The following is a 72,089-nucleotide window of genomic DNA, read 5'->3' on the forward strand; positions in this document are numbered from 1 at the left end:
ATTTCAATTGAATTAAAAATGCACTGTTTTACCCAACATTCATGTGCACCAGATATTGTTCTTGATAGTTATCTTAGTATGCTGTTGCCCCAGATCTACAGAAATCAAATGTGAGTCGAGTCTCTCTGATGCTGAAGCTGTTCCCCATGTAGGGTTCTAAATCAGTTCAGATGCTCCCTTAGAAGGGAGCTGCCTATATAGGGAGCTCACTGGGGTTTAGAACACATCCACATTTCTTCTTCTGCAGCTCTGATAAATAAATAGTGCTCTACTAATATCAGTCTTTCTAAGACCAAAGCTTTACATGTGGCATCATGCATAAAAACGCTCAGTTTGTATCTAAGAGAAACGTCAGCTCGACTTAATGTTCGGCTGATTTTTATTGGATTTCTCTGTTTACCACTTTGAATGTTAAAAAACCCAAAGCGGCTCATTTGTATTCCGAGCGTATGTCGTGCTGAATGATAAAGAGGGCTGTTTTCTTCCACCATGCAAAAATTATTAAATGGGAAAATATAGTATTTGTCTCAGTGTTTGATTTGTTGTGTTTTTTCCCAGAGTTTCCAGAGAGCCGAGGGCTTGTCTTTCATTAATATTCACCAACACAGCTCCTTTGATGCATATTTAGAGTCATATTCATCCTGTCTGTGTGCTTTCTGATTATTAATCCATATTTAATCATTGCGTCTCATTCCGCTTACCCAGATTTGGATTCATGCTTTATGACTGATGTCTAGCAGCCTGGACTGTCTGATATGTTGTTTGATTTCATATCCTTCTCTGGCTTTGGCTCTCAGATCTGTCAGGAACAGTGAACGAACACCATGAAATGTTTAATAGTGTAAGTGTGTTAGTGAAGCAGAGAGACAGCGTCTCGGATGCATGAATTGTTTAGTGCAGTTCAAAGGTTTTGGGGCGGCTGGGAAGGACTTCTTCTCCTCCTCCCAGAGCTTCACACAGGTCTGATAAACGAGAGACAAGACTCCAGGTTTGGCTCTGATATGTGTCTTTGTCCACTGATGCTCATGCTGCTCTACTGTGCTATTGTAGATCCACTGAGATGTTCACGACAGATTAAGTAAAAAAAAAAAAATGGTAAAAAAAATTAAATTATTATTAATATTATAAAAAAAAAATGTAGTTTCCATTTTCATTTATAGTTAAAATTGTAGTAATTTTGTTGCGTGCTTTTGTGATTTTAGAAGGTTTCGGTTAATTTTTAATTATTTTAATTTCAGCTTTACTTATTTTAGTAAATAAATACCTGAAATTATTTATTTTTTGAATTTTGTAGTTTGTCATTCTTATTTTTAAATATATCCATATAGTTTGAATTAATTTTTATTTGAATTTTAACATGAGTTAATTTAGTATATGAGTGTTATCATTTTTATTTTTTCAGAGTTTATGTTTTTATTACTAATGTTATTTCAGTAAATATTTGTGATTTCTGGTAACTTAAATTTATTTTATTTTACTTTATTTATTAAATTTTTTTATGAGAGTGAACTGTTTAAACTGTAGATGCAAATCCTGTTCATGTCCAACACCAAGTTGGATGCAGTCGCAAGACAAAAACTACCGATTCATAATACATTAAAAATCATAGACTTTACACCTACACGTTACAATTTAAGCAAATTTTATTCATATATATATGCAAATAAAAATACATAATTTGTTTTAAAAGTTCTTGCTGCAGTGTTTGTAATAAATTTTATAAAGTAAGTCTTTCCTGCCACTTTTGATTAATATGTTCTTGCTGAATAAATTCTTCTTAAATTAATTTTTTTTTTCAAAACTTTCTTACCCCAAACTTTTGATATGCTATAATAATAATCAGAAATGTTTCTTGTGCAGTAAATCATCATATTTTCATGATTTCTGAAGATCATGTGACACTGAAGACTGGAGGAATGATGCTGAAAATACAGCGGAGCATCACAGAAATAAATTACACTTTAACAGAGATTCACAGAGAAGACCGCTATTTTAAATTGTAATAATATATATAATTTTTACAGTATTTTTGATCAAATAAATGCAGCTTTGGTGAGCAGAAGAGACTAAAACCAACCTAATTATTCCAATCTCTTGATGCTGTGTCTGAGGATCATGTGTGATGTATGTAATGTCTGAATCCACAGTGACGGCGAATCTTCAGATCATACATCTTTCCTGACAACACTAGGACACCTTGGGCTTCCCGAAACAAGGAGAACAAGAGGTCTAAGTGAAATATTCAGTGTCTTGATTGTCTCCAGTAAATGAACAGGCGTGTTCCTCGAGAGATTTAACCTGTGCAGCAGCCTTTGAAACTTCTGCACGCTCATTTATTTTCCTCTTCACACACAACAGAGGTTTGATTCGCTTTGATCTTTCTTTTAATAAGCAGAGACTTCCAGCCCGGCTTACGAGAGGAAGAGCACCTGAGAGCGACGCACACCTGGGATCAGGGAAGACTGAGGCCCAATGTTTCTGAGAGACGTCTCCTGTCGATGCTTGAAGAATTCCTCGAGTCAGAGCCAAAAGCCCCCGCTGAGCCTCTAACGCCTGAACATCCGACTCAAAATCAAACCTACTATCTAGTTCATATTCAACACAGTTCAGCTGTATAAATATTTATTCAGTATTACAAAAAGGATAAATTTAAACTGGAAGAGTCGGAAAGCATGTAAAATGCAGTGGTGTGAGCTTTGACTAACTTATGTAGCAAAAAGCTATGTATGTGTGTATATATATATATATATATATATATGGATGTATGTATGTGTATATTTATATATGTGCGTGTGTGTGTGTTAAATGCAAGCAAATTTAATTCATTATTTAAATTTTTTTTTAAGTAGTAGCACTTTACAGTAAGGTTTAATTTCTTAACATTAGAATAACAAACTAACAAAAAATAGTTATACACCATTTATAAAGCTTTTATTTGATTTCATACACATGCATATACAATATTTTATATTATAAAACACATGTATTTAATTTAAACGTCTATTTTATGAATCAGTCTCAGCATTTACTAATAAATTTTTTAAGATCAATACTTAAATGTTGACATTAATGCAATATGAACTAACACGTTAACATTTTTATTCAACTAACATTGCTAGGTTAATAAATAATGTTAGTTTGTTAGTTAATGCATTAACACTTGAAGCTTATATGTATAATGCATTATGAAAGTACAAAAACTGTATAACATTATAATGCATTCTATCTTTTAAAAAAAACAACTGTAATCAAAGTTAAAATACATTATAATATTTCCACATGCCTTGTTTCATCTAAAATTGGTTGTTTTCACATGTTTTAATGCATTATACTTCCTAAAGGTGTAACAATGCATAGACAAATATTATAACTGTGATTTGAATTATTCATGAGATCATACAATTCATTATAAGATGCATTAATTAATGCACTAAAATATTTTATAATGCATGATCTATAAAGGCTTACAGTGAAGCACAGAAGGTGGTGATGCCCTGAAGGTCACTGTGATTCTCATCGACCCTGAATGATGCAGGAGACACAAAACTGCACTCCGTCAAAACACATGCTTCGTTCAGGTCATGAAATAAATCTTTAGATTAGGTTTTCTTTCATTTTAGTTATTTTTCAATGTTTTGTAGGTGTTTTTTTTTTTTTTTTTTCAGATGAACACAGGCTGTATTGGATGACATGTGAGGCTAGTGCTAATGGAAGACGGCCAAGCAGAGAAAGAGCGCCTGCAGGAAAATAATCAAAACTGAAGCATTGTGGGAAGGCAGTCTCTGGTTGAAGTATGAACGAGCAACAAAATATGTCAGTATGATCCTAAAGAGTCTAATAAATCCTAAATAGACTGTATCATTTGATATGATAGCACTGCAGAAGCATGCCTTAAAGGAATAGTTCACCCAGAAAGGAATATTAGCTGAAAAAATGCTCACCCTCAAGTCATCCAAGATAAAGACGAGTTTGTTTCTTCATCAGATTTGGAGAAATGTAGCACTGCATCAGTGTCTGATCAATGGATGCTCTGCAGTGAATGGGTGCCGTCAGAATGAGAGTCTGATAAAAACATCACAATAAAACAAAAACTGAAATTAATAGCATTAACATGTTTTTAACTTAAAACAATTATTTCCAGCAAAAATAGAATTACATAAACCATAGCATAAAATTATGGCGTTATGGAGAACATGAAAGGGATTTTAACTTCAGGAAATTTTTGTTATTGTTACCTAAGACCATTTTTATTAATTAAAATAAAGTTGAAATAAAATACAAATTAGAGGAAGAACTTAAACTAAAAAAAAAATCGTAAATGAAAATTAGAAAAACGTTGACTGAAAAAGTTATTTTTATTTTTTAAATTACAAAAATGACTAACCTGGCTTACACATAAGATACTAATATGCTTTTAATATCCAAATCCGTTAAAGGATTTTTAGGCTGCATTAATTAGGTAAACCGGAACCGGAAACACTTCACATAACACCCAATGTACTTGCTACATCATTAGAGGAATGACATCTAGGCTAATATTTGTCTGTTTCTCTTTTGATCCGAGGTCACCGTGGCCACCAGATCCAGTCTGTATCCAGATCAGAGGATCACTGCAGTCACCCGGATCCAGTACGTATCCAGACCAGATGGTGGATCAGCACCTAGAAAGGACCTCTACTGCCCTGAAAGACAGCGGAGACCAGGACAACTAGAGCCCAGATACAGATCCCCTGAAAAGACCTTGTCTCAGAGGACCACCAGGACAAGACCACAGGAAACAGATGATTCTTCTGCACAATCTGACTTTGCTGCAGCCTGGAATTGAACTACTGGTTTTCGTCTGGTCAGAGGAGAACTGACCCCCCAACTGAGCCTGGTTTCTCCCAAGGTTTTTTCCTCCATTCTGTCACCGATGGAATTTCGGTTCCTTGCCGCTGTCGCCTCTGGCTTGCTTAGTTGGGGTCACTTCATCTACAGCGATATCATTGACTTGATTGCAAATTAAAACAGACACTATTTCAACTGAACAGAGATGACATCAATGAATTCAATGATGAACTGCCTTTAACTATCATTTTGCATTATTGAGACACTGTTTTCCAAATGAATGTTGTTCAGTGCTTTGGCGCAATGTATTTTGTTTAAAGCGCTATATAAATAAAGGTGACTTGACTTGACTAAAAATAAAAATAAATTAAATATTTAAATATAAAAATATAATATATAATAAAAATATTAAATGAAAAAAAAAATAGAGATATTTCTTTAAAATCTCTCATTCTGACGGCACCCATTCACTGCAGAACATTCATTGATGAGACACTGATGAGGGTTTCATTTTTGGGTGAAATATTTCTTTAATTCAGTGCATAATAATTTTGTCTTGATGTTAAAAAATGTTATCAACATTTGGCAGTGAGATCAAAAAATGATTTAAAATTAAACTATTGTGGATTATTGTGATATTTTTATCAGCTGTTTGGACTCTCATTCTGAAGGCACCCATTCACTGCAACAGAAATGGCATATTACACATTGAATTCATCATGAAATTTTTAAGTAGTAAGACTGAAATAGTATTTTCTTGTATAACACATTTAAATAATCGTTATACTTTTTTATAGTGCATTAGGAGAAAGGGCAAGCAATCTCGTATTCAGTGCATTATGTGAAAATGCATGCATTCAAATGACATTAAACTAAACGTTTACATTGAACGGTTGATAAGGCAAAGGTCACTAATATAGTTTCCTTCTATCTCGCTCTTTCTCTCAATATAATCATCAGAGCTGCCACTGAAGACTGGCAAACACAATTCTCTTGGCATTTTTCCCAAATGTTGCAAATCTTAATGCCGTTCACAGAAAGGCTCGGTTTCCCTGGGAGAGAGTTGCTACTGTGTCCAGAAGGAATCTTAAAATCATCTCGCTGCCGTATAATTCTATCCCCATTTCAAGCCTTTATGAAGCCGCTGCCTAGTTTTATGTGTCAACTTCCGTGCCATTTCTTGAAGCATGTCATAGACGGATGTGATTAGCAAACTTGAAAATGCGAAAAGATATCCCCTGAAACCAAATGCATTTAGAATCCTATTAAAAATGGAATTATGTCTGTGAGCAGACTATGAATTTGGAATCCCTATCTCCTCTCAAACAGTTGCACAGCATTTTTCCCCCCTACAAAAAAAACTCTTTTCAGCACCTCGGATTCATTTGAACACACAAAAGATTGCCCTGAACTTCCGAAGAAATGTAGTTCTTTCTGTGAAATATCATCTGGAATGTTTGGAATAAATTTTACCGCCGATTGATAGGTGCGTATGATAAATTCATGAAATATTTAGAAGCACTTTCGCACATCTGACTGCAATTTTCTGAGTTTAACAACTGGCCAAAACCAGAGTGAGATCCAGGCTCGTGTCTAGAGACTTTCACCCGGTGGGCAAGATTTGGATTTAGATTAAAGATGAATACATTATAGTTCTGCTTTGAGAGATCTGTGATAAGAGATGGACGGATGAAGAAGGCAGACAGATTGTGAGAATGTGGAAAAGTGCATTTTTTCCCCACCACTTTTAATCAACTTTTCACTTTCATTTCTCTGTCCCCGCAGTGTGACAGATTAATTTTTATAAAGCACACATTCCCTGTAGTCTCTCGATTAATGAGGCTGTGAAAACTCAACGCACATAAATAATAATAAGACAATCTGAAAATGCTGTTGAAGTACTTTTAGAAGAAGTTTAAAGGGATTCGGTGCAACACCACAGGACTGAATAAATGAAGATGAGGGGAGTTAAACAGATCTTAAATGAATAGCAGGAGGCACAACTTTTCCTCTTCTTAACTTACAGTACAAGTTTGGAAACTATCTTACTTGAGCCACATTTTCAAGGATCCCTAGAGAAGCACATTTAGAAAGAGATTTGATGAGTAGCTCAACACGACTCAATGATACTGGTGCACAATACAGTGAAATGTAGTCCAAACATACATAGCATTTCTATCCACATTGTTCACTGATGCATTTCTCTATTTCACAGTTCATGATGGACGGTCACAGCAGGACAATCTGCTTCAAACTGCTAAAAATACTCTGTGCATTGGACAAAACCAGTGTTACGTGCTGTACATCCAAATTATAAAAAAGATTTTTTTGAGGACAGAAATGTCACGTCGCCATCCACTTTCTCACACAATGCCAATTCGGTGATATATATCAATATATATATATATATATATATATATATATATATATATATATATATATATATATATATATATATATATATATCAATATATATATATATATATATATATATATATATATATATATATATATATATATATATATATATATATATATATATTTAAATAATAGGGCTATTTCAATTCTAAAGGACTGTCAAACAAGAAATGTCAAGTTTCTACAGCAAATGCATTACCAAATCAGTGTCCTTCCCTGTCCATTCAAACAGGAGAGAGAAAATGAAATGTCCTTTTCTTTGTCCTGTCTCCCTCCCCACATGCGCGCACAAAGCACGAGTCCTACAGTAGCCTACTGAATATTCTCTTCAATTCCATTATAATGCATTGACTATCGCGTTCTTCCCCGCGTGCATCAGACCTGTGTGAAGGTGTATTGGTCATCCGTGTGCATTGTAAATGTCATTGGCGCGTGCGTCTGTCGCGGGAGGGGTGAGAGAAGAAGCTGCGCGCGGAACAAGTGACTTTGCGCTTCAGTTCAGAGAACCTGATGAACAGCGCGAGTCTCTCCGCGCGCAGGTGCGCTAAAATGGAGCGAGGACTTTTGTTCGCGCGGATATTTGGAGGTACGCTGATATGCATTACGTTGGTTTCACAGGTCGTTTCTGAGGAACGAACGGTGAGGTATAAGATATACGAGGAGGTCCGACCGCCGACGGTCATCGGAACTCTAGCCAGCAATGTAACCTGGACCCCGGACAAAACGCGCAGGACTTTCCCCGGAATCAGGTTTAAGCTCATGAGCCCCTCCACCGGCTCCTTCATCCGATTCAGGGAAAGCGACGGGAGGCTTTCGGTGGAAGAGCGCGTCGACCGCGAACGCATCTGCAAGCGCAACCCGCGGTGCGTAATCACTTTTGACGTCGCGTTTGTGTCCGCAGAGCAGTTTGAGCTCTTTCACGTCGAGGTGGAAGTTCTGGACGTAAACGACAACTCACCGGTGTTCCCGCGCGCCGACTGCACCGTCGAGATCTCCGAGAGCGCGGCGCTTGGGACGCGCGTCGCGCTGGACGCCGCCGAGGACGCAGACGTGGGGTCTAACTCTATCCAAACCTACCATCTGAGCGAAAACGCTCACTTTAGCGTCGATGTCGTAACGCGAGTGGATGGGGTTAAATATGCGGAGCTGGTGCTCGTCAAAGAGCTTGACCGCGAATCCCGCGCTTTTTTCGCGCTAAAACTTGTGGCGGCAGACGGCGGGAATCCGGCGAAAAGCGGCGCCACTAATGTCACCGTCAAAGTGAAGGATGCTAATGACAACAGCCCTCTGTTTGACCACAGCCATTACGCTGTGGACGTGCCAGAGGACACCCCTGTTGATTCGCTACTGCTAGACTTAAACGCTGTCGATCCAGACGAAGGTCTCAATGGACAGGTCGTGTATGAATTTGGGAAACAAGTCACAACAAAGATCAGACAACTGTTTAAACTGGATTACAAAACTGGACATTTGACTTTGCAAAACCCTGTGGATTATGAAGACGAGACCACATATGAAATTGACATCCAAGCCAGCGATTTAGGACACAATCCTATGCTCTCAATGTGCAAAATCATCATCAACATCAGAGATGTGAACGACAACCCGCCTGAAATCATCATCACGTCCATCACGTCAGTAACGGATGGTGTTGCACATGTTAGCGAAGCTACAGGTCCAGACATCTTGGTTGCTTTAATCAGCATCAAAGACAAGGACACTGGAGCGAACGGGCAAGTGAGCTGCACTCTAAATGGTGGACATGGAAACTTCAGGCTTAAAAGAGCGTATGAAGGGAGCTACACTATAGTCACGATGGCTCCTCTGGATAGAGAGAAGATCGCGGAGTATAATTTGACTGTAGTGGCTGAGGATTTCGGCGTACCACCATTACGCACAGTCACTCATTACATTATACGGCTTACAGACGTCAATGACAATGCCCCGACATTCAGCGCTAAGATATATGAAGGTTTCATTGAGGAGAATCGACTTCCAGGTACCTACATTACTACGATTTTAGCCAGCGATCAGGATTCTGGGCTTAACGGGGAAATAAGCTATGAGCTTTTTGACTCGGACACCAACAGCATCTCCAGGTTTGCTATTATGAATCAAGCGGGGAACGTTTACGCCTTGCAAAGTTTTAATTATGAAGTCACGAAGCGGCTAGATCTTCGTGTCCAGGCCAGCGACCGAGGATGGCCGCAACTTCACAACAGTGCTGTACTGATTATCAATGTGGTTGATCAGAATGACAACATGCCTTCAATAATGCAACCGCCACTTGTCAACGGATCTGCCGAAATCCAGCTTCCCAGAGACGCACCACCTGGTTATATCGTGACCCGAATCGTGGCGAAAGATTCAGACGCCGGTTTGAACGCAGAGCTCACTTACAAACTTTATGACGGAGGCGATTTTGGTTTTGCAATTGATCCGAATACGGGGGAAATATACATCAACCGCAAAATCGATTACGAGGAGTACGACTTATGGAAAGTCTTAGTAACAGTTAACGACAACGGCCACCCGTCGCTAACCTCAACAGCTACGATTCATTTCACCCTAACTGAGTCTGCACCCTCCAATGGCAATTTTTATGACGAAAGAGAGGACGGCGAACCAAAACAATGGACACTTATTTTAATCTTGGCTTTGACGAGTACCTCACTGCTGTTTTTGGCTATTTTATCGTACATACTATGCAAAAGCCGCAAAAATGGTCAGAAGAGACAAGCTGACCTTCCTGATACAGTGGATATTCCTTACGATAAAGAGCACAATGCCGTGTCGATGATATCCAGCCAGACTGCCAATGTGTTTGACTCGCATGCATTTCACTCCACGACCGTCATCGGCACGCCTGAGAAACTACACAACAGTGTGCAGGCAACGCCTGAAGTTTTTAACGAAACCTCTCAGACTTTCAAGAGCAAATATAGGAGTGTGGCGGGGGAAATAGATGTAAGTGGTGTCTGTTTCTTTCTTGACTGTTTCTTTCTTAACGGAGCACAGCTGAACAGAATGCAGGGCTCAACGAGCGATGCTAATGACGCAAGATATGAAAGCCAATAATGTTCATCTGATGCATGTGCACAGGCCAATCCAAAACAGTGCAGATGGAAAGCAAAGGAATAAAACCAAAATAATTGTTTTCAAAAACTTACTTTGCACAATGCAGTGAACAAAGACTTGCATCTCATATATATATATATATATATATATATATATATATATATATATATATATATATATATATATATATATATATATATATATATATATATATATATATATATATGAGATGCGATTGTGTCCACGATTTACCAAAATGTTTCCTCGATTTGTTAAATCGTGCATATGATTTATAAATCGAGAGAACAAATGAGTAAATTGTGTGCACGATTAAGCAAAACAAGGATACAAAATAGTTATTGTGTGCACTTTTTAATACATCAAGGGAATGAATTAGTAAATTGTGTGCATGATTTATTTGTTTTTTCTTGCATGTCATGTGCGGGGCTCCGTAAAAATGTCCACATGCTTTGGTTGTAACAATAAATAAAATGGTGAAAAAGAGCAAAAATGATTATAACAACTGAAGGATTGGGATCAAATTTAGAGTTATTATACAGTAGTTAATAATAGAAAAAGCATTTTCGTTACTTGAAAGTTAAATGCAACAATGAAAAATAACAATAGGGGAGACTGATGCAAAGGAATAAAATAGGTTGTAATGATAAAAACTATTCATCGGGAAGAAGGAGGCGGGAACCGGCGCACAGTCAAAACATTTTAATAATTCAAAAATAAACACAAAACAGCGCACCAGCCCCTCACGGACGACTGGTGCGCACAAAATAAAAAGCAAAAATAAAATATTGTCCAGGCCTGGTCCTCTCTCGTCCTTCACTATAGTCGCTCCAGTTTTATATCCTTCCATCTCCTACGTGGGACTCGATACCGGCGGTGGGGCGCAGGTGCAGCTCATCTCCAATCACTACACCTGGCCTCACTCCTCGTTCCCACGCCTCTCAGCCCCGCCCCACTCGCCACATAGGTCATTTAGTTTTTAGCTTGATATGTTGTATTAAAAACCATGGCACAGGATGCAGAAATAAAACAAGCATGCAATGCAACAGTCAAAGGCATCTGCCTGATCAATGTGCATATACAGTATACCCCCCACCCCAATAAATAAATAAATTATATAAATTAATAAATAGTGTGGACTGAACACAAAAGTGTGCTTAACTATAACAGTAAAAGTAGTTTATCAATGAAATGTCTGTCATTATTTACTCCATGTCATATCGTTCTGAAAAAGCAGAGATGATGAGCTTTGGTCCTTGTGTTTTCACAGGGTTATTCCACTTTGCCTGGGTATGGTAAAGACAACGCTCGACCCATCACTGTATGGAAAGGAAACTCCATGATGACCATCGCAGTCAGAGACCCACAGATCAGTGGCAAAGACAGCGGAAAAGGAGACAGTGATGTTAATGACAGTGATTCTGACATCAGTGAAGGCCTCAAGAAAGACTACACATCATATAAAGGTTAGAATCAACTCATCTGACACTCAAAACTATTTATTATACATGCTTTATTATTATGCATATACATGTCCAAAATGGTAATATATTTAATCTTTTTGCAGAATTCTAAGCATGTGTATATATATATATATATATATATATACACACACACACACACACACACACACACACACACTCACCGGCCACTTTATTAGATACACCTGTTCAATTGCTTGGTACCACAAATTGCCAATCAAAGCCAATCACATGGCAGCAGCTCAATGCATTTAGAGATCTAGATGTGGAGAAGACGACTTGCTGAAGTTCAGACTGAGCATCAGAATGAGGAAGAAGGGGATTTAAGTGACTTTGAGGGTGGAAGGGTTGTTGGTTCCAGACAGGCTGGTCTGAGTATTAAAAAACTTCTGATCTACTGGGATTTTCACACACAACCATCTCCAGGGTTTACAGAGAATGGTCTGAAGAAGAGAAAATATCCAGTGAGCAGCAGATGTGAATGAAAATGTCTTGTTGATGTCAGAGGTCAGAGGAGAATGGGCCGACTGGTGAGGGATGATAGAAAGTCAACAGTAACTCAAATAACCAGTCGTTAAGGTATGAAGAAGAGCATCTCTGAACACACGACACATCAAACCCTGAAACAGATGAGCTACAGCAGCAGAAGAGCACACCGGGTGAAGCTCCTGTCAGATAAGAACAAGAAACAGAGGATACAATTCACACAGGCTCACCAAAATTGGGACAATTGAGGATAGAAAAAAACGTTGTCTTGTCTGATGAGTCTTGATTCCATTCAGACGTTAGTCTCAGAATTTGGAGTATATATATATATATATATATATATATATATATATATATATATATATATATATATATATGCCTCCAAATAATCTTGTTGAATGTCAAAGGTAATATAGGATCTGATGCAAAACACAAAACAAAGAATAGTTGGAGGATGTGGAGCATTGATAAAGGTCTTACACTAAACGAGAGAAGAGACAATTGTAGTTTTATACAGTTAGAAAGTAAGTCTTACATACTGTAACTGATCATTTGTGTTCTTGATAAAACTGCACCAATGAAACAAATAAAGACAGAGTCACTGGTAGCATGGCTTCTCACACAGACAGGATCATGGTTGTGTTGATGAGGTGTTGGTGTTGTGTGGATTAGTGAAGCAAAGTTAAAATAGAGAGGTGCTCAGAATAATTAGCTGCTGATTGGATCACTTCAAGGTCAGTTTTTATTCATTTCTGTTGCATCCTTGTTAAACACTAATGTATGGGAAACAAAGAGCCTGAGAGATCACACGCGCAATAGAGTTGAGCAGTGTGCAAATCAAGAGTCACATGCATCTGAGCACATTAAAAGTCAAACGAATATAATGCAATTTTGAGTTTATTTCACACAATTTAGAAGTTTTTTTCTCACAATTCTGACTTGCAACATTACTCAAGTCTATAAACTGCCGTTTTCAGAATAATAGTCAGAATTGTACGATTTAAACTGATATGGGAACTGTGAGATAAATATTTGTAATAACCTTTTTAATTATGAGTTTATGTGTCGTGTTCCTAAGAAAAGAAAAGCCTGAATTGTGAGACAAACTCACAATATAAATTTGCTGGAAAAAAGGGCACAAAATTACAACATGCAAGCTCAGAATTCTGATAGTAAAAAGTTAAAGTTACAAGATGTAAACAAAGAATTCCAAGAAAAAGTAAGTTACAGGATGTTATTTAAATAAGAATTTAAAGAAAAAAGAAAAAAGTCAAAATTATCATATATAAACTCAGAATTCCAAAGCCCCTTTCACACTGCACGTCGGACCTGCAATATTTCCGGAACATTGCCTTGCCTTCTGTGTGAAAGCAACCACGATTGATTACCGCATTGAACCCGGGTCGGGGACCTAGTAACATTGCGGGGTTCAACCAGGGACGAGCGCTGTGTGAACAAAAGCCAGATCTAATTCCATGTCGAAGTTATGACGTGCTTTATTGCGCGACTCTTTTACCGGCTGTTTTGAAGGAAGATCAACGTTTGCGACAAAAACATATTTGCAAACTGTAGTGAAGCAGAGATCAGTTAGTTCCTCACTTTCCGTGCTGACTCAGAGATCGTTTGCTTGCTTCAGTGAAAGTATAACGTGCCTAGCGTTTTCGACTCGTACATTACACGTCACTCAATGATGTCACGTGTCGTTACGGGATCTTCAAGGGTTGTGTGTGAAAGCACGCACATATACCGGGTAATCACTGGCAGTGTGAAAGTGCAAAATCTAGCGACCCGGGGAACAATTGCAGGAACACTTTACCTGTGTATTTGCCGGAATGGCAGTGTGAAAGGGGCTCAAGAAAAAAGTACGTTACAAGATATAAACTTAGAATTCAGAGAAAATTTTAAATTACGAAAAATAAACTCAGAATTCAGAGAAACAAGTGAAAATTACAACATAAAAAAAAACGGAATTCAATGAAAAAATCTAAAGTATGAGATATAAACTCAGAATTCCAGAAAAATGTCACAATTGGGAGATGTAAAATCAGAATTCCTGGGGAATATGGTCTCAAGAAACAAGCCAAAATTGCGAGATGTAAATTTGCAAATGCCGTTGATTGGTTAAAGTTTATTGCGAGCTTATATCTCACAACCTGCAAAAACTCGCAATTCTTAGAAGAAACGTCTGAACAGTGAGATTTTTCTAAGAAAAAAAGTCCAAATCACGAGTTTGTTTCACAAGTGTCAGAAACAAAAAATTCTGAGAAGCAAAGTCAGAAATACTATGAAATATAAAAATGCATACTTTGATTTTGAGAAAAAAATTATTATAATTGATGTAAAGTGATGCAAATGTTGCTAAATTGTTGTTGACTGGATTACTTTACTGGACTGAAGTTCATATAAGATATTAAAAGCAGTTTTATTGTGGCTGTTCCTCACCTGAGTGTGTTTCCTCAGGTCTGTGGGCTTGCACCAGCGAGTGCAGGATCCTGGGTCACTCGGACAGATGCTGGAGCCCGTCGGTGAGCAGAACCAGCGGGAGCATTAATAGCAGACATCTCTCGACCTTCCAAAGGACGAGGCCGTGCTCACAGGCCACGCTTCAGAGGAGCAGTTACGACACGCAGAACAACAGAAGCGTGGCCTTGCACAGCCTTACAGAAGATCAGCAGAGTCAGTACGATTACATTCACATCTGCTCTCCACAGTCACAGCGGAGACAAGACTCGGAGAATATAGACATGCAAGTCTTCACACACTCCACCAAACCCATCGCCACAGAGAGTCCTGGCAGGTTTACAGAAGCTTGATACCTCAGTCTGATACTGGCATATACTGTCATAATGTTGCTGTACATATTATCTTTGACTGCGTTGATGTTTTGTATATACAAAGTATATTTTTAACAATATTATCTGTTGTTTTTTTCACAGCATGTTTTGGATGAATATAATGTGATTGTGTTTGTTTGTATGTGTCACTTTTTTGTCACATTGTAACGAAGTGTAACACATTAAATGTCATTTTTTTTAAAAGCTGCAAATGTTACCACTTTTATAATGTTTACTTATAAAATAAGTGAGAAATAAAATAAGTTATTGTAAAATCCTACAATGTTTTGTGTCCTTCACTTTCTTGTCATTTTGGACATTTTAGGATCTTAAAAACTGTTAAAACTTGAGGCTTCTGAATAATTTTTGGAATTTGCTGAAAATTTGAATTATATTAAATTGAAGACAATTATAAATTGTGCTTACAATTAAAATTCATCATACAATTTCAAATTAAAGGTTTTAAATGTTTCCACTTTTGTAATGTTTTCTTACAATGTAATTGTTATTATTTATTATTACATTTTATCAATTGCAATTAAACTCATGACCTTGGCACTACTACTACGGGCAGAAAGAAATGAAGTGCTACTTTAAGAAATATAAACATGAGGACATTTTTTTTTACATTTCTTTTTTTTTTTTTTTTTGCATCCTTGTCTAATTCAGTCAAAAATTGAAAAATATTTCAAACTTCTGTTTAAATGCTTAAATATTGAATAAAATTATGCTTACAAATAAATTTTCTCATGCATTTTCTCATCTACAGACATGCATTTTATTGTTCATTTTCACAGCTTATGATTTGTCTGTCATCAGCTACTGTTGTTTTTCTCAGCCGATCAGGTCGTCGTTGCTGATATTGGCGGTAGTTTCCAAACTCTTGTTTTCTCCATGCCCTTTGTTTTTCCTATAGTTCTAAGTTACTTTCACTTTTCTTTTAGCATCCAAATTGCTTGCTTTTCTTTCAGAGTCGGCTTCCTTGTCTTCATCCTGGTTTGTGTGTGTCATCGTCGAATGCAAGTTTTGTCGCATATTCATCTTTCAATCATATTTGCAAATGTCTTGACTCCACAGCAGAGAAAGCAATTTATAAATATATATATATATATATATATATATACTCAACGCCCACTTTATTAGCTGTTCAATTGCTTGGTAACACAAATTACTAATCAGCCAATCACATGGCAGCAGCTCAATGCATTTAGAGATCTAGATGTGGAGAAGACGACTTGCTGAAGTTCAAACTGAGCATCAGAATGAGGAAGAAGGGGATTTAAGTGACTTTGAGCGTGGAAGGGTTGCTGGTGCCAGATGATCTGGTCTGAGTATTAAAAAACTTCTGACCTACTGGGATTTTCACACACAGCCATCTCCAGGGTTTATAGAGAATGGTCTGAAGAAGAGAAAATATCCAGTGAGCAGCAGTTGTGTGAATGAAAATGTCTTGTTGAAGTCAGAGGTCAGAGGAGAATGGGCAGACTGGTGAGAGATGATAGAAAGTCAACAGTAACTCAAATAACCAGTCGTTAAGGTATGAAGAAGAGCATCTCTGAACACACGACACATCAAACCCTGAAACAGATGAGCTACAGCAGCAGAAGAGCACACCGGGTGAAGCTCCTGTCAGACAAGAACAAGAAACAGAGGATACAATTCACACAGGCTCACCAAAGATTGGACTATAGAAGATTGGAAAAAACGTAGCCTGGTCTGATGAGTCTTGATTTCTGCCGCGACATTCAGATGTTAGACTCAGAATTTGGAGTAAAGAACATGAACACATCGATCCATCCTGGCCCCTTCTCAACGGTTCAGGCTGCTGGTGGTGTAATGGTGTGGGGGATATTATCTTGGCACACTTTGGGTGCTACCAACTGAGTATCGTTTAGGCACCACAGTCTACCTGAGTATTGTTGTTTCTGACCATGTCCATCCCTTTATGACTACAGTGTCCCATCTTCTGATGAATACTTCCAGCAGGATAATGCACCATGTCACCAAGCTCAAATCATCTCAGACTGGTTTCTTGAACATGACAATGATTTCACGTTACTCAGATGACCTCCACAGTCACCAGATCTCAATCTAATAGATCAGATTTGGGGATGTGCTGGAACGGGAGATTTGAAATAATGTTCGTTCTATTTTAGATAAGTAAAAATGTTTTAAATGTTTTTAGTTTTACTCACGCATGTTTCTTCTTAAGTAGTGTTAAAAAGCATCCCATGATGCACCTGAAGTTGGCTATTGAATGTTCATAATGAAAAAAAACTTGACAAAAAAGATTAAATATAAGAATATTCATTTGTGTAACACATTTATATCACTACTTTATCATTCTCAGACCTCTATTTGAGTACTTTAATCAAATGACTGATTTTATTTTTAAAGTGCAAAATAGAAAATGAGTGTGTCCAAACTTTTGACTTGTAGTGTACATAATGAGACCTTTTACAGATCCAGTCCTGGGTAAACTGAAGAACCTTACTTGACTTTTGTTGAATTCAAAAATAGATGTTGCCCTCAAAAGCGTCCCATAGTTTTACACCAGTGAATTCAGGTAATCTGGGCCTCTTTTGCCTGTCTATTTACACAAATTCACTGCAAATGTGCATGAATAGTCAGAAGCGTGTGTCTCAGCACTGTTTTCTCATGCCACAGAAAATCCCCGGAGAGGAATTCCAGGCTTGGGTTTCTCCGGGACCTTGTTTGCTTTGCCTGAATTTTTCCTCTCTCTCACCTACATGATAGAAACTTGAGAGAAGCTACACCAAGTCACAAAGCTCTGCTTTCAGTAGAAGCCAGGACGCCATGGAGGAAACATCAGAAAAAGTTCCTTTTGAGGTAGGCGATGCTTTCATTTTATCCTTAAACTTCACATTATGCATCTAATACACTTGATTTATGTCTATAATCCAACTATGTGTGTTTAATAAGGCATACAGTAGCTTGAAGCCCAAAGGGTTTGTGCGTGTGAAGACGACAGTGGTCGTAGCCTTCATCGCTGGCATCGTTCTGCTGCTTTTTGGAGGCATTGGAGCTTTTTGCTTGTGGAAAGTCAGCGAGAAAGAAGTAAGTGTCTCAGACCAGACTGTACAGTAGTCTAAACTAGTCTGGCTCAAAATTAGTGCAACTGTTCAGCAACCTCCTACAAAAAACTTTTTGGAGTGTCTATCAAATTCAGCCAACTAAAGCTAAAACTTGAACTGCTTAAAGGCAAATCAAAGCAGTAAAGCGTTTATTATTGATGAGGTGGAATGACAATTTTTTGTTGAGTTAACTGCGTAATAATACAAACATTTTGCTGTTTTTTTCTTCTTGATTTGCAGCAAATTGTTCAGTGTTTTGGGTTTAATTTGCACGCATGCATGCATTCATCAAGGGGATTTTATAACACTGCTATATTTAAAGTATCCATTTTTAATATTCCGCATTGCATAATCACTTCGTTTTGCTCTCAAATGCATGCTGATGCAATAGCGCAGACGTGTCGATATTTAAAGCACGGTAGGTCTGAGTTGGAATGAGAATATTTAAATTGCGTTTGTCTCAGCAAAGTGTCAGGAATGATCAATGAAGCAGGCAGCACCGTGTTTGCATTTGCAGCCATCAGTGTGCATTGATTTCAGGCACCTCTGGCATTTCAAAAAAATCGTCCAGGTTAAAGACGGCAAACAAAGAGGTCTGTGTGCTGGGTTATAATCACGCAGTGTTAACACTGCAAACAGATCAGCATGCATCACATCCCAACGCAAACACAAACGGCCAGTGAGAGCTGCACCCGTGAGCAAACCACTGCACAAAATAATGCACCAATATTACACAGTATGTTTTATATGGAATAAATCAGTGGTTCACAGTAGGTTTGCTTCAGGACGTAGATTAATTGGCAAACCAAAACTGATTAATGTATGAAAGAAAAAAATGTCACAAATTATTATTTAACTAATTACTTTATTGTGGAGGCATTTTCTCCTTTTGACAAGTATCCATGATTATATTGTTAGTTTTATTATTTCCATCTAGCATCATTTGAACCACTGGATTAAAATATGTAATATTTGTTGGATTGTTATTTTGAGATATAATTTCATTTATGAATTTATTTGTATTGATTTTTGTCTAAGATAGTTGCTATTTTAAAAAAATTTAAAAATAAAAATTTTACGATTAAAAATTATATTTTTAGATTTAAAAACAAAACACAAAACACAAGAAATATAAATATATTTTTTAAATGAATATAAATTATATAATATATATTTTATTTATATTCATTTAAAAAATATATTTATTTTTCTTGTGTTTTGTGTTTAAATATAAAAATATAATTTTTAATTGTAAAATTTATTTTTACATTTTTTTATTTGTTTTAGTTATTCTTGTACATCAAGTTAATCTAATGTTAAATAATAAATGATCGAAATAATAATAAAAAAATCGAAGAAAAAAAACGTTCTATTCATCTTAATATTAGGTAATTGTTTTATTAATTTAATGTTTTTTTCCATAATTTTTTATCATTACTATTTTTATATATGCATTCATAATATTATTAATTTCCCTTTTAATTATAGTTTTATTTAATGTTTGTATTGTATTTTATTCTACAATTTTCAAATAAACTGTATAATAAACAAGAAATTACTTTCTAATTTAATATTTTGTCTTATTTTCCAATAGAAATTCAACATTTTTAAATTAAGATGCATTTACCAGAGCAGCAAAATGACCCAAGTAATTAAGTATTGTTTTCTGGAAAAAGAAAAAAGGAAAAAAAAGCATCAAAATTAAGTGGGTTATTTTTTCTTAAAAGAACAACTTAGAACTTAACTCTGGTATTTTATGATCGCCAGGTGATCAGCGCTCACTACAGTAACATCGATATTAAGATAGAAGACGATTCGGATGCTGCAGATGGGAAAATTGTGGAAGTTCAAGACTTCAAAGCCGTGAGTAGCACATAATAAACCTGCGCATCTCATTTCAGAGCTGTTCAGAAAATATCTCATTTATTTTCATTCTTTCACAGGGCATTACAGCAGTCAAGTTTCCTAGAAAAGAGAAGTGTTACATCAAATCAGAAGTCAGATCTGAACTTTCTGAGGTGAGAAAGAATACCTTCTTCGACATGAATAATAATATAAATGAGACTAAAGTTTATCAGTCTAAATGTTATGTAATTGGCTGTAACTGTGAATACACTGCATATTAAATTACTCATTAAACTGATTTTTCATCTCAAAATGTTTGCTTAAAGTCAAAGTGAGCAATTTGGGCATCATCAGCTTCACTAAACAGAATTTCATACTGCTTCTCTGGCCACGCCCCCATCTGCTGTCTGTCAAACGGATAACCCCGCCCCCAGACTCACGCCATTGGCTGAGCTAATGATTTATATCAGGATCAAGGTGTTTAAAAGCCATTAACACTGAAAATGATAACTAAGAAGACAGTGATTAATCATTATAATTAGTTTGAACAGGCCTTTAAGGCTTACCTGCTTTTGTATTCAAAAAGCATCTTCATTAACAACAACTTAAAAGTAGTGTTGTTTTTTTTTTTTTTTTTTTGACATCCATGCACTTCCACTTTCAAAATTAATCTTTTAGCCTGGAACTTTCAGGTTTCCGTGTTCAGTCACCCGTTGTGTTTTAATTACCAATAGGAGGCTGACGCTGGCGCGGTGAAACCTGATGTGGGGTCTCTGGTCTGGATCGCTTCTGAAGAACCACTGAAGGACGTCAGTTTTCTGAGCCCTGAAATAATGAGATTCTGCGGAGACCTTCCCATTTACTGGCATCATCCTGCAAACTCCAGAGGTGTTTCACTGCATTTCCATTAATACACCTGCAACACATGAAGAGCAATGATGAAGTGCAAGTTAATATGGTGATAAAGTATTGCTTTTTATATTGTATAATTAATAGTTCAGAATAAGCCTTATAATGCCATCATCATGAGTTAAACTAACATTTAAAAAAGAAAAAAAAAAGATATTACTTGTTTCGGAATGTTAAAAGAATATTCAAAAGCAACATTCCCATAATGAAAATAATGTTTTTGTGCTAACGTTTTGAGAACGTTATTAAAGACCAGAAATCCCAGCCAACAAAAATACATTACATTTAGTTATGAAAACATTATTTCAGAATGTTTATGTTGGCTATATGAACATTCCATTTTATTATTCCAAACATATGGAAACATTACTTTCGAATGTTCTCTGAACGTTCTGAATCAAGTAGTAGCATGCAAAGATTAGCAAACAGCATTAATGAAACGTTCCATTTTTAGAATGTTGAATGTTTTGAAAAGTAGCTAGTAGTAAAGTAAAAAAAAGCATTAGAAAAATGTCCAACCTGAACGTTTCAGAAAAAAAAAAGTTAATTAACAATGCATATATAACATTTTTGTCCAAACATTATAACTTTGAATTTGTTTGTGACTTTAATAGACCCTTGGCAGAACATTCTGAGAATGTTTCCTGTTAGCCGAGTTCATACAGCACATAAACACGTTTCTTTTTTAGATACAAATACATACATTTTATAGATCCCAGGTGGGATATTTAATGCAAAACAGATCCACGGTTGATGGCCATCACACATTGACCGTGACATGTGTGAATGAGGCAGTGATTACCATCTAAAGCTCAGAAATGCCTTGCTCTTCACTCTTTCTCTGAAGCATTGAGGAAGAGGAGAAGTGTGCCGCGAGAGAGACGCCAGACTACAGGTGGATTAAACCGACAACAGACGAGACGCCGAAACTCCACGAGTTCAGCCAGAGAAGATGAGCGGGCGACAAGGCCCGGTTATAACCCTGAAAACCCTTATCATGTGAGCCATGCCTTCATTATTACAGTCATGCATAAACATACTATAAATATACTACCAGTCAGACGTTTGGAATAATTCAGATTCTTCTTCTCGCCAACACTCTTAAAAATAAAGGTGCTTCACGATGCCATCGAAGATCCTTTTTGTCTAAATAGTTCTATAAAGAACCTTCTGTCTGAAGAACCTTTCTGTTTCCTAATAGGTTTTTACGGCGAAAGAAGGTTTTTCAGATTATAAAAAGTTAAGAAAGAGATGGAACCTTTGATTGAATGGTACTTCTTTGGCATTGCTGTGAAGAACCTAAGCACCTTTATTTTTAAGAGTGAAAGCTGCCTTTATTTGATCGAAAATGCTGTAAAAACAGTAATATTTTGAAGTATTATTCCAATTTAAAATAACTATTTTAATACATCCATTTTTGCTGCTTTTAATATATATATGTTTTACATATTTTGAATCTATCAAATAATTATTACCATTAATATTTTGTGGGAATCGCAAGTCAAATTGACCAAAAGTGGCACTAAAGACACTTTTATAATGTTACAATAGATTTCTGTTTCAAATAAATGCTGTTCTTTTGAAATCTCTGAATCCTGAGAAATAAAATCCATCTCCGTTTCCATAAAAATATTGTGTAGCACAACTTTTTTCAACATCGATAATAATCAGAGATGTTTCCTGAGCAGCAAATCAGCATGTTAGAATGATTTCTGAAGATCATGTGACACTGAAGGATTGCTGAAATTCAGCTTTGATTACAGGAATAAATTACATTTTAACATGGATTCACATCGGAATAGATTTCAGAATATTCCTGTATTTGCATACTAATATTTCTCAATTTTACAGCATTATTACTCAAATAAATGCAGCCTTGATGAGCATAACAGACTTCTTTCGGAAACATAAAGAATAATGACTCAGTACAAACTGCAACACAAGACTAACATATAATCGTACAAAGAAATAATACATTTAATACTAATAATACAAGCACAAAGAGAACCAGAACTGCTGCCCCACTGAATTAATTTCACATCTCTTCTCTCTTCTCTCTCCAGCGGAATGAGGAGGGTTCAGAGGGGCACATGGTGTTCGATCCCATGCTGGACCACCGTGGCATTTGCTGCACAGAATGTCATCGCAGTTACACCCATTGTGAGCGGGTTTGTGAGCCTTACGGGGGCTACTGGCCGTGGCCTTACAACTACCACGGCTGTCGGCAGGTGTGCAGGGTCATCATGCCGTGCCGCTGGTGGGCAGCTCGCGTGCTAGGAGTCGTGTAAACTCCGGTGTTTACTCTTGAGTTTCTGCTGGTCACCGGCTGAATGCACAGTAGATTTGCCCTTAAGGTCCAAACTGAAGTATAATGAGACATTTTCAACAAAGGTTAACCAAAAAGTTATACACATAGCAATAGTTGAAAAAAAAAAATAGCTTTGAATAACAGACACATGTTTTTAGGACTATTAAAATATGCTTTTTGAATTGTACACACTTGTATGTGCAGTGTTTTATTTCTGAACCAAACAAAACTGCAATCGGTGCAATGCAATCCAGTGGAAGATCTTTGATTATTTTTGCAGTTTTGGTTTGATCGCAAGCGGCAAAGGTAATAAAACAGCTTTACATGCATATAAACATTTGCATTGCATTTATTAAAATGCATGCAGTAAAATATATTTTGAGACAAGTTAAAAATCAAAGTTGATGGATATGGGTTTTGCGATGTTGGAAAATTAGGTGTAAAGTAAACAAAAGTAAAACTCTGATGTAACTTATGGAACAAAAGATGTGTTTTAATATGCAAATAAAAAGTAGTTGAGAATATTTTGTTTTGCGTAACAGACAGTTATATACACTTGCATGTCTTGTGTTATTATTTCCTAGCCACTACAGGAACCAAACAAACAGAAATTGCAATTGGAAATGCGACGTAAGACGGTGTTTGATTGGTACAGTCATTATTTTTGCAATTCCGTTTGGTATTGCAAATCACATACCTCAGTTTTACATGAAGAACTACAAGAATATAAATATTTGCATTGCATTTATTAAAATGCAAACTGTAAAATACATTTCCTCAAACTCCAGGCAATTAACAAATACTGAGTTGGATGAACCTAATAACATCTTGTGTGTAAGAGTTGCAACCTAATTTCACAAAATCCTCTGCTTAGGCATTAATAACTCATTAAGCTTAGGCTTGGTTTGCTAGTAATCATTTGGCTAATCCATGAATTTACCCACTGAGATATTAAATGGTATGTGCAGCAAGATTTAAATGTACTAATTTTAAAAAAAGAAAAAGCAAACACCTTCTGAGCTATTCTTAAATGGGTTTATTGTATTTTGATGTCAACTATCCTCCCACAGTATACTTTCAGGTTTGAAATAAAGAGCACATCACTTTGTTTTAGACATATGAGGCCACAGTGAAAATCTAGGATGTTTTCTTTTCCATTTAAATATAGGAATAAAACATTGGGGATTTTAGGAAAATTTTTAAAGAAAAAATGCAAAATGAAGCAGAACTATGTCAGATTGTGCTCTACTTTCCAAGTAAGCGAGTGACATTGTTCATGCATTTTTATTAATTATTATTATTATTATTATTATTATTATACAGTCAGATTTTCATTGGTCACTCATATGTGATGCTGACAATAAATTGTAATGAAAATGTACTAAAACAGAGGCATTTCACTCTTTTGGATCCCACGACATCTCTGTGGAGAGTCTTTCTCTCACTGCATCTTCATCTTCTTAAACTAACATGAGTCCTGTGCTACAGTGAATGCAAAAGTCATCTAAATAAAATATGATATTTCAAATATAAAAACGACCTTATCCACTTCAGTAATTTGAAGGCTGTCTGGTCTGTGTTTTCATTTATTTATTTATTATTCATTATTTATTGTTTTTCCACAAACAGGCAGGACACAAAGTTCCAAAAGCAGCACGAGCGATTTAGATTTAATGATGTATGAAGCACATTTCAAACACGATTTTTGCGCCCCGTAACGCTGCTTTCGCACGATCACACTAATGAGGAGAAATCCTCATCACCGGATGCTTTTTAGAGAAAGCTCTTCTGTGATAGCAGTTCATGTTTCAGTCACACCGCGGTTGTCTCAGTGGGGAAACATGAGCAACTCTACAGGAAATCAAATTGACTTTGGCATGTAGTGTCTAAGAATGTCCATGTCAGAAGTGAGCAAACTCACACTGCCTTGAGCAAATGTTCAGACATTTTAGCATTATGCTTAGACAGGACATTTTTTCTCTCTCTCAAAGGAGTTGGAGTTTATGGGGTTTTTACACAATAACAGTTATTTTTAAAATGTGCATTGACTGTATCCTGTAGTGACAAGTTCGTGACCTATTCAAAATCATTGACAAATATGGGTTTTGCTATGTTTACACCCACACCAATAACCACATACAGTATGTGATATAAGTTAATAGAAAGACAATGCGATAGGCTAGCCTACAGTGTTGTAACCCGTTAAGGAGCAAATTTTCGTGGGCGCCCACGTGAAAGAAGTACTATAGCAAAATATTTAAGTATTTTTGAATCATACTATAGTAAAGTATATTATACTGCATCTTCTATAGTATTTACAACACTTTGTTAATGAATGCTACAGCATAACTGATAAACTGTAATAAATACAGTAGTATACTGTAGTTTTAACTACAGTAAACTGCAATGTATTGCACCCTATAGTTGCAGAAAACTGTATTGGGTAAGGTAATTTGTTTATTTTACTATATTTGGTAGCACTTTATTTTACTGTTCTTCATGTACATACTATGTACTTATTATAGTAATTACAGTAACTATGTTATAACTACTGTAGGTACTGACCCTGAACCTACACCTAAACCTAACCCTAAACCTATGTATTACCAAAACTTTCTAAGGTAACTTCGCTGTAAGTATTTTACACGTACTGTAAAATAAAGTGCAACTCTATATTTACTACAGCAACTAAAGAATGACCACAAAAAATAATTCAAGGAATTTACTTTATCATGGTTCAAAAACACTATAGTACTTACTATAAATTACCATAGTATTGTATCCATGTGATCCAGTACTTTAAATACCATCATCGCAGACAGGAATTTCGTGCAAAGGTGAGATATTTCTTTACTTCACAAATGCATGCGTTTAATTTAGTGAGCTTTACAAACACTGCAACATGAAGCTTTTAAACATTCACGAATAATTAATTTAGAAACCGGTGATTTGGGGCGTGTTTTAAACTTGCCAAGTCACATGTTTTCAGCAAACAAGGCTTTGTTGCGATTCGATTCAAATTTTATTAATTTAATGTTAGTACTTGTGCATGTAGAACACAGAAAAGAGAATATTTAATTGCTAATTGAGTTTGTTTGGCACATTAATAAAATGACACAATTTTAGCCTACAGGTTTTTACCAGCAGCTGTTGTTTGTCTGTGGCATTTCAAGTGCTTCAAAACGGTGAATCATTTTTCGTAGTAGTCGATTCCGACCTTTGTTTTAGTAATTTTGAGGTAATCATCTGTACGTTGAAGTTATTTCTGTGTAAGCTGTGCCTGTGCTTCATACATCGCTACAGTATTAGCCTAAAAATACCAAATTATGCTACTGCACCTTTAATTTACATCCTTGAATCTGATTGGTCATCTAGCTGCGTCCAACAACCGTGAAACTTTCTGCAAGTTACAGCAATACATCACTGCATTCAAATGATTCGATCAAAACACGAATATATATTCATGAAACCTGCAGCCTGGAATTAAAACTTTCGTCTGGTTTTTCGAGCTGGATAATGACATCATTGAATTCATGACTTTACCTAAAAACATATTGTTTACTATTGTCCTTTGTTCATACATGAAAAAATATAGAAATGTATAGTAAACGTCTATAGTGTTTTTGAACCATACTATAGTAAAGTGCTTGAATTAAGTTGTTGTGGTAATTCTGTAGTTGCTGTGGTAACATAACAACTATAATAATATAAACAAATGACTTTACCCAATACGGTACTATGTTTACAACTATAGTGTATATTACACTACAATACACTACAGTTTACTGTAGTAAAAACTAAAGCATACTACAGTATTTATTACAGTTTATCAGATCACTATAGTTAATGCTACAGTTTGCTGTAGCATTCATTAACAAAGTTTTGTAAATGCTATAATATATACAGTATAATACTAATACTATAGCATGGTTCAAAAGCACTTTAATATTTACGATAAATTTTTTTCATGTGGGTTATTATGCACTATTTTCATATTTAATATTGTAAAGTTGCTTTGACACAATCTGTATTGTTAAAAGCTCTGCTGTATATAAATAAAGACAGTTTTGAACGAATCGGCTGAGTGAATGACAAATCAGTTGAATTTGTGATTCAATCACTCGTTTACTCATTGATTCACTCAGGAATGAAACATTGGAGATGCGAAACCGTCTCATTCAAGCGATTAGCTTCATAGCAGTCATTTAATACTCTTTTCCTCCTCACATAATGAAATCATCCACACTCAAATCAATATTTCATGTCCATTCATTAATACGTACAGTCAGGTTGACACTAGAGCCCTCCGAGTCATGTCAAGGTCCTTTATTTAGCGGTAACGATCGGATGACTGTATAACCACATATTAACTGTCTAGCATTTGTGTAGCTTCTTTTCTATGGAACCGTGAATGTAGACAACAGGGATGTTATCTGCTCGCTCAGTGTGCAGAATAAAATGAGACATCTGCCCTGCTTTTCACCGGCCAACGATGATTACCGCGCTTTCATCGCTGATACGACAGTCTTTCCGTAGGCTATATAATATTAATCCAGCATGCACGCTTGCCAGACGCACTTAAAGCAAGGTGACAAGCGTGACACATCCAGGACCTCCTGATGATTCGTGCTCCGGCTCGTGGACATTAAAGGAGCCCCACGGAGCACCTTTGAGTGCCCTGAAGTGGCTCAAATTTGCAGGGAGGGGGATCGGTGGGGAGGACACACATCTCCACCTCTGCACTTCCACTGTCACGGTCATTAAAAGAAAATGAGAGGATGTGAGGCAGGTTTTCTTACCTGACAGTGATTGTGGGAGAGCGAGGTGTCATCAGAGACCCTCATTCATGTCTGTCTGGGCTAGAAAAGAAGAAGAGCACTAATGGGTGACGGATAATTGCTTCTGCTAATGGTCTCGCAATGTGCATGCACAATTAAGTGTTAGATTAAATAAACAATGGGTGGAAAATAAGATGAAATTATTCGCATCTTAGTTGTGGCTTCACTTTATTATTTAGACCCTGCTTCAATATCGAGTCTTGTTTTTTACTATATAGCCAGCTGCCTTCTGAGACAGGATCCTAACTAAGATTAAACCTCATTAGGGCTCAGTCTAGAGAGACACTGATTGTGCAAAGTGCACAGGAGACTTGACTTAATAATAACACTAATTTATTTGTTGTGAAATACTTTGAAATTGACTTTGCATCATAAAGCATCTTATACAGCTTGTAAGGCAGTTAAGGCTACTCTCTGCCCGTTTACTATTCAGTGTAAAGATGCAATGCATAATAAAAGCCAGACAAGATTACGCCAACTCTGAGCACCTTAACCTTAAAGTATACAAGTGTAATTTGTGTGGAAATGCATTTATGCCTCCTCTGAGCAGCATTGAACAGTCTGTGTAAAAACACCTCACTGCCACATGTGCAGTGTAACTATTGGAAAGTAAAAACAATGCATTAAAATTCTGTGTAAAGATGCAATGCAGAATAAGATCCAGACTACATCATCCCACCTCAGACACTAGTACTAAAGCAGCCATCTAGTTGTACCATAAGTTTTGTGTAAATGGATTGATTCCACTTCTAAGCAGCCTTAAGCAGTCTTTGTAAAGACAGCTAAAATCCACTTCAGAAGTGCTTTTATGCCAGCTATGTAGTGTAAATGTGGCATGAAATATAAAAATACTGCCTCAAAGAAGAATCAATGCAATGCAGGCTAAATTATGCCACGTGTGTCAGAGCTGGCATTTTTACAAAGAATTTTGAGGCAACATTTTTACTTTTTTAATTCCACATTTACATGCCATAGGTGGCATAAAAACACTTCTGAATTGGCTTGAATGCACACACATTACAAACAAATACTTTGCATTACATCTTTGCATACTTTGACACAACGTAGCATAAATAATCAGAGTAAAAGCCAGACTAAATTAAGTCTGCTCTGTCCATCGTTAGCTAATGCAGTTGCAGAACCAATGGTGTTTGGAATCAAATGCATCCTCACTCTACAATTTTTAATTTGCAAAGATACACAAAAGACTCGAAATATGGAAGAATTCAGCAAGGTTTTTCTAGTGTTTATAATTTTTGCCACTTGATAGTGTCTTTATTTCATTGCATGGAAAAGAGCAGCGTGAATATTGATGAAATACCTTCTCGCTCTTTGTCTTCTGTACATGATTGTGATTTCTTGAGCTAGTGGCATGAGCTGCATCCACTGGTCCAGGCTTTTGGCCAGCATCTCTCTTTTGCTTCTTTCTGAGCCATGGGCTTCTTATCATGGGTGTCCAGCCGTACTTTCAGTGCCTACATCCATCTTGTCGATTCTGGCGGTGTGCTCCAAGAACAGATTTGTAGAGGCAATGACCAATTGAGAAAAAAAGCAGTCATGTGCGTCCCTCCAAGAATGCAGAAACCAGCCAGCCATTGTTGGGTCTGTTCTCGCAGTTCTGTCTTTTCCTAATAGGGTTTTTATTATTAATTCCCAGTGTTTAGAGATAATGCTCTGAACAAATTGCCAGTCTCACTGCATTAATTGAATTCCATGTGCATTAGTGGTTATTTAAGAAGTTGCAAAAGCAGGAAAAGCAGTGCTTGTGTGTTTAATTCATAATTCCTCATTTATACATTCCATTCATGTATTAAAAAAAGTGTTCATTTGAAAGCACTAGATAAATGCATGAAGGTGTATTGGCTTTGCTTTCTATTTAACTCTTTATTTATTTCAACAGCACCAGTGGTTTTGAATTTTATTCACCAGACTGCATTTTTTTACAGGGTTTACTTGATTAATGATTGTTATCATATATATAGCATATGTATATTTATACACAGAGACTGAGCCTGGTTTCTCCACAAGGTTTTTTTTTTTTTTTTTTTTTTTTCTCCATTTCCGTTCTGGTTCCTTGTCTGTTGCCTTTGGCTTGCAGTTGGGGACACTTAATTTCTGGCAATATTGTGGACTTGATTGCACAGATACTGTCTGAGGAGAACTGAACTGAGCAATGAACTGATTTAAACTTTTCTATTGTCCTCTTGCTCTGTATTGCATGATATTATTTTCCTGACACTGTAAAGCTGCTTTGACACCTGTGCTGTATAAAGCTCTGTATAAATGATGGTGACTTGACATGGTTTCATCTAAAGTTGACTATTGCATAATAGAAAAGAAAATAAGCAGAATTTCAGCAAACATGATGAAATTCATCTGGCTGCATTATATATTAAACACCCATTTTTCATAATATTGCATTGTATTAACAGATAAAGTCATGTACGGTGCTGCATTTATTTATTTATTTATTGTTTGTTTGTTTAATAAACATAGATCAAGAAATAAAAATGGATTATAATATTAATTTAATGGATGTTGGGGTCAACACTTACACATTACACACACACACACACATGTATATACATAAGATTAATTACTCTTCAAAAAAATGATTACTACTATATTTGTCTTGTTTTCCATTACAATATATATAATATATAAACATACTTGATAATCACAGTGACATAATATATTAAGTATTAATATTTCAGAAAAATATTATTAAATGTTATTAAAATGATGTAAATTATTCCTTAAAACAAGAAGAAAGAAAACAAAACATATGCCAATGGGGTCAAACAATCATAGTTTTTCCTTTGAATTAAATTAATTTTTTCGGATTTCATAGATAGTTTTTTTTACAGCCTAAACTAACTAGATTTTAGTGCATTTCTCAGGCATTAATAATAATAATAATAATTATTATTATTGTATACAATCACTTAGAATGAGAAGTAGCCTATATATAATTTCACACACACACCCTTGTGCACCAAACATCCACCAAGACAAGCCCACTATACACCAAAAGACATTTATAAGCAACAAAACAACCTGTTAACACCGAGGGGAGAAAAAGCCCTGCCTCGCGGCCTTGAAGTCTCCAGATTCCCGCGGCTCTGCAGAAAGCAGCAGCTGAAGGGTTTGTGAAATATAAAAACGCTCCCTGTGGTGCAGAAAAGACTAAATGTTATAGGTGCAGTGCCGGCGTGGGGAGATACAGACCTGCTTTCATGTTTGTGTGGCTCCAGGGAGCCGCTGGTTCCCAGAGAGCCCTTCAGGCCGGGGAACAGACAGCACTTTGTGCATCACGATGACCCGCTGCGTCTGCCAATCACACGGAGAGCCGGCGCTGCTGTGCTAATGGGCAACCGCAGACATCTCTCTCTCTCTCTCTCTCTGTGTTTTCAGATCCTCTCTTCTCTCCACCACACCTGGGCTTTCATCAGAAGCGGCGAGGGCAGACAGCAGCAGCTGCTCGCCGAGGCACAATTTGTTTGTGCCTTGAAGCCCTGTATGGGGGAATAATATTTCCAAGAACTCAAAAAACTGCAGGCGAATTTTCTCCTCTGTGTATACGTTTGCTGTGACCCGCTGTACAGAGCTGCTGGAGATTTATGTCATCGGTTATGACACTGTGCTTTATTGAAGGCCGTGTTCTGATTGCATAGCATTTTGTTTTGATAAAATAAATATAATCAAAGAACGCCTGATAGGGTTTGGAAACAAAACCATTGGCTTTCATAGAATTTATTTTTTCTCATGCATATAAATTAGTATTTTCTAAGATCAGAGTTATTATACATTGAAGAAAAAAAAAAAAAAATATATATATATATATATATATATATATATATATATATATATATATATATATATATATATATATATATATATATATATATATATATATATATCTACAGTTTAGTGTTAATCATCATCTAACTCAACCAGTCAAGAGCTACATTTAGACTTAGATGTTATATGAATATGGTCCTGAAGCATAGGTTTTATTAGCTGACAATAATAATAAATAAATAAACATTATAGGCACAAATACAAATGTACTTTTAGAAATTGTTTTTGAAAAATATGGTGTTATTGTTTTGGCAAGCTTAAATTAAAACTTCTATGAAAACTTGTGTGATATTCCTTTAAAATAACGTTTTAGTAGATCTTTTTTTAAGTATATTTTACTAAGCAATTTCTTACATAATTTCTTTGAGTTAGACCAAACTTTTATTTTGGTGGGTTGTAACCAGAGTTTCTGTGTTTATTAATAAACTATTATTATTAGCTATTAGGCCTACTTGAAGTATAGCATACTCTACTGTGTAATAGTACTATATTTCTATTTGAATTTCTTCAAGTTATACCGAAATTTTATTTTGACAGGTTGTCATAAAGACATTGGTATTTCTGTCAGTCTGTGTATACGATACGAATGAATGACGATAGTTTTATCAAATGAAATGGTGAAATCCTCTCATAGCGCACTGGCGTGCACATGTGTAGCTTAACATGTGTCAATATAGTGAAGAGCTGAAAACACCACGCGTGCTTCAGTGTGTGTGTGTGTGTGTGTGCGTGTGTGTGTAGAGCACACATTCCCAGAGATGTGTATAACAGCATCTTCAGGGCCGCTGCTGGCCAAATGTGTGTCCTAAGCAGGACTGTATTGTTGTTTCCCCCTTCCTCAAATATGATGATGAAAAAAAAAACTAATATGGGGTGAAAATAGAACTTTAATCAAATAAAAAAACTAAATGAATAAATTGTATTATTTACAAATCACAATTGTAGCTCTCGACATTTACCTGTGGCTATAACTTTATTAAGACTCTAATTTATTTCATAGTCTCAAGCATTCAGAAATCATGCAAAAGGAAACTAAGCATTTTACTATGATAAAACCATGGTTTATTATTGTAGGGGTTGTGATATGCATGTTTTTTTTTGAAGAAATTATAAAGCTTGTCTCATGTATAGCATCATTATTGCCTCATTATTTTTTTATATAATGAATTTTAAGTCATTTTAAAGGCTATTGATGGCTTAGGTCTGTTTTTATAGCAAAGAAAAAAAAACAAAAAAAAAAACAGTATATTAATACTTTGTAAATTATTATTTGAAGTAACAAAACCATGGTTAATCTGCAGTTACCATGGCTATAAGAACAATGATTTTACGAAAACCATGGGTCATTTTCGTAAGGGAACCTGAAAAAAAAAAAAAAAAAAACTTTCACAGGAATGTGCCTGAACGTGATAAACGTGCCTCGTTTTTACCTAAATGATTTATACTTTATTTTAATATATATTAAAAATGCATGAGGTGTGCATTGTAGCTGACACCAAAATGAACACATTAAATAGTTTTATGACTGCAAGTCTTTCTCCTCAAATGCTCTTGAATTTCAAATTTGCGTTTGAGCCCATGTGAAAGAGTAGCATAATTTACATATGATTTACAGGTTATTTTAATAAATATCAAACATTTAATTCAATTGTGCATTATAGCTGACACCTACATGAACAATTACAGTTGTTTTTTATGACTATAAGTCATTCTTCTCAAATGCTACTGACGTTAGAAAAGTGTACACCAATATCGCATGTAACTTTAGAGACGGTCCCTAAATTTGATACTCGTACAACGTCCAACATCAAGACAACTTTATGTCTGTTTTTTTTTTTGTTTGTTTGTTTGTTTTGTTTTGTTTTGTTTTTTACTTTTAGTTTTCTTTTCTCTTCGCTGGATTGCATTCATCCATCAGTTATGAACATTCAGCCGCAAACATGAGGTGCGAGAGGTCGCGAGCGCGGATGGGAGAATGGAGGAAGTTTGTTTTTTTTTTTTTTTTTTTGGAGCAACTGGGATGTTGCCCCCTCTGGGAGTTGGTGCCCTACGCAGATTGAGTCAGTTCGGGAGTTCGGAGCGGGATCGCGAATCATTTGAGTCAGTTTGGGAGTTCAAAGCGGGTTCGCGAATCATTTGAATCAGTTCGGGAGTTCGTAGCGGGATCGCGAATCATTTGAGTCAGTTATGGGGATCGCGAATCATTTGAGTCAGTTTAGGAGTTCGGAGCGGCATCGCGAATCATTTGAGTCAGTTATGGGGATCGCGAATCATTTGAGTCAGTTTGGGGATCGCAAATCATTTGAATAAGTTCGCAGCGGCTTCGCGGATCATTTGAATCAGTTCGGGAGTTCGTAGCGAGTTCACGAATCATCTGAATCAGTTCAGGAGTTCGGAGTGGGATAAGGAATCACGAAAGATTCGTGCTTGTAAATTTTCAAATTGGCCATAACCTTTAATTCGTTGCTGCCAAGTGGGGTGGCAGCAGGGGTGGCAAGGCTTTCTTTTAGAGTGGCATTTGCATTATAATAAATAAAATAGCAAATATAAACAAATAACACAAACTTTTAATATTAGAATAAAATAATTTTTTTAAACTATATAAACTTATTTATAAAATAAACTTGACCTGAAATAAAAATAAAATCTAAAAGCTTTTTTCAGCATATGTGTGTGTGTATATATATATATATATATATATATATATATGTGTGTGTGTGTGTGTGTGTGTGTGTGTGTGTGTGTGTGTGTGTGTGTGTGTGTGTGTGTGTAAGACACATAAAATGACAAAAACACACATAAAAATTTCTAAAACTAAATAGCTTACATTTAACAACCACATTTTAAAAAAAATAAAAATGTATAAAAAGATAAATAAAATAAAAAAAATAACTAAAACAAACAACACAATTACTAAATATACTGACTTTGAAAAACTAATAAAAATCACAAAATAAGTTACAAATGTTGCAGACATAAAAAAGACCAAACACTCAACAAAATTACTAAAACTAAAATGTAAAAAACTATTTAAAAAAACAAAGACAAAAAAAATTAAAAACTAAAATGTAAATAAATTCTAAAAACATAAAAATAAAAACTGATCCAGATAAACACTTATATAAACATATACACTGTAAAAAAAAAAATATATATATATATATTAGTGAAGTACAAGAAAGTATTATTTTAGTATTTCTGCTTTGTTTAATACAATGTTGCTTACCATTTCTTTTAAGTATGTGTGAAATTTATAATTTCTCAGCGAAAAAGAGTTTCAAGACCATTTTTTTAATCAGTGTAAATGCATATAAACCAAACCAGCTGTGTGTCAATTTTTACACATCTACAGTAAGAGGACGATACCTGACCAGAATAAGCTGTGATTTTCAACATTTAATCAAAGTGCTGAAGAGCAGCGGCTGTGAGTCTGTGTCTCCTCACACAAACACAATCAAATCTAACACCATGCAGTATGTGGGGTGGGAAAATCATCTCAGAGGAATCTCAGATTCTCCCAGCCAGCAAGATGATGGATATCCGGGAAAATACTGCTGCAATCCCAGCAAACCATGAGACTTTTTATAAATCTGGGATTTCTATTGAATACGGAAGAGAAAATAGAGAAAAAAAAACGAGTTTAGAAATGCTTAGAATGCTAAAATCCCACACTTTTAAAAATATGAATTTTTTTGAGAGCATTTACTATGGTATATATTAATATGGCATATAAAATAAAATATTATTATTAATAAATATATTTATAAGGATTTGATTCAGTGATGCATTCATGTAGGCCTGTTCCTTTTCCACTTTGGTAAACAAGATGATAGGTCAAATGTCAAATGTAATCATGAAGCATAAAAAGGTATTAAAACTAAATGTAAATTACTGCACAAGATAAGAGAGCTGATCAAATCTAATTATGCAAGTAAACCATAAAACCGCACTAATGTCTTCACACAATCATTATTAAAGATAAAATAAGCATGAGCTAAAATAAATTATACATATAATGAATAAAATATAAAATATAAACAAATAAAATAAAATATTAAAATAAAATAACCATTAACTAAAATAAAATATAAATATAATAAATAAAATATAAACACAAAGTAAAAATGTAATATTAAAATAAAATAAGCATGAGCTAAAATAAAATAATATATAATAAATAAAATAGCAAATATAAACAAATAAAATACACTTTTAATGTTAGAATAAAATACATTTTTTAAACTATATAAACTTATTTTAAAAACTAATAAAAATCACAGAAACAAAAATTACTAAAAGTAGACAAATATGCAAAAACTAGAACATATTAAATAAACTGATAAAAAAAATTATAAAAACATTGAACAGAATTGCTAAAACTTTCAAATTTAATTGAAAACAGAAAATATAAAAATAAAATCAAAACAAAATATTAATAAAACTATGATATTACATATATACTAACATAAAACTGATGATTTAAATGCATAAGGAATGCATATTTTAATTATATTTGCATCATTAAACTGATAAATTAAAGTTAGAGATGTAAAATGGGTAATTTTATCTTTATTAAAATACAGAAATACACAAGTGTTTTGTAGAAAAAGTCATATATATATATATATATATATATATATATATATATATATATATATATATATATATATATATATATATATATATATATATATATATTTACAATTTCTGAGTGAAAAGTAACCCTACACTAAATCTTTTCCTTGTATAGATGCATGCTGGGAACTTCAGGCTTTACATCTGCTGACGTTTCCCAAAGTCTAAGTGTGTCCTGTGTGCTGCTACAGAGTCAAATTCACCTTAGAGTTCACACGTCATCATCACATCAGTGTAAGTGTGTCTGTGATCGAGAGAAAGCTTCAGAAAGCCTTCTTCTCAGAGTCAAAGCTCCCATGAGCTGCATTAACAACACGCCACATAAACATGAGAGAAGCCCATAAAAACAGTCATGAGTCTGGGGGATATCTGTAGCAATAGCCAACAATACATTGTGTGGGTCAAAATTAAAAAATATATATTTTATGCCAAAAATCATTAGGATATTAAGTAAAGATCATGCTCCATGAAGATATTTTGTAAATTTCCTACTGTAAATATAACAAAACTTAATTCTTGATTAGTAATATGCATTGCTGAGAATCAATATTTAGATTTTTTTGCAGATTCCAGATTTTCAAATTGTTATATCTCAGCCAAATATTGTCCAATTATAACAAACATACATTAATGGACATTAACTTTCAGATGATCTAAATTTCAGAAAAACTGTCACTTAAGACACTTTTGTTCTCCAGAGTCACATAAAGGGTGCATTACTGCACTTTATTTTGCACAGTGAGCCCACCAATGCTTTTATTTCCCATCAAACCCTTGGTCTGAATCGACACACACGAAGTCTTTAACTCCAGACTGCACGAGACAGACGCCGGCGATGTAGTGCTTTCACCATGATGTCAGCTTTTTCCGCACCTATTTTTTGCTTTGCTAATTTATGAAAGCTATGATGCGGTTCTCAGGTTTAATGTTTTTAATCTCATGCTTCGCTGGCCGCTGCCATCTTTGCATGCCGGTGTGATTTGTCCAGTGTTTCAAGGTTTCTCCAGAGTTCTCCGCACCCTTCGGCGAGACCGGACCGCTGCACGTCCATTAACCTCAAGCGTCGTGAATCCCTCTGAATGGATGCTCATTTTAATCACTTTTTTGGGCGACTGTGAAGGGCTGAGAAAGCTGGCTACCTCCTGCTTAATAACATTACGCTCTAGATACTCACTCAAGCATATTTATGATCTGCATTTCCAGCGTGTTTAGATGTTATGGCAACTCACTTATTATGACAAATTCTGCTCCAGTAAAAGCCCACATAAAAGCAGAATTGGACTTGTGTGGCTTTCAGTCCATATCTATTAGCGCGGAGATCATCTATATGCTGGCAGATGATTGAAAATAGATTTATGTTCAGCAGATATTTGCAATGAACAGTCTTTCTCTTTTGAGGAAAAGTGTACAAATTTCTATGCAGTAAAATGCACTACAGAAATAAAATGTACTGTAGATATTCATGAGCAGAACTAAATACCGGTGTTATTTTAGTTAACTAAAACTAAATCCAATAAAATGTAATGGTTAAAATAAGTAAAAAATAACTAAAATAAAATTAATCAAACTATTAAGCGCATCCAAATTAAAAGTTTTTGTTTACATAATATATGTGTGTGTACTGTGTTTATTTATTATGTATATATAACACACACATACAGTATAAATTCAGAAAATATTTACTTTATATATTATTTTATATATATATATATATATATATATAATTAATATATAAACATAACATTTTCTGCATGTGTGTGTATTTATATGTACATAATAAATATAGACAGCACACACATATATTATGTAAACAAAAACTTTTAATTTGGATGCGCTTAATCGTTTGACAGCACTTAAATCAATCAATAAAAATATATAACTTAGATACGATTATAGATTTTATTCATATTATGAAGGTTTTTAATTTTATTTTGGTTGAACATTTGGTAATTTTCTTGTGTTCTCCTGTGTCTTTGTGATTTTTTATTTCTGTTTAAATTATTTCAGTACATCAAGATAAAATAAATAAATGAGAAGTGTTGCCTTTTTTATATTTTAGTTAATTATGTTTTTAATGTTAGTTTCACTTTTATCTGTAATACAACATTTTAACAATAATAAAATAACAAAAATACACATCAGAATTATGAAAATCTTAAATTAAAATGAAAACAGATAATATAAAAATAATATAGTTAAAAACATCAACAAAAGCCACACACACACATACAGTGCTTTAAGTTGGCCGGTATGCACCGGTAGGCTACTCACTACCACCACTTCCAAAGCACGTCCTGATTTTGCCAAGTCCGATGTGTTCCTAGGTCAACATATTTTGTTGACCCTGGAACAACATTTTACTCCAAAAATATATTCTTAACCATATCCCTACACCTAAACCTAACCTTAACCATGAGTAATCCCTAAAATCAGAGGAAATGATAGATGAATGACACTGATGTAAAAGCACCAAACACTGATTTTAAGCATAAACTTCACAAAATCTATAAACTGGTTCTTCAAATCTGATTGGTTAATCACAATGTTGTTCCAGGGTCAACAACGATGTCTCACTTGGTAAAATCAGGTTAGGCACTTCCAAATATAGCTCTTGAGCGTACCACCACCTCTCCGTGAGCCCAGAACGTGCTTTTAGCGTACAGGTGAATCATTTGAGTCAGTTTGGGGATCGCAAATCATTTGAATCAATTCGGGAGTTCGGAGCTGTTTCGCGGATCATTTGAATCAATTCGCGATTTCGGAGCGGGGTTAGCGAATCACTGAGTCAGTTTGGGAGTTCGGAGCGGGTTCGCGAATCATTGAGTCAGTTTGAGGATCGCAAATCATTTGAATCAATTCGGGAGTTCGGAGCGGCTTCGCGGATCATTTGAATCAATTCGAGAGTTCGTATAGGGTTCGCGAATCATTTGAATCAGTTCGGGAGTTCGTAGCGGGTTCGCGAATCATTTGAGTCAGTTCGGGAGTTCAAAGCGGGTTCGCGAATCATTTGAATCAGTTTGGGGATCGCGAATTATTTGAATCAGTTCGGGAGTTCGGAGCGTGATTCATTTGAGTCAGTTCGGGAGTTCGGAGCTGGTTCGCGAATCATTTGAGTCAGTTTGGAAGTTTGAATGCAGTAATGCAGTAGCTCTTTCTAAGGGTATTTATTGTTTATTATTTATTAATATTTATGTTCAGTTGTTCTTTCTAGCTCAAGCAAATCCACAAACTAATAAAAGGATTAATTATTAAGGTTGCCTGTTGACTGCTGTATATAAAAGCCCTTCAATATAGTTGTTGTTACCTCAGGGGATGAAAAAAACAAAAAACAAACAAACACAGAAAATATTTTTTGGCTATAATAGAGTATCGGCACCTCTTTTGGGCCACTTAAAGCACTGTGTATATATATATATATATATATATATATATATATATATATATATATATATATATATATACATATACATATAATAAGATATATATGATACTAAAGTGACACTGCTGCACTGTTGAAGATTACATTTTATTTGTGAGTTCTGTGTGAAATAATCTGTATAATCTACTCTCAATAGCACTCTTTTGACAATAAGGGGTAAAAATACAAGGAAAAAAAAGCCAGTAAAAAACAAACAATAAAACACAACTCAGAAGAAAATATTTTCTTTAAGGTGCTATGGAGACAAAACTCACTATATAGAGCCTAAAATAGAGGCCCGGACGAATAAAGAAAGAAAAGCAGAGCACAGATGATGAGGGAGATGAGAGGAAACATTATATGACCCAACCGCAGAGAGACAGAACGGCTCCAGAAAGAGCAGAGTCTCACTGATCAACCACAAGAGACACTCCAGCTTTCTGATTGGAGGAGGAGGAGGAGTGGGCGGAGTCTATCAAACACACCTGCATCTCTGGTCAAAACAGGCCAGCAGTGTTACATCAGTGTTAGTTGTCATCTTTTTTTGCATTTATGAAAAATTTTCGTTCAGTTTTAGCAATTGTAAAGTTTTTTTTTTTTTTATATTACTTTATTTTATATATTTTTTACAGGTTAGTTTTAGCAATTTTAGTACAGTTACTTATTTAATTTAGTTGCCAAGACACCAATTCTAATTTTATTTTTATTATTTTTAAATAGCTTTCTAATTTCTAAATGTATTATATTTAAATTTTAGCAATCATAAAGATTTAAATTATTTTAAAATTTACATTTAATATATTTTTTTGGCAGTTTCATTTTAAGCAATTTTTGTCTTATTTATTTCACTTAGTTGTCAAGATAACATATCAAATGTTATTGTTATTTTGAAATAGCTTTTACTATCATACTTCAGTTTTCTTAACTGTAAAGTTTTTGTTTTAAATATTTTTTTTTGCATTTAATTTCACAATTTCAATTTATTTTTTAACTTTTTTAGCACTTTTAGAATTGCTATTTATTTCATTTAGACAACATTTCTGTTTTTTTATTATACACACACACAGACACACACACAAACACAAACATACAATTTTTATGTATTTATTTATTTACTTACAGTAATTTAACAAATTTCCAAAACATTGTTTAGTTTTAGCTAACAGTAAAAAAAACATTTAACAGAACTTGCATACATATTTCTCACATATTTCTAATTTGTGTGTGTGTGTGTGTGTGTGTTTGTGTGTGTGTGTGTTTGTAGTTAACACTAATTAGATTGTTAAACAAGTCTAAACACATTCTTACATATTTTATGTTTTTTTTTTACTTTAATAGTCTACAACTTGAATGGAGAAAAAATCCCACAATTTCACTTCAATAACATATTTCAATCAGACATGATTTCTGACAGCAAAAACAAGCCAGTCAGACGGTTTAAGTGAGCAACAAGCTGTAAACCACGGCCGACTTCACGAACAAAAGCGGTTTGTGCATCAGAAAGAGCAGCTGTTGAAAGCAGCTCTCGAAGTTTGTGAAGAAGACAAAGTAAATGCAAACAGCAGGCGAGATCGGCGCAGCTCTGAAGTGCAAACCCCGGGGCAGGTTCTGTACTTAAGACTTACAACAATCTCATTATCTTTCACTCCACACACATCAGATACGAGCAGATCTGCCTCCGTCTGCCAGCAGGCATCAGACCAACACTTCTGCAACACTGCTGCACATTACTGCCATATGGACAGCGTTTGGAGCCAGACCCAAGCCTGTTGGGCACATTCCCCAGATAGTTCAATGAATATTTTATCTAATTTCCATCTAATTTGCAGCAAATCATTATACAGAGCATTTCTAATTAATTTATAGGACAGATTTGATTTTGATAACTTGTGAGAAGACTTTCCCCCTCCACCTCTTTTGGGAAACTACACATTATATAAAATACACTGGTAAATGACTGCAGTCACTTCTTATAAAACACCCATTCACCAAACGCTGGAACACAGAGGGTTCACGGTCCTCATGAAACTCGCGGTTTAATTAACTTTACACTGTGTAATTAACCCGAGAACCGCCGAGACAGAGAGGATTTAATTAAAGTATTTCATTCCACTAATATGAATGGCGGTCCTTTTCAGGTGTCTGTCAAATCACAAAAGATGGCCTGAAAATACAGTCGTTTCTTGTCTTTTTAGTAAAAGAGAAGCTTAACCTTCAGAAAATGTTGAATGTCAACCTCAAAGCAGTGTGGTAGTTTTCATTAATATTTTGAATTAGCTTTTATTATTTTAGTTTTTACTTTTAGCAGTCCTGAAATGTGCTGCTTTTGACATTTAAAAAAAAAAAAAATATATATATATATATATATATATATATATATATATATATATATATATATATATATATATATATATATATATATATATACACATATACAAAAATCCAATAGCTTAATTTAATTTTTATTGCAGTTTTAGTCTGAAGTTGCAATTTTAGTACTTAAAAATATATATAATTGCATTTTAATTGTTTATTTTATTTTTATGAATTCATAGTTTTAATGTTATTTATATATAGAAATATATATAATTTTATTTAATCATTTTAGTTAATTTTTAATTAGATTTTATTGAATTTTAGTGTTGTTTCCAGTAATTTTGTTTCTTTATCATTTATAAATAATATTAATTTGGTTGATATAGGTTTTAAATTAATTGTATTCAAATTTAAGTTTGCAGTTATGATTTCAGCACGGCTTAAATTTATTCAAAAGGAAAATTTCTAATTTTCATGTAGTCAAAGTAGCTTCAAGCTTTTCCAACAAACACTTATTACAGTTATGTAGTATTTTATTTTATTTAAACTTTATCTCAATTAACAAAATAATGCTTTTAAATATTTCAGTTAACATTAAAAACGTTACTAAACATTAACAACCATCATTTATTTTCAAGAAATAATTATCTCAAATATAAATAAAATGAAATAATAATAATAGTAATAATAATAAATACCTGGGTTAATAAAATCACCAAGACAAGAAGGTCGAAAAAGTTGAGCCAAAATCAGAATTTGATGTGTTTAAAACAATTCATTAATAGTTTAACTAGCGTATCTCAAAGTTCTCATTACAAACATCCAGATGTTTTTGCCTCTAATACTTAAAGTAATCAGACACTAACGCATGTGAACTATTCTTGGAAAATCCCATTTTCTCTTTCCATCCATAATGCATAGATTTATTATCCATTAGTCTGCAGATTCATTGGGTGTACGGTTTGAAAACCGACTGTTGGTAACACGGACCCAAGCTGCCTTGAAGGCTGAAACAGTGTTATGAATATGATTCTGTCAGCAACCAGCAGAGGAGAGACGAGGAAACGTGACATTGCCAGAAACACAAACACAGCATGCATGCATGAGTTGCATGAGGCTGTCAGAGTTTGTGTTGAATAGTGTATGAAAGAACCAATGCAATACGCATAAATCTGTCAAATAATCATGGCTTCGATTCCCAGTGAATGCATGAACTTATTAAATGCGTGTCACTTTGGATAAAAGTGTCTGCAATATGCAACAATTTAACGGTAAAGCCAACTAAATTTCTATCGTAATTTGGAATCAATTGTTGCTAGATATTTTTTATCAATGGTATTCTGAGGTTTTGTTTATCACACACAAAGCGATTATTTAGGGGATACAGTATCATATTTTAATGTGGTTGAGCTCCTGATACTTTAGAGAGTGCACTAATAGAAACAGAGTTTCTTCTTTCCAATCGGACTAAAAAGTGACATTCAGATGTGATTTGAAACCTCACTTGCACTTCTTGGAAACGATCTACTGCAGGGAAAACTCTGGTCCAGGACTCCAGAAGCCGGTGTGACATCATGTCCTCAGTGTTGTGGTATAAGTGGCTCATTGGCAGGAGCTCAGAGCCATTAACAGGAAGATTCAGCATCAATTCCCACCTGGAGAAATTATGTGACCGCTGCTGTCTGCCCTTCAGCAAGAAGTGAACCCTTCAGCGGCTCCGGAGAGAACTAGATACTGTGGAAGAGAAAAACAGCCATCTACAGCCTGACTGGATATCATGAGATAAAAATATGCATTAATCCATGCAGATGCAGATGTTTGAGTGACACGTTTTTAATATGTTTGTGGAAGATCTCAGAAAAACAGCATTTAATCATTTTTGTAACAATATATGTATTTAATATTTGAACTTGAATACAAATGCACAAGTATTCCTTAAAATTTTTATTTTTTGTCACTGCACATGTAAGGTACAAGGCAACAAAATGCAGTTAGCATCTAACCAGAAGTGCAATAGGCAGTGAGTAGAGAATATACAGTGTCTACAATATGTTACTGTATTTGATGACAGTGTGGTGATCTCCAATTGATATGCACCATACTAAATTATGTTGGGATTGCTTATGCACTTCATGCATGCGAACCAATAGCAAACCAATAAAAGCAGTACATCACAAGCGCTTCTCTGCATGTCTACTCCAGTTTCTTCATCCACTTGTTCGCATGCAGACAGAACAGAGCCAGATTTAGCTGACAGTATTTGCCAAAACGATCCTAATATTTGAGAGACATGTGGGTCAAAGGCAGGCAGCGGTTGGAAATATTCCAATCTCGGCTTGTCTTGCGCTTTTGACAGGCCTATCAGCTGTTTTTTTTTTCCCATTTCTACGATTTCGTTCCTGGCCTCATTCTGTCATAGCCGCTCTGTCTCCTCCTTAAGTCTACCGTAAAGTGTCCCAATGCACAACACATGTAAAAATGCATTATAAATAGGCTAGTCATCAATCAGTCATTCTGCGGTGTGAAGGAAAACCCACCGGTGTTGCCAATTTACTGCATTTCCATTCTTGAGAGATGGTTGAAAAGCGCGTCGTCTTCAGGGTGAACGCTTTAATCACTTCCGTCATGCTTTTGACATACAGCGGCTAATCAAAAGTGCACTTCTGAGCAGAGACTTCATTATTCGGATACATATATGCGCTCTCACCACTGACGTTTGCTTGTATCTATATTTATCCACCCGAGTCTGGCCAATTACACAGTTTTATCCATGAAACCTGCGGCTAATACCTGGATCGTTTGAGTGATGATTCATGACCCGTGTCGACCACTATATATTTGCGCGGGAAAAGAAAACAGTGCTTTGTGTAATGGCTGGGATTGAGTCAACATACCCTGAGGGACTGGATCATGTGAGGCTCACCTGCCTACAGCTAATGTTATGATGGCGGTGTCATCTGCACAATAATAAGCTGAGTTTGTTCGCTGAAGAGCGAGGTGAGGTTGCGATGACTGTACTGTATAATAGACCTGGCAGAAACACATTATACTGACCTAAAATGAGTCTCAGGTCACAAACAGCTGAGAAAGACACTTCTACTCAAAAAGGTACAAATAGGTTGGGATCAGTAGGACTTAAAATGTTTTATTTTTATAATTTTTTTTAATAAGGATGCATTAAATTGATCAAAAGTGACACTAAAGACATGTATAATGTCACAAAAGATTTCCATTAAAAATGTTTTTTTGAACTTTCTATTCATCAAAGAATTCTGAAAAATCAAATGCATCACGATTTACACAAAAATATGAAGCCGCACAACTGTTTTCAACATTGATAATAATCAGAAATGTTTCTTGAGCAGTAAATCATCATATCAGAATGATTTCTGAAGATCATGTGACACTGAAGACTGGAGGAATGATGCTGAAAATACAGCTTTGATCACAGAAATAAACTACAATATATTAAAAAAGAAAACTGATATTTTAAATTGTAATAATATTTCACAATATTACAGATATTTTTCTATTTTTTGATGTTGTTTCCATTTCAGAAGAGGCTTGCCTTTTCTTGAAGACGTCTAAGCGTGGCGACTCTTGATGCACTGACTCCAGCTTCAGTCAGCTCCTTGTGAAGCTCTCCCAAGTGTTTAAATCAGCTTTGATTGACAGTATTATCAAGCTTGTAGTCATCCCTGTTGCTTGTACACCTTTTCCTACCCAATTTATTCCTTCCAGTCAAATTTTCATGTAATATGCTTTGATACAGCACTCTGTGAACAGCCAGCCCTTTCAGTATTGACCTTCTGTAATTAATCCTCTTTGTGGAGGGTGATTGTCTTCTGGACCACTGCCAAGTCTGTAGTCTTCCCCATTATTGTGGTTTCAAAGAACAAGAGATACCCAGAATTTATAGTGTAGGGATGGTCATTTAATGAAACTCAAATTTAAATATTCTCCAATTCTTCTATAGGCTTCTAGAGACAAAGTCTGAAGTAATGAATTTAGATAAAAGGCTACTCACATAAGTTTTTTGGAAAGCATTGTTTTAGTATCACTGAGGTACTACAACACTTTTGTCATTTATTGTGTCATATTTTATTAGTATTTTTTAAGTGTTACTTTTTTTAAATATTATACACTATTTTTATTTAATTAAAAATGTTTAGTGGTTTTAGTGCACAAAGTTTAACTAAATGAAAAAATTTAAGGTATATTATGTTTTGGCTTATTTCAAATAATGCATGTTTTTTTTTATATAGTTTAAGTTAATTGTAATTTTGTGTGTTGATTTTAATGCAACAGAAAAAAATGCTTTTCATTCATAATGTATTTACAAAAATAAACAAACAAACAGTAAGAGTAAATATAGAACATCAGAAGCTGATTTTACGCTCAAAGACAAGCACATTTTTGAAGAAAGCTTGTTCTCTAATTGTCATCAGATGTCTACTCTTGTTTGAGGAGTTGCTTTTGTCAGACAGCGGTCCCATGACCTTTGACCTCATGAAACTTTGCTTCTATTCCTGAATAAGGACAGGTTCGGATGAACGACAACAACCAGCAGCGGCGAGAGTGGCCTGTCAGAGGAAACACAGAGCAGATGTTAACCAGGACTCTCGCTCGCTGGATTATGGTAAAACCGCTATTAACATGAGCCGTAATAGAAAGAACAGAGAAATCAATGCAGGCCCAGCCAAACACCTTCAGAATAACATGAAACGCTGCTCTCGCTAAACATTATGCAAATGATGCGCCTGAGCAGATTAACATGAGGCATTATACATGATTTATGTAAATGCTGTGCACAAGGTCACTTTTATGTAAAGTCAAACTCAAACTTTTCACTCTGTCAGGGAGCATAAAATGAAAAGAATCCACAGTTCACCTGCTGTCACATCCAATTTCCCGCGATACGTAATACTTATTCATAATTCATCTGTAAACAAAGTGTGTGCGAAAATCTGCCTCCACTAATCTAAAGATGTGATCCTTGTTTAATCGCTTTCTGTGGAGCGTTTACAGCTGATGCCAATAAAAATGCAAATTAATTCTGTTTTTCTCTTACACATCATGTGCTGTCAATGAATAAGAATACAGTTTATTTACCCGCACAAACTAACAGATTTTCCCAATGTAATCTTATTGACAAAGAGACAAAACAATATCCAGCGCTGAGGAAAATACTACTCATCACTGAAACTTAATTACTTTACAGTTATACTTGTGTACGTCTATATAATATTATATATATATATATATATATATATATATATATATATATATATATATATATATATATATATATATATATACACACACACATACATACATATTATTTTATTTATTTTTATTTTATTTATTTATTTTTTTTTTATTTATACCACTGCTATTGTTTATTAAAACCATTTAAAATGTAAATAAATAACAAAAATTTGAATTAAAACTAAAAATATTTAAAATAAAAATAAAAAATATATATTTTACCAGTGTTGTCATTTTAACTAAATGTAAAACTATGAAAAAATATATTTAGTTATTTAAAATAAACATGAAATAATAAAAAAAAACATACATATTAAATAACAATTGATATTGGACTTCAACTTCAAAAAATAAATAAATTAAATTTAGAAAGTGCACTGAAATAAAATGTAAAGTTAATTAAAGTTAAAGTACTAAAATTACAGAAACTTAAACTTAAATAAAATAAAGGTAAATAGAAATATAAAAAATATAAGTCATGTTAAAATATAACATGACCTGACAGACAGCAGCAGATACGGTCAGAGAATATAAAATATCTTATAATCTTATAGTCAGTTTAGTTTTTCTGATGATTTTCTGTCATTCTGATGACTCAGATATTCATAAACAGCTTTCCAAATCACAGATCCAGATTTACCTGCGTTATGTGTTTGTCCAACTTCTTAACACTTCAGTTTAAAATCCTCCAAGTCATCAGCAAGTTAAAGACGGTGGTGCGTGCCAGCGGCGCGATGAAATAAAACCCAAAGAGCCACCAGTCTTTGGCCATTTTCTAAAACTAGAACGAGAAAAAAGAGAGTTCCTGATGAACTTGACATTATTTCAAAGGAAGCGTGTCATCATTAGCCTCTCGAGCAGATTGGAGCTGTTTGATGAAGAAATCCCACTTTCATTGCAGCCACTGCTGTCTATATCAAAAGTTCCTCCATCATAGTGAATTATTCCTTCTCATGACATGCAGTATACAGAGCTTTATTATTTGTATTGATGATTTTATTGCATTTAGTCTGACTACACTAACATAAATAGTTGAAAATGTGATTATTTATTTACAGTGCTTTAAATCCACACTTTTAGGAACTCAAAAGGAGAATATTTCCCGAAGTTGTTTTACAGAAAAGAGCTGTGTGAAAAACCTTCAGATATTCTCTGGTTAGGTATATAAACTTAATTATTCTTTTAACATTATTATTATTATGGAGCATCTAAAGGAACATGGTGATGTTAAAAAAGAAAATTAGAAGGGAGGAATTTTTTTATTTTTAACAAGTGCAAAGCTTCTTGGGAATGTAACACTTGGATTATGAATTAATGCAAAGTTTCACAAACAAATGCACATTTTTGTGAGCAAACAACGTTTTTTCAGATAAATTATATTTTTCCTAGATAATGCAATTGTCTTGTGAGAGAATGCCAAATGTCTCATGGCAAGTTATACTTTAGAGAGAGAACAACATTTTTACAAGCGAATTCAAAGTTTTGCAAGCAAATGCAACGTTATACAACTGAACAAAGTTTCTCGGGGAGCATAATACTTTTGCTGCAAAAGTTTTACAAGCAAACACAAGTATTGTGAGCAAATGCAAAGTTTAAGGAGCAAACCCCGAAGTTTTGCAAAACAATTCAGCAAAGTTACCTCATGAACACTGAAGGGTTTTCCAATCAATATGAGCAAAATATAACCTAAAGCCATCCTGCCGATGAGAATATTGGGTCAGTTTCTCATGCATTTGTGTTACGAGTTAAGAGTTATGTTTCCTACCATCCCAGACCGGAATACGAAACATGAGACAATGCTGTTGATGTACTGAAGGCGTCTTTGATGCTCGTGCTGGTCCAGAGCACATCAGGGTTTCGTTTGCTGTGCTGTTCAGAAGTTTCCATTAGATACTCTTTGCATCATCAGAAGTTCAGTCACGCTCTTTTACCAGCAGATAGTGCACGTAAATCACACGTCTTGGCAGCATCTCAGGTTCAGTGCATCATTCAGACGCTTCCGGGTCACGACACTGAGCTTCACTGTAATCTAGAGTCCATGACGGAGTATAAATGCAGCACATTCACACACTCATCATTGTTTCTCATTTCTTCTGACGCATCGATGTCCTTCCAGATCTATCCATCCAACTGTCCATCCATACATCTATATCTGCATCAATCTAACGAATTCTCTATTCATCCATGTTTATCATCTATCCATCAATACATCATCTCTCGAACCAACCATCCATCCATCCATATCTACCATCTATCTATTCAACCGTCTAGCCATCAAACCCAACCTTGCATCAATCTAGCCCACTATCCATCCATCTATCTATCTATCTATCTATCTATCTATCTATCTATCTATCTATCCGTCCGTCCGTCCGTCCGTCCGTCCATCCATCCATCCATCCATGCATCCATGCATCCATCCATCCATCCATCCATGCATCCATCCATCCATGTATCCATCCATCCATCCATCCATGCATCCATCCATCCATCCATCCGTCCGTCCATCCATCCATCCTTGCATCCATCCATCCATCATCCATCCTTGCATCCATCATCCATCATCATCCATCCATCCATCCATCCATCATCCATCAATCATCCATCAATCATCCATCCATCCATCCATCCATCCACCCATCATCCATCAATCAACCATCCATCCTTGCATCCATCCATCCATCATCCATCCATCCATCATCCATCCATCCATCCATCCATCCATCCATCATCCATCAATCATCCATCCATCCTTGCATCCATCCATCCATCATCCATCCATCCATCATCCATCCATCCATCCATCCATCCATCATCCATCAATCATCCATCCATCCTTGCATCCATCCATCCATCCATCCGTCCGTTCATCCATCCATCCATCCATCCATCCATCATCCATCCATCATCCATCCATCCTTGCATCCATCCATCCGTCCGTTCATCCGCTCAGGTTATGTCTGCATGTGGATGCTCGTGTGATTTCGGCTCCGTGTTGTCTTTTGTCTCTTGCTCCCCAGCAGAGCTGCTCCTGACTCACTAGTGTACTCAGGTGAAGGGTCATCGTCACGGTAACCAGCCCAGCTCAGACGGAGCAGTAATAGATGAAGCTCAGCAGGCAGTGGACAGCTGTGTGAGTGAACGAACTACAGCATCAGTCATCATCCCAAACAAACTCACACCGCTGCTGCTTTAACTGTCCTCTCAGAGACCTCCATTCACAGCTTCTGGTGGTCCTCTACTCTTGTTTCATTCCACACCCACTAATGAAGACTGATTTAGGAAAATTACAGTAATACATACTTCTTACTTTGCTTTTTTTTTTTTTTTTTTTTTTTTTTTTTGCATTATTTAATCATGCTGCCATCTTTGCTTATGGATACACAGTTCCAGACATGTTATTTCCAGCCAATCTCATCTGACTGACACTATTATGAGATCTCCTTGCAGAAAAAAAGGTAATTTTACACAAAAATAAAGTCACTGACAAAACCGACTGATAGACTAATGTAGATATAGATGGATGTATATATAGTCACGGACAATGTTGTTGTTATGATGTAAACCAGTGTTGCTGTTATTAAACTATTAATCATTTTTGTTAATTAAAATATAGTTGAAATAGATGAAAATATTAATACCAGATTTTAATTTATGTAAGACTTAAACTAAAAACCTTATAAATGTTGCAAATTAAATAAAATGAATTTAAATGATAAAATTACTAAAATGAATACACACGTGACTCTGGAGTACAAGAGCAGTCTGAAGTCTCTAGGGGATATTTGTAGCAATAGCCAAAAATACACTGTATGGGTCAAACTTATCAATTTTTCTTTTATGCCAAAAATCATTAGAATATTAAATAAAGAGCGTGTTCCATGAAGCTATCTTGTACATTTCCTACTGTAAATATATCAAACTTAATTTTTTATCAGTAATATGCATTGCCAAGAACTTAATTTGGACAACTTTAAAGATGATTTATATATATGTTGTTTTTTTGTTGTTTTTTTTTTGTTTTTTGTTACAGAGCCACACTTTTACCACAGATGGTGGAAATGTAAGCACTTCTACAAACTCTCACTTTAACCCATGAATCACATTTTCCCATCCTCTCTGCTGTTTAGACACCATGCAGGTGCACAAACTCGCTCCACGATTCTCCCTCTCTCTCTCTCTCTCTCTCTCTCTTTCTCTCTCTCACAGAAAAGATGTGCTAATGAGATTTCATCCAAATCGTTCACCTTTTGTCACAACTTCGCCAGCTCAGGAACATTTCCTATCTTTTCATAATACGCTCAATCACAGACTGAGCAAATTCACTTCAAGTCGAGGTTTGCGAGCAGAATATTGATCTGTTTCTTTGCCGAGGCACCGATTCATGAAACAAAAGAGCTCCTGAAGCTCATATTCATCCTCCCTACTGTAATAATGAGGCCTGTGACACCGGACCGAGCAGAAAACCCACACCTTCAGAGGATGAATATTATAATTATGCAATTATAATCAAAAGGCTGAATATTCAAATCACAGTTATAATCAAAGGTTGCATATTACGATGTGACGTGCACAGAAATGCACAGCTATAATGGTTTATGCATTGGATTTGTGGTAGGATTCGGTGAAGTGTTAAGGTAGGCCAATTTCGAGTTCGTCCGTTAACATAATTAGCTTCCCTTCTGGAAATGTCCCTGTCGTAATCTGCTTAGTGGGAGCTGGTGAATCCATCTCCATTGTAATGAAGGACAAGCACAGACAGCCAAATACGCCAGCCATCTTTACCTCCAGGGGCCAATCAACATGCTATCATCCTAATGGATTTATCCCGTCTGTCCCGTACATCATCACTGATGCACTCATGGGTCACGACACTGAAGCACAGCGCCGGTCTGTGAGAAACAACAACCACAAATGCAAATAATACAATGCAACTAACCATATAATTACATGCAGAGCTGGAGGAGCAGAATAACTAGAGGTTTTGAGTTTTAAAAGGAAGAAGCACATCAAGGATGTTTTCTTTTTATATCAAAGGTCATGCAATCAATAAAACTTTTCAGGATTTTGGTGCAAAATTCATCTGTTACTGTCAAGGGTGTAGAGTTGAGTAGAGATGCTGTGACATGTCCCTACCAATATCCAGCAATAATTATGTTAAAACAATTAAATAAATGCGTTTGTGACCACTGTTGTTGTAATTTCGGAGGCATCTGAAATATGTCATTCCATTGATATGACCTGAGGAGTTAAATAAATACACTAGAAAACTGCTTCAAGAATGATCGTTTAATATGAGCGGAGTAAGAACATAAGAGCAGAAGTGTTTCAAACATACAGCTGAATTATAAAGTTACCCTCTTTCTGCTGTTTTGTGTTCATCTGCTTCTCCCATTTTGATCGGAGATCGGAGATTCGGAGCGGATAAGCGAATCTTTTGAATCAGATCGGAGTTTCGAGCGGGTTAGCGAATCTTTTGAATCAGATCGGAGTTTCGAGCGGGTTAGCGAATCGTTTGAATCAGATCGGAGTTTCGGAGCGGGTTAGCGAATCTTCGGAGCGGGTTGGCGAATCGTTTGAATCAGATCGGAGTTTCGGAGCGGGTTAGCGAATCTTTTGAATCAAATCGGAGTTTCCGAGCGGGTAACTTCGGAGCAGGTTAGCGAATCTTTTGAATCTGATCGGAGTTTCAGAACGGGTTAGCGAATCCTTTTGAATCAGATCGGAGTTTCGAGCGGGTTAGCGAATCTCTTGAATCAGATCGGAGTTTCGGAGCGGGTTAGTGAATCTTTTGAATCAGATCGGAGTTTCGGAGCGGGTTAGTGAATCTTTTGAATCAGATCGGAGTTTCGGAGCGGGTTAGCGAATCTTCGGAGCGCGTTGGCGAATCGTTTGAATCAGATCGGAGTTTCGGAGCGGGTTAGCGAATCTTTTGAATCAGATCCGAACTTCGGAGCTGGTTAGCAGATATTGGATGTAATAATGAACATACCAGTCATCATTTACTTCCTACATCTGATCTGCTGAAGACAAAGGGAATGTTCCCCCAATCTACATAAATGCGTCTATGTTCGCGCAAAAAAAAAAGAGAAAAAAAAGAGAGAAAGTTTATACAAATACAAATCCCTTTAGACTTTTGCATTCATTTTAGTGCAGTTCTGGTTCAACTATGGATGTCCAAAGTAAAATTGAGTCCTGCAGCAAACCCAGATGAGACTGTGTGTGTGTGTGTGTGTGTGTGTGTGTGTGTGTGTGTGTGTGTGTGTGTGTGATCTAAACACAAATCCCCTGCAAATAATATTCCATCTTCTTTTATTCCAATCAGACTTTGAAGAGACTGACCTTGTGTCCTTCATCCGTCTGCGGCTGCTGATTTATATCGTCTGGAGGGTGATCTCAGCGCTTTGAAGGTTCATGTAAAGCATCAGACCTTCAGCCACACACACGTTCACATCCATCCCACACAGCAAAGGAGTCCGTGGCGGACCCGCCCTCAAGCCGCCAGATCCGCCTGACTGTCAAATTCGTTTTCGCTGCGCTAACAGGATCGGCCCCGCCTCCAGGATCGGCCCCGCCTGCGCTTTTAATCAGCGGACCCAGAACAGATCACATAGGGATCCGCACTTCGGACGCGCCTTAGATAACCGCCGTGTGGGAATTAGTCGGGATCTCCTTCGCGTGAAGTTCGGCTGCCAAGTAAGTGTAACGTTAAGATATATTTTATTAATGTTATATCTGTCATTGAAATATAATCTATCGGTGTTACCTGCTTTGTCGAAGGTTTTGGTAAAAATTTTCGTGGATTTTGGTTGCCATTTTATTAGCCGTTGCAGTAGGCTTGTGTAGCATAAAGTAGCCCATGCCTGATTGTAATTCCCATTACCCATATTCGAGCTCTATCGCGGACGTCCTATGTTAAGTTGTTTTAATTTGGGAAAGTATGTAGTCTAATTTATTGCAGTAACTTGGTGCTAGCTTGGTGCTAATGTTAGTTCTTTTGGACTGACAATCTGAACGTAGCCTATATCGGGATAATAAATAGAAGGAAGAATTGCAGTAAGAGCTAGAGCTCATTCGGATCTTTACAGTATAACCTTAAGGTTATTAATGTTAGTTTGTCAAAATTTTGCACTCTTTCCTGCTTACCAACTACTTCTCTATATGATTTTGCAGCTTCCATGTGTTTTTTCGTGGTTTATTAGTGTACAAACACATATCGTCACCTTCCTAAAATAATTGCCTACGTCATTTTTTGACAAAAATGATTTCTTTTGCATAAGATATCTTCTCGTGATGTAAAATTGCCCACATCCTCAATTGAACAGATCGTGCAATTCTACCCCTGTAGTATAATCGCCTATGTCAAAAGTGTGACTTTTGTGTGCCTTATTTTGCCTAAGTCAAAAGAAGCAATTTTACAAGCTTTTCAAGATGGGTCCGTGTATCTTTTGGTCATTCGATTTTCTATTTAAAAATAAATAAAGATAAATGAGAAACGGTTTGATTTTCGTTTTTTTCGTTTTGTTTAAGAAACGGAAAACGAAAATTTAGCTGGATTTTTCGTATTTTTGTTTGTGGGTAAAAAATGAGATTATGCTTTAATATTTGTTTGAATGTGTGGGCGGCGCTGAAACGCCCCTTTCATCCCTTCTGTACTGCACCGACAAGCAGCAACCGCTGCTCAGGTTATCTTCACCAGGAGAGAAGCGGCAGACAGCAGAGTTTATTAATAATCCTGCGAATTCTTTGCTAGTGGTGCTTGTAAGATAAAATAATAATAATAATAATAATAATAATAATTAATTAAATTAATAATAAAATAATATATTTTTCCGGCTGCTGCATGTTATTGACAAAGCAGACTTGACAACTTTATTCATAAAACACCATTTGAATTTTACTTTAGCCTGTGATCTACAACGACATGGAATAAAATATATTAAAATGTATATTAAAATAAGTTAAGTTTTCCCCGTAATTAGTCTACTTTAAATGTTTTAAGGCTATAGGCTACTTAGAATTATGAACAGAATTCACGCATTGTGTAGATGACCGAATATGGTGTGACATCATTACAGATAATGAGTTCAGACTGGAAACACTGCACCTCTGGTTGGTTTCATTTGAATTACATAGGCCTAAATATAAAATTATTGTTATTATTATACTATTTAAATGGCTTATTTTAAAAGTAGACATGTCCAGCTAGACATGGTTTGTCTGATGCATGAGCCTGGTTCATTTCTGACGTTTCAGAAAGAAGTTAATGTAGACCGAGATGGCAGAAAGCAAATCCTGTTGAGTTTTCATGTTATTCAGGGTGTCTTACGACCCAAACTGACGGAGCTGAAGCTCTTTCCTCTTGTTATCGGGATGGAAGCTGTGGATCAGGATCCGCCGATCGGAGAAGTGCAGACTACACTCTACAAGATAAAGTTTCAGTTGCTGTTGTTTGTATAGCAAATGAAAACATGTTAGGCTGTGAGGTTTTTCTTAAACGGGCATAGAATAAAATTAGAAGGCTAAATAAAATCTGCACATTTCATGTCATTGTAGATCTTACAGTAAAATTCAAACGTCATTGAATAAATTAATTTCTGTTCGTCAAAAAAAAAAAAAAATAAATAAATAAATTATATATATATGTATATGTGTATAAGCTTGCAAGCACCACTAGCAAAGAATTCGCAGGATTAATAAACTCTGCTGTCTGCAGCTTCTCTCAGTTTGCGGTTGCCGCTTGTCGGTGCAGTACAAAAGGGATGAAACATTTTCAAACAAATATTAAAGCATAATCTCATTTTTTACCCACAAAAATAGGCTTTATACCTTGTCTGTATTTTAGGGTGTTTTGTGACTTACTTTTAGATTTCTTCTTTGGCCACGATTGGTGGAGAGAGTGGCGTGGAACATCCTCTCTCGGATGTTCACAGAAGAAGTGGCCAAGACCATAAGCTCGAAGGGGGCAAATGGCAAGAGGGCATTCAGTCACATGTCGTCGAAGACACTAATGTACCGTAAGTCACTTTAAGTATTCAGCTGCAGGGAAGGGAAGGGAAGTGTAACGGCTCCCACACACAGCTGCGTGCGGTGCAATGCTGGGGTCGGCTGAAACTGTAAACGGTGTTGCCAGATTGGGTTGAGTGATTTACGCCCAATCATGATCGAAAACCCGTCCCCTTCATCAAAAAATCTGCCCCAACAACGATTCTGTCACAGATAAACAATTTAACTCCAATCTGCCCTACAATTTAACTTTATCTGCCCGCCTAACCCGGTGTTACAATATATTCGGTTCCTGGAATATCTGATTCCAATGGGTGGAGCTACCATGAATATTCACGACACCATAGCGTGGCGGGGCGACAAATACAAGCGAGTGGAACATATTATTAGCACTTCAGATGGTGTTTTGTTCTAAACTACTTCTAACTGTTCGTTTCTCACGAATGACTGAGATTAAGCTTTTTAAATGTCTATTATTGCATGTTTAAATAAATATTTACAAATATATTCTTGTGTTTTGATTCTGTCTCCCAAAGTTGTCTGTAGGCTATTATTGAAATAGCTTTTATATAATAACATGATAGCTCAAGACAAATTAAAAAGTATTCTCATTTAAAGAATATAATATATATAATTTTTATAATGTAAAACAATATGCATGAAGTTATACCTGTCCTAAATATGATCTAGACTGTTTAAAATTGATAAACAAAAACATCTGCCTCAACATATTTCTGTGTAAAAATGTAGTTTTTTTTAAAGCATTCATTCATTAACTCGAAATTACTTTTAAAGTAAGATACAGTGTCTTAAAATTACATATTTTATTCATATTCATCTGTAAAAACGAGAATGTTAGACAAGAGAAAAACATGGGATCAAGGACAAAATTAATACAGCAGGACCAATAAAATATTTACTATATTATTCAAATATGTATTTAGAAATGTACCTTTCCTTAATTTTTGTATACCCATGCCTTCTACACCAGTGTTTTTGTGTTCACTTGTTTACAAAAAGATTACATAAGAATGATAACATTACTAAACTGATAAGATGTAGGCCTAATTTTTATGATTAATGGTTAGTAATTATTATAAATTAATTTGACCAACGTTCTAAAGCATTGCTAGAGAAAACAATTGTTAATGCATCTGAAAGCTTAGCATTTATGACAACCTTTGATAAAGTAAAGGTTGTGTATCAAAAAGATTTTCAGTTGAGTCAGTATAAAGCAACATCCAAAGCATGCAACATGCAACTCCAAGGTCTTATGTTGACTTAAACAATCAGCCTATAATTTAAAGGTTATTTTAATAATATGCAGACAACTTTGGGAGACAGAATAAAGACACAAGAATATAATATTTATTTAAACAGCAATCACACACCTTTTAAAAATACTAATCTGTCATTCATGAGAAACGAACAGTTCTATATCATAGAATGTCAGCAACAACCCCCACCCCCACCCCGCCAAGGAAGGAACTACATCACCTTCTCAGTGAGACTTGAATGGGAGAACTGAGATATATTGGAGCAGCCTTCCCTGCGCTTGGCCTTCCTAACATGTTGTGGTCCCTAAAAGATATAGCATATAAAATTGTATTACTATAAGCTATAGGCCTATGTAATTATTCGTTAATTATGTTTAAATATGTAGATTACTTTTACTATTTACATAATCTGTTTATACAATTTATGTAAACTGCTTTTATTTATTTTCCATTGCAACTTTAAAAAGAGTTTTTTTTTTTTTTCATGTAGCCTTGGCAACTAGCCTGAATAATATGCAGATGAAATGAAACTTGTCAACTCACCTCAACATGCCTTTTGCAATCACACACTGACAATTGATTGGTTGATTTGCAGAAACAGGCCAATCAGGATGCTCTCTGTCTGACATGCGCTTCGCACACACGCACATTGGCACACATACGCAAGGTCTCTCGCTCCCTCTACCTCCATGCCATGCGTGCGCTACACGGTTTGAAACACAGTATCTGTTTCGCATGCGTGCTTTTGCTCGCTCGGTCTAGATTCCGGGAGATTTTAACTGATTTGCGGGTCTCAGGGAGCCGCTTTCAATATGCGGGAGACTCCCGGAACTTCCGGGAGATTTGGGATGTCTGAGTAGTTAAGCTTAACTTCATTCAACTTTATTACCTGTTTGAAATAAATAATCCATAAAACAAAACGAGGCGCTCACGCTAATAATTTCTGTTCCACTCACTTGTATTTGTCGCCCCGCCCATGCTATGGTCTCGTGAGTATTCATGATAGCTCCACCCATTGGAACCAAATATTTCGGGAACCGAATATATTGTAACACCGGCTTATTTTCCCCAGCCAACGAAGTGAATTTAAAACCTCATTTTGTGTCTACAGGTGCTGTACGTGCAAATAGTTTGTGTCGCACAGCCACAGACATTCAACGTTATGCCATACGATGGTTTAACTTGGCTGCAGACCGTGGTGCGGCAAGGAGGCGCCTGACCAACCGGTCTAACCAGGCTGAGGCAGATGATTAGGCTACTTATGGTCATGTTTTCTTTTGTTAAATAAAATTTTTATTTGTTTCAAATTGTTTCAGTTTTAATTTAAATAGTCTGTCGCAGGCTACATGTTGTTTTCCAATTCAGAGACCATGCCCTTTACAAATTCTATTGGCCTGGAGCCCAGTGTGTTTAAACCCCACCACGATCAACTGCAAGATAGAATACAACCAACTTACTGCTCCTTTTCAATAATCCGACTTGCATTCCAATACTAAAAAAACGTATGTTTGCTACTTATGTCTCATGTCAACTGTAAATGGTTACATACAACTTAACAGATATAAAACACATTCCCATTTCCCAGAATTTCATTATAATCAGAAAACATCTCCTCTTGTAGTACTTACAACTAGTCTTGCTGATCCTATCACTTAGAACTGACACTGTTTAAAAACAGCACTCACTGATGGTCTTTTTGTACTCTACATAAGCCGCGTTTCCACCGCAGGAACTTTACCCAGGAACTAGGGACTTGGTCCGGTACTTGGTGTGTTTCCACCGCAGGAACCAGGAACTAAATAAAAGTTCCGGGTAAAAAAATGCCCCTCAGAAAGTCCCTGCTGGCGAGGTGGTACTTTTTCAAAGTTCAGGAACTTTCGGGGGCGGGACTTTGGCGCTAAACATTCTGATTGGTTGAGTTCACGCAGCATTGGTTGAGTTCAACCACCATTTATTCGGATAAACATTTTCAAAATATTACTGTTATTGTGTCATGAAATGAAATTTTAAAAGTATTTCAGGCGAGAATGTAGTTGTTTGAAACTCAAATATGTTGTTTATTTATAAAGACAGCGCCTATTTAAAAATGTGTTTCGCCGATCTCTGAGACGGTGAGCTCCACTCGATCAGCGAGAGCTCAGTGATCATCTATCCGCCCAGAGGCAGCCTCACCTTGGATAGACCTTCTGATATGTGCCGCTGGCTCTGATGTGTCTTTAGTGGTTAAACATAACATATAATTCAGCTGCGGGGTAAATCTAACAGGTTTTCTTTGGTCTGTATTCAATTTATCTATATGTTAAAATGAAAATAAAAAAGGCGAATTTATATAATATTTCGTTTCATTGTAATGGCTGCACACATTTCCCTGAACTAAGTACATTTCTGCAGCTGTTATTATGTTTAAATGAAAATGAAAGGAGGCAGTGGTATTTTATATCCTATTTCGTTTTATTGTAAATATACTGAGGGGAAAATTGCAGTAGCCAAAGCGATCTGAGTTCACGCAGCATTGGTTGAGTTCAACCACCATTTATTCGGATAATTTTCAAATATTACTGTTATTGTGTCATGAAATGTAATTTTAAAAGTATTTCAGGCGAGAATGTAGTTGTTTCAAACTCAAATCTGTTGTTTATTTATAAAGACAGCGCCTATTTAAAAATGTGTTTCGCCGATCTCGTAGACGGTGAGCTCCACTCGATCAGCGGAAGCTCAGTCCTCATGTATCCGCAGAGAAGCAGCCTCTCCTGGGATAGACCTTCTGATATGCGCCGCTGGCTCTGATGTGTCTTTAGTGGTTAAACATAACATATAATTCAGCTGCGGGGTAAATCTAACAGGTTTTCTTTGGTCTGTATTCAATTTATCTATATGTTAAAATGAAAATAAAAAAGGCAAATTTATATAATATTTCGTTTCATTGTAATGGCTGCATACACATTTCCCTGAACTAAGTACATTTCTGCAGTTGTTATTATGCTTGAATGAAAACGAAAGGAGGCAGTGGTATTTGATATCATATTTCGTTTTATTGTAAATATACAGTAGGGAAAATTGCAGTAGCCAAGACCAGCTGACTGAAGTTATCATATATATATCTATATATATATATATATATATATATATATATATATATATATATATATATATATATATATATATATATATAGTATATAGTTACGCTGCTGTTTATAGATTTACCGGACTTGCGTAGTTGCAGACATCACACTCCCCAGTCAAATGCACAAAGTCTGAACCAACTACCGAGGATGCACGTCCAAAATCAGCGTACTTTTTTTATTTTATTTTTTTTTTATCAGCGGTACTTTGTATTGAGAAACGCGCGCAGACCTACGTCACCAGTCTATTTGCCTAATCTACCCGGTACTTTACACCGCGGTGGAAACGCAGAAAGCAACAGGTCTGGGGGGAAAAAAGTTCCTGGGAAAAAAAGTTCCTGGTACAAATGTTCCGGGTAATTTCGGTGGAAACGCGGCAATATATATATATATATATATATATATATATATATATATATATATATATATATATATATATATATATATATATATATAATTGTTGATAGAATTGCCTTAAAAAGAAAACTGTGTAGGCTAGCATGTTAGTCGCTTTGGTTAAAAATGCGTCAGCAAAATGTAATGCAGCCTAATGTATCACATACCAAAACCCAGAGACACTTCAAGCCTCGGATTTCACAGCTATTTCTTCTCCTGACATCTTTAACAAGGCACAGTTCAATCACGTTCACACACTGGATTCACAGCATGAATTTTGGAGGAAGAGGATGTTATCAGGCAGTGTGGTGGAAAAAAGTGGCATTGCAGACGGAATTTTATGAACGGGTCCAAAACGGACCCGGGCCGGATACGATGCTCATATGACCGGGTCCAAAACGGACCCGGAGCGGATATGCGGCTCATTCGCGGATCCAAAGCGAAGCCGGGGCGGAAGTACCCATTTATGTACGGATACGCAAAGGGACCGCGGCGGTGTCGGACCGGATCCGCGAGCCGCCCCGCGGTGTGCAAGTGGACGCAGTTTCGGATCCGCTTTCTGGATCCGTTCCGGAGTTCACTGTACCTCCGCGGCGGATGCGTTTCGTAGTCAGTTTGCTGTCTGGGATCCATCCGTTCCTCCGGCCTTGAGAAGCTCCATCAGTTCACATTCAGCACCACAGACCCATGAAATCACTCCAGACTCCTCTTACATCAGAGAATAACCGACATTTAACTTCAATTCATGTAACATTACACATATGTTGCATGACACACTGTTGAAACACTACAGTAAAAAACCTGTCGGATAACAGTAGGTTATCTTAAAAAATACAGTGAAAAACTGTAATAGATCACATAGGGCATTATACTGTGAAATGTACAGTTTGTTATACTGTTAGCTAAAAGTATTTAAATTGAAACAAAATATCCGATTTTTTTTTCCAGTTTATTACAGTGCTTTTATTGTTAACTGAAACTATTTTATTATCGATTGACTATTATTAATTGAAATAAAATCTGATATATGTTAGACTTAAACTTGAAATTAGACATATTTAAAAAACAAACTTTATTTCAGCTAGTTGCCAAGGCAGCTTTCTCATTTTAATTCAGTTTAACTTTGTGTACTAAAATAACTAATAACATTATTAAAATATAAAGTAGAATTAAAATAGATATTAATATTAGATTTAAAATTATATTAGACTTGCACTTGAATAAAATGCACATAATATATATATATATATATATATATATATATATATATATATATATATATATATATATAGCTTAAAATAAAAAAGCTAACTGAATTGCATTAAATTATATATGTGTGTGTGTGTGTGTAACTTGTTTATATTCAATACAATTCAAGTTTTCAAAATCAACGCTGTTCTGAGGAAGGGGAGGATATATCTCTGGAGAATGAAGTGTAGTGTTTGTCTGTTCATAACTGGTTTGTTCTGGTCTTCAGATGGGGCTCAGGTTTCAGTGCATGTCTGTGGGACTTCAGTCTTTACCTCTTTTGTGGTCCAGCAGGTGAACATGGTGCGTCTGATCACTTCCTCCAGTGCTTTTACAGCTAAGCGAAAACCATAAAAAGACTTGTAGCCTGAAATAAAATAAATGTTAAATGAAATAACAGGAATATTAAACAAAACATAAAAAAAAAAAAAAACCTAAATGAAAATTTGAAATGTTGCCTCAGCAGCTATCTGAAATAAAACTTGACGTAATAAAATAACTCAAACTGAAATAAAAATGAATAAAAATGAAAATAGTAAAAACAAAAATGTGTACATCCTGTAAAAAAAAAAAAAAAAAGTGCATCGCATCGCATTCTTTAAAGTTAACTGAAACTTAAACTAGAACCATTAAAAAAAAGCCACAACTGAAATAAAATTAAAAATTATAAATATTAAAATATTTTACAAAAACTCATTTTATATCAGCTATAGTTGTCAATGCAATATTTCTTAACTTGATGTTCTAAAATGACAAACTGAAAAAAGAAAACTAATATAAAAACACTATATAGACATAATTAAAAACAATTACTTTAACTTAAAATAAAAAAGGAAAATATAAAAATGTTAATTTATTACTAAAATAATACTACTCAATTTTTGCTTATTATTTTTTATTTTAGTTTGTAATTATATACGTTTTTAATTTATAATTCTGCTAAAATGATCTTAACAAAATTCTTGAACATTGCGAACTTAATTTTATGAACAATCCACTTTAAATTTGTCAAATTTACCGTAGTCGTTTTGTGTTGGGAATAAATCCTCTCTATAAGATACAGATTATATATTTTTTAATCTGTGTTTTATAACATTTCTTATATCATTATATTTCCAATATATTTACATCTGTAAATATATATTTTCTGGTGCATACACATCAGCACAAAGACGATCACTCAAAACTGAATTCAGACACTTTCACATCTTTAACATAGCATTTTAGTTTGCACTTCAAGCATGTTTTATACAATTATTAGTGAAATCAGCATCAGCTACTGTATTGATATCAAATATGAAAAAGGTTTTAATCAGTGTTTAATGGGCTAAATCTCATTTCCACCTCGTAAAGCTTCACACCTTTCAGTTCTAGGAGAATTTATTTAGAAAAACGACAGGAATGAATCAGTAATAAACCTTCAGCTTTAGTTATGAATCCATCACAATCACTCCAACAGAACCAAACAGAAAAGCACCATATAAAAAAGCCCGAGAAGTGAGGATGCTTTTCATAGATGACTTAAACTCCCAAAATGCAACTGAAGCGCCCAGAACGAAGGAAGAAAATGAGTAAATGCATAAAGGGGAACTACTTCAGCTTGATATGAATAACACACCCTAATATTAATCCAAACCTGCATGGATGTTTAAAAAGATGTTACAATGCCAACATTAGAAGAGTTGCATGAACATTGTTCTTCAAACAATCCTCTTTTGTGTTCATCAGAGAGAGGAAAAAAAAGATAGCATGCAGGTTTTAAAAGTAATTTCCCAAACTTGATTTCCAAACCTGTTTGACTTGCTTTCTTCTGTGGCAGACAAAAGAAGATAAAGGAGTTTTGGCTCCCATTGACTTCCATTGTGTGGCCAAGAATATAATGGAAGTCAATGGGAGCCCGAAGCATCTTGCTTTGTGTTCAGGGTTTGCAAACAGGTAAATAATAACAATTCACATCTCTCTGTGAAATAATCCTTTAAACATAGTAATAAATATGTTCTGCACACAGTTTCCTTCACCAGTACAGTGCTCTCGTGTCCTCTCAAACACACAGCGCCTCCTGGTGGATCATGTGTGTGTGTGTGGATGGTGAACCTCCAGACCAGCAGCCCACACCTTCGCTTTAATTTCCATCTGTACAGACTGATTTGGTATCAATGCTACGCTGAAGAACCCGATCATGCTCCTGCAGCGTGTGTTCAGTGTTCGGAAGGGGTCTCGTTCTGTCTTTAGATAGAGAGACGTGTTGATCTCCAGAAGCTTTGGGAATAATCTTCTCTCAGGGCTCTTTTCCCAACGCTGACGTGGTCCAAGTGTGGAAGAACATCACTGTCCACAGACTCCAGGGCTATTTCACAGACAGCAGCAGATTTATCTAGAAAGAAAGATTTCATTTCCATCATCAAATCATACCTACTCGATCTTTTGATTATAAACAGGAAACATTCTCACAAAGATTCTGAACAAGTTTTCTTCAGTAGCGCTAAAATAATATTTGTTTAAAGTTATCTTGTCTTCCATAACGTTCTATCAACAATAACATCATTTTCTGTAAAAGCTATGAAAATCTTCCCAGAAACATTAATCGAATGTTCGTTCAAAGTCTTAAATAATGTTCTCAAAACGTTACAGTGAAAACATTGTGTACACCATTATCTCTCAAAAGTTAAAAAACATCCTTAAAGTAATGCTGGTTACTGATCTGATCTTTAATAATAATACTAATAATGTTCTCAAAGCGTTAGCACAAAAACATCATTTCAATTGGATTTTTTTAAACTTTAATATTGTTCAGAGCACATTTAAAATGCATATGCAAAATAATAAAACTGAATATTCCCTTAACGTTTAATAATGTTCTCCAAAAGTTACAAGCATTCGTCCAGAACGGTTAATGGAACGACCCGATCTAAAATGATCTGGTTTTTAATAATGTTCTCAAAACATCACTGCTAAAACATGATTCATCTTTCATATTCTCTCAAAGTTATAACTGTTGATGGAATATTTTTATGAAACTTTTCCAAACGTCACTACTTCCCGGCTTCTCGTGGTTCAGGGAACATTCAAATGGAACATTCCCAAAACGTTATCAGATCTTTGATATCTTTCTCCAAACGTCTTCACTCGTCTAGTTAAACGTCAAACGACTCTTCTAGTTGGCACTAGCTAGTTACTAGTAAGTAGACGGCTCTTAACATAAATTCAAAAGTAACATTGGGATCAAATGGAATGTTCTTTTACTGTTTTCTCTCTTGCTCTCACATTTAAAAAAACCGGAATGTTTGGAATGTTACTTTGAAGTCCCATGTTCAGAATCTGAAGGAATGTTGGGACACATTGATGCTAAGCACCTGCTCCATGGAGGGACATGCGATGATCTGCAGGTCCTCGCCGCTGTACTCCTCCTGCAGTAACGCTTGCAGTCTCTGGAACACCTGCTGGACGTTGTTCTGAAACGGCATGTGATTGACTGATATCATTATCCTGCTGGCTAAGCATTGCATTATGGGTAGCTGACCCTTTGCTTAGCTCCGTCCTTAGTTAATGACCAATCCTACCTTAGCAAAGGTTGCCTTTTAACATTCTATAGAACGAATGTTTTGAGCTCTCTCCAAACATTAATCAGTATGTTTGGATGCTTTTAAATGGATTTTCATTCTGAAAACAGTGCTGGTAATGTTAACTAAAAATACCAAACAGATAGATTTTTTTTTATTGATAATAGAAATAAAATTAAATATAGGAGAAAAAATGCGAAACGAAAACAATATATATTTTTCTCTGTCAATGAGATGAATTAATTAAAATAACCAACACAAAACTGGAGAAAAAAAATCTTATTAGGCATAAAAATAAATAAATAAATAAATAAATTATATATATATATATATATATATATATATATATATATATATATATATATACACTAAGATAATTTGAAAAATGTAAAAACTAATTCAAATATTATTAAATACTAATATAATTATTCCATTAAAATAGAAGCAAATAAATGAAGAATAAATCCTAAAATAGTAGAGTACTGATCTGAAAATCTGCAGTGTCCAGCTCGACTGAGTGTCGGTGACTAACACAGACTGAAACAGGTGTAATTAGTTTAAGAAGAGAGACAGACACTCACCCTGACGGGCTTGAACAGGATGAACTCGGTGTCTTTGTTGGCCAGATATAAAGACATGCTCTGTAAGGTGACGGGCAGCTTGTTTTTCAGGATGCGATAGGTGGCCATCACAATGTCATTCACCTTAGCTAACAGTAGAGAAAACACACTCTCACTAACGAGTGTGAACTAACTTCAGAAAACACACCGTCATCATTTCTGCCTCATTATGGTGTAAATGCATGAATACTACGAAGTCTGTCAATAATGTGTGTGTACGGGTTACCCGGCTGAGCCCAGGGCTGCTGAGACAGAGTGTACGTCGGTCCTCCTTCAACAGCCATCGTCTTTAAAGCTGCTACCTGAGATTAGAAAGAGAGGAGAACACATCAAACTGAGCTCATCATCACACAATGTTAAGACAACAACTGAAATACTAAATAAAAACACATTTTAACTTGAAATGTTTCTAATAAAACCATTAAGATAGACACACACCTTCACTAAGCACGCTCAGATTTGCATGTGGAGCAGTGCTGGATAGATGACGGACTTACTGAAGTCCTCAAAGCTCAAAACAACACACTTGGCTAAACATCTCAGTTTGTGCATTTGTTTGAGAATTCATCTTTTGCTCATTATGGCTGTCAAGATTACGTGTGGGTTTTGATTCACCCCCCCCCAAAAAAAAAAAAAAAAAAAAAAAATTATATATATATATATTTGTATGTATTGAACAATGAAAAAAAGCATTAAAAGCACTAAAATAAAGCATTATATTTTAAGAACAAAAACCAATTTCAGCTCAATTGTACACTTAATTCTCATTAGCATTTAAAAAAATTATATATATATTATGGTATTATGTAGTGCATTATGCAAATTTAAGTGAAATATGTATTAATAAAACAATAATTTGTATAATGCATAACAAACACACACACACACACTTGTTATGCATTATACGAATTATAGTAAATTACCGTTACTGATTCCAAATTGTATTGAAAAACTGTTAGTATCATTATTCGTTACATTACACATTTCAGCGAATATAATCAGACTTCTTCTAGATTACTGTGGATGTAATCGCATTGATTTAAACAGAAGAATCTTGTACCATAATGATATGAAAATACAAGGAGACGATACATGAATGAAGTACAATAAACATTAGACTGCGTCAAGCTTTCTCAAGAAACTGCAGTCGGTTCTGAGTTTAATAAAAGAAGCTAACTTAATAAATTAAATCATAAAAATATTAAACTACACCTTCCAATCAAAATACAACACTTAAAGTATGAAATATCATATCGGTTTACCTGCTAGTCACAGGAAAATGTGAATAATACGTAAACATGTAATCCATTACATAAAGTAAATGTAATCGGATTACTAGTCATTTAAAGTAATTCATTTTTGGAGTCGGATGACGTAATGGAGCAGTGTTGCGACCCATAATGCTCTAGGGGAGTGAACTCTGACCTTGGTGAGGAACTCCTCCAGGTTCCCCACGAACATGTGCGTCTGCTGCTGGATGAACTGCTCACAGCTGGACTTCAGGTGCCGGTCCACTTCTTTCTTGGAGTCGATGTAGTGCTCTTTAATCTCCGGCGTGCCCTGAGGAGAAAGCATCAGCTCATGATCAGGAACCAGCGGCGAGGCTCTGTGACGCTCTTCAGGTCATAAAGCTGACCTTACCTCCAGAAGAAACTCCAGGATAGCGTTATGGCTGTTCAGACGGAAGAAGTTGGGCACAGTCTTGGGGTTAAAGATTTTGAAAGCAGCGTCTGAGGACGGAGAAAAACAAATGTTCGTCTTCCCCCTGGTGGAGCTTCACTGCTATTACACACACATTTCATCACTTCACACTCGCTCCCTGGATCCCAGGACACGCTCAATATGAAATTCATCTTTCTTTTCTGTGAATTTCATTCACGTATTTACAAAAGGACATCCTGGACTTTTCAAATTTACCTTCCTTTGCTTGGTTTTTTAAAAACCTGACAATTTTTGTCAAAAAGACTATTTCCATCTGATATTTGGAGCTAGATTACAGGGGGGTACAACACACTAAAGTCCTTTTTGTGTATTTGTACTCTAAGTTTGCAAGCCTGTATTAAAGATATATCCACACCTGTTTAGATTCTAACTTTTCTTTCTGTATTTTAATTTTTAAGCCCCGATATGATTCAGTTCTAAAGATACGTGGACCTCTATGTGGCCCAGGAGGGTCATAATTACCTGTGGTTTGGAGCCAATTTACAGGCTTTGGAAAGGACTTTGGGAAGATGGCAGAATCAGTACTTAATGTTTAATACAGGTATTGGTAATTCTTTTAGCAAAATCTGTTGACTTTAGAAATCTGCATTGCATTACATTCTAATGGTGACCATCTAAAAATGAGAAAAAAGCACTTCTTGTACTCTTTGCATATTTTTCCCCAAAGTTTGCATGCCTGTAACTCAAGAAGCATTAAAGATAGCTTAATATCTTTTTATATGTTGCTTCTTTGTTAAATTTTTGTTGCATTGCATGCCAAAAGTGACCATTCAAAAAAAATGGCAAAATGCAAAGTTTGCATGCTTGTAACTCAAAAAGTATTAAATTAATCTCAATATTCTTGTCTGTTAGTAAATTCAACTGACTTTAGCAATCTTGGTTGCATTATATGTCAATGGTGACTGTTCAGAAAGGTGACTGTTTGTGTTCCCCCAAATGTTTGCATGTTTGTAACTCGAGAAGAATTACATATACTTCAATATCCTTATAGAAACTGTTGGTATCTTCATTTTTAAGCCACAATATGGTTCAGTTTCAAAGATATGGGACTCCCAATGTGGCTCCATGAGTGATATTAAATATTGTCAGTAAGTTTAATGTCACTTTGCATACAGCAGATACTTTTAAAATCACCATTTAATCTCAATTACCACTATTTAGGTTCGCCTTACTTCAGGAAAAAAAGCAAAAGCCAATTTTTATTATTATTGAGTAACAAACAAGTAAATATGACATAAAACAAATCTTCTGTATTATCTTCCATTAAATCTATGCACACATTCATGCACGTTTAGAGGGAGCATGTTTTTTTTGTCAATATTAGTGTATAATATAAAATATTTTTTGTGTATTATCAGTTAAAAGGCTGAAGAACACTCTAAAGACACTAATTTATATGCATGTGTATTTAAAATCTAGAATGCACCAGTCGCAGCTGTCCCACTCGTTCTGTCAGCGCTGTGGACATCTATTAAGACTATTCAAATCCACCCGAAGCGTGGCTGTTACCTCTGGTCTTCTTCAGATCCAGCGAGATCTCTTTGATGGCGAAGTCTGCGTGGAACGGGGCGATCTGCTCGCGCAGGATCAGGAGATGTTTGATCAGGAAGAGCTGCCCATCTAACTGAGTCTGTGAAGAAAGCACAGATGTCCGTTCAACACGGCTCTCGGGAATTAACCCTTACCGACCAACTTTCTGATGATGTATAAACACCTCACCTTGTTCTTCTGAATGATGTCGAAGGCTTTGAGCAGAGACTGGATGCAGGCAGAGAGCGCTTCCTGTGACAGACCCTGAAACACCGCCCTCTACAGGACACACCACATCTGGCTTCGGTCACGCTTGAATGATTTGGTTGTGTTTTATCATTATAATTTCAGCAAATGTGTTTTTTATTTCATGCAATGAAAATGTTTAGTTTGTGATGGCAAAACATGCATGCTGCAATAAGATTTAATATACTAATTAAACCACAAGATCAGATTAAAAATTAAACAATCAAATCTGGTACTAAATTATTGAATATTCTTAATGCATATCAATTATTAAAACAGTGCCGCTGGGAAACTACAGATTGTGGTCTTTTGCATTCATAAAAGGTTAATTATTAAATGCATATAATTGTTAACTAATTGTGTGATGAGTAATTAGGCTGTGGTGGAGTGTGATACTGACGTCGATGCAGCGGTAGAGTTTGGAGAGACACACGAGCGTGCGTTTGACGGTGGGATACCACATGCCATGAAGATCTGCAGGAGAAACTGTGCTGCGTGAGCGCGCCTCTGCAGGACAAACACAGCGTACTGTCAGGATAACAGAGCGAGAGCACACACACACACACACACACACACACACACACACACACCAGAGCTGATCAGCTTCTGATTATCAGACTCCTCCAGCTGCACGTCAGAGAAAGAGCTGCTCGAGCTCAGCTTCATCTGCTCCTCCTTCAGACTCTGAGCGATTCTCTGCAACAGAGAGAGCACGCTTCAACAACACTGAACAACCACTAGACTTACTCGTGCATCAATAACAAAAAGACAACAAAAACATACATTCAAAAATATGAATAATTATAAAAAAATATCTAATAAAATAAAAAAAATATGAATAAATATAAAAATATATCTAATAAAATAAAAAACTATTAATTTAAATATAAAAATGTATGTTTTCACATTAAGTTTAAGTTTAAGTTTCTTTTTCTACATTCAAAAATAAAATGTATTAAAATATGAATACATATAAAAAAATATATCTAATAAAATAAAAAAATATGAATTTAAATATTAAAATGTATTAAAATGATAAAGTAAATAAATTAAAATATTTTTTAAAAATATTGAAAATTAAAATAAAATAAAAATAAAAAACTTTTAAATTATAAAAAGAAAAATATTTAAAAATAAAAAAATACAAACTGAAATAAAAACACATTACAAATAAAAAATACAACTATTGATTTTTTATTATTAAATTAAACAATTATAAAATAAATAAAATAAAAAAGTTACAAATAAATAAATAAATAAATAAATACAATTGAAAAATAAATTTACGGTAGATAAAATTAGGAAAATTAAAATATAATAAATACAACTTAAAAAATAGAAATAAATACATGTTAAAAAAGTAGTAATAAACTAAAAACATTGTATAAAAATAAATTACAAAAATTCTAAATGAATAAATTACAAAAATAAATAATAAATGCAATAATAAAATTTATAATAATAATAATTCAAAGCTGGATGGATCTCCTAATAAAGCAATATTATTTTTGTATAAATGAGACACTATTACAGTTTCCACACTAAGTTTAGTTTAAGTTTCAATGTTCACATACATACATACATATATATACATACATATATATATATATATATATATATATATATATACACATACATACATATATACATACATACATACATACATACATACATACATACATACATACATACATACATACATACATACATACATATATATATATATA

The 72,089-nt window shown here is 35.3% G+C and overlaps 3 protein-coding genes and 1 long non-coding RNA gene across 5 annotated transcripts in view; 3 read left to right on the forward strand and 1 right to left on the reverse strand.

Annotated features, from left to right (window-relative positions):
- Positions 1-7,761: 7,761 nt before the first annotated feature.
- On the forward strand, positions 7,762-15,354 carry si:ch211-199f5.1 (protocadherin-8). Its single transcript, XM_052564949.1, has 3 exons — positions 7,762-10,212; positions 11,612-11,807; positions 14,769-15,354. Exons 1-3 carry the CDS (start codon positions 7,795-7,797, stop codon positions 15,119-15,121), a joined length of 2,967 nt encoding a protein of 988 aa, XP_052420909.1. The 5' UTR covers positions 7,762-7,794; the 3' UTR covers positions 15,122-15,354.
- Positions 15,355-17,904: 2,550 nt separating this feature from the next.
- On the forward strand, positions 17,905-23,486 carry cnmd (chondromodulin). The gene is made up of 7 exons (XM_052564958.1): positions 17,905-17,992; positions 18,086-18,220; positions 20,005-20,100; positions 20,181-20,255; positions 20,817-20,970; positions 21,839-21,990; positions 23,055-23,486. Exons 1-7 carry the CDS (start codon positions 17,960-17,962, stop codon positions 23,277-23,279), a joined length of 870 nt encoding a protein of 289 aa, XP_052420918.1. The 5' UTR covers positions 17,905-17,959; the 3' UTR covers positions 23,280-23,486.
- Positions 23,487-54,164: 30,678 nt separating this feature from the next.
- On the forward strand, positions 54,165-60,506 carry LOC127964669 (uncharacterized). Its single transcript, XR_008155112.1, has 3 exons — positions 54,165-54,331; positions 56,504-56,652; positions 59,030-60,506. It is a non-coding gene; the product is annotated as an uncharacterized LOC127964669 (long non-coding RNA).
- Positions 60,507-63,884: 3,378 nt separating this feature from the next.
- cog3 (component of oligomeric golgi complex 3) overlaps positions 63,885-72,089 on the reverse strand; it is a 16,175-nt gene continuing 7,970 nt past the window's right edge. For both annotated transcript variants that reach the window (XM_052565101.1, XM_052565100.1), the window contains exons 14-23: positions 70,953-71,058; positions 70,763-70,869; positions 70,306-70,395; positions 70,096-70,216; positions 68,506-68,594; positions 68,290-68,424; positions 67,091-67,166; positions 66,826-66,953; positions 66,038-66,136; positions 63,885-65,058 (exon numbers count right to left, since the gene is read on the reverse strand). In XM_052565101.1, the coding sequence (XP_052421061.1) occupies positions 65,032-65,058; positions 66,038-66,136; positions 66,826-66,953; positions 67,091-67,166; positions 68,290-68,424; positions 68,506-68,594; positions 70,096-70,216; positions 70,306-70,395; positions 70,763-70,869; positions 70,953-71,058 (978 nt within the window). In that variant the 3' untranslated portion in view covers positions 63,885-65,031. The remainder of the gene's footprint in view (positions 65,059-66,037; positions 66,137-66,825; positions 66,954-67,090; positions 67,167-68,289; positions 68,425-68,505; positions 68,595-70,095; positions 70,217-70,305; positions 70,396-70,762; positions 70,870-70,952; positions 71,059-72,089) is intronic.

The sequence above is a fragment of the Carassius gibelio genome, chromosome B9, assembly GCF_023724105.1.
Source record: "Carassius gibelio isolate Cgi1373 ecotype wild population from Czech Republic chromosome B9, carGib1.2-hapl.c, whole genome shotgun sequence".
NCBI classification, from domain to species: Eukaryota; Metazoa; Chordata; class Actinopteri; order Cypriniformes; family Cyprinidae; genus Carassius; species Carassius gibelio.

Excerpts from the sequence above, each read along its gene's own strand:
- si:ch211-199f5.1 (XM_052564949.1), top strand. The coding sequence starts at position 7,795 with ATGGAGCGAGGACTTTTGTTCGCGCGGATATTTGGAGGTACGCTGATA. Across the intron at positions 10,213-11,611 it reads GTGTGGCGGGGGAAATAGAT|GGTTATTCCACTTTGCCTGG; the intron begins GTAAGTGGTGTC and ends GTGTTTTCACAG. Across the intron at positions 11,808-14,768 it reads AGACTACACATCATATAAAG|GTCTGTGGGCTTGCACCAGC; the intron begins GTTAGAATCAAC and ends GTGTTTCCTCAG.
- cnmd (XM_052564958.1), top strand. The coding sequence starts at position 17,960 with ATGGAGGAAACATCAGAAAAAGTTCCTTTTGAG. Across the intron at positions 20,101-20,180 it reads AAGTTCAAGACTTCAAAGCC|GGCATTACAGCAGTCAAGTT; the intron begins GTGAGTAGCACA and ends ATTCTTTCACAG. Across the intron at positions 20,256-20,816 it reads TCAGATCTGAACTTTCTGAG|GAGGCTGACGCTGGCGCGGT; the intron begins GTGAGAAAGAAT and ends AATTACCAATAG.